The sequence below is a fragment of the Chiloscyllium punctatum genome, chromosome 18 (genome assembly GCF_047496795.1).
Source record: "Chiloscyllium punctatum isolate Juve2018m chromosome 18, sChiPun1.3, whole genome shotgun sequence".
Lineage (NCBI taxonomy): Eukaryota > Metazoa > Chordata > Chondrichthyes > Orectolobiformes > Hemiscylliidae > Chiloscyllium > Chiloscyllium punctatum.
Window position 1 is genome coordinate 53,338,352 of NC_092756.1, and position 72,089 is coordinate 53,410,440.

The 72,089-nt window shown below is 45.0% G+C and overlaps 1 long non-coding RNA gene across 1 annotated transcript; it reads left to right on the plus strand.

Moving 5' to 3' along the window:
- The first annotated feature begins 5,622 nt into the window (after nucleotides 1-5,622).
- Nucleotides 5,623-44,174, plus strand: LOC140489148 (uncharacterized). Its single transcript, XR_011963098.1, has 6 exons — nucleotides 5,623-5,686; nucleotides 14,020-14,126; nucleotides 16,084-16,615; nucleotides 21,545-21,649; nucleotides 38,187-38,758; nucleotides 44,074-44,174. It is a non-coding gene; the product is annotated as an uncharacterized lncRNA (long non-coding RNA).
- Nucleotides 44,175-72,089: the final 27,915 nt, after the last annotated feature.

A 72,089-nucleotide genomic window follows, 5' to 3' on the forward strand; every position in this document is an offset into this window, starting at 1 on the left:
CAATACCAAATAAAAGGAAAAGGGAAGCAGATTCATGGGAACATCACCTCCTGCAGGTTCCCTCCCAAGCCACTACCATCTGGAGTTGAAAATCTTTCAGCAGTCCTGAAGTGTCATTGAGCCAAAATTCTGGAATTCCCTCCTAACAGCACTACCAATAGGTCTACAACCCACACGGACTGCAGTGATTCAAAAAGGGAGCTCACAACCACCTTCTCAAGGGCATTAGAATGAGGCAATAAATGTTCGCACAGCCAGTGACACCCACATTCCATAAATTCATTAATTCCTTCATACCTCCTCCTTCCTTCCACAACACCCCCACCCATAGACAGCTGCGCTGCACAAATACAAAGCCTTGAGCAGCATGTGGTAACCCACAAGGAGGCCCAAGCTACATTCAAGCTGTGCTCAGAAAGGTGTGGTCCTGAACGAACAATCATCCCCAGTGATTCACACACCATAGTCAACAGTGAAACTATCAGTTGCCAACGTTTTCACAAAGAGATTGGTTGCTACATGGGATAAACGGCCAAAGGAAGTGGTAGATGCAAGTACAGTTACAACATTTAAAAGACATTTGGAGAGGTACATGAATAGGAAAGGTTGAGGAATATGAGCCAAATGCAGGCAAACTGCACTGGCATAGTTTGGGAAATTTGGTTGACATGGATGAGTTGGACCGAAGGGTTCATTTCCATGTTGATGACTATGATTCTATTCTTTTCAACCACAGTGGCATTTTGCAATTGTCCGAAACTATGGTGTAATTGAACAAGTTAATGGAGGCTTTTGACACCAGGGTCACAGTACTCTGTAGGTAAGGTGTTGAGTAGTAGCTGCAATTTAGTGGACATTTAATAAACAACATAATGAAGAAGTATAGAAGGAAATTACTACAGATGGTGGAATCTGTCCTGAAAACAGCAAATGGTGGAGCTGACAGCAGATCAGAAAACATCCATGGAGACCAAGCAAGTTAACGATGTATCTCGATGACTCGATCAGAGATCTGATGAAGAGTCATCTGGACTCAAAATGTTAGCTTGGTCTCTCCATCGATTTTTTTTAAAAACAAGTTCATAGGATGAGGGTGTCATTGGCTCAGCAGCATTCATTGTTCATCCCTAATTGCCCAATGGGCAGTTAAAAGTCAAGCTCATTGCTGTGTGTCTGGAGTCACATGTAGGACAAACTAGGTAAGGATGGTAGCTTCTTACTTCAATCATGTTAGTGAACGAGATGGGTTTTCCGTAACCCGACAAAGGATTCATGGCCATGAGATTCTTAATTCCAGATATTCACTGAATTCAAATTCCACCATTTCCTGTGGCACGATGCGAACCTGGTTCTCCAGAATGCAACCTGGATCTTCAGATAAACAGTCCAGCAGTAATACCACTCAGCCACCGACTCCCTCCTGTGATCTTCAGTATTTGTTGTTTTCAGTACTCAAAAAAATGTTATGCATTAATTTTGAACTCTGTAAAAGCATCCACAGTGAACACAAAAAGCCCACCTCCAGTTATGATGGTTGAGTCTGGATGACTCAGTCAGACTGGCTAATGAAGCAGAGTTACGCATTTTAACATCTGGCAGTTTCTCCGCAGTTTCGGCTGGCGTTGGGCTGCTCTCATTCCTTCTGCGATGAAACAAAGAAATGACAGTCGATACCCCCCACTAAATCTCTAAATTCAATTGTACTTCAACCAAAGTAATTTATTTTAATTCAAAAATGTTTCAGTGAAAGACATTTCAGCAAGCTCACCACCTCCTGTCTCAGTTTAATGGGAAATGGGATCAATTCTGTAGGGCCTACTGTCCCAATGGAAAAGGTCACTGGTTTAAGCCCTTGAACAGGCTATCAGCTGATCGGAGTTTTCAATCTTATTCTTTGACAGATTGCAACATGTTTTGCACAAGGGGGCATGCAGACAGGACAAACTTCAATTATATTCAACACAAGAAAAGGCAATTCCATTTAAATAAGGCAGATTAATTGAGATCAGGCCTCAGGTGAGGATACAAAACAGTCAAGTTTGGAATACCAGAGACCATCAAGACTGTCCATTCAATTACTGAAGTTTGTCTCATATTGCTTTCCCAATCAACCTATTTCAATGCATTATGACACCTCTGGAGCAGGAGCAGGTGGGACAGTTCCAGGCCTTCTGGCTCAAAGTTGGAGACACTACCACAGCATCACAAGAGCACTGTGTTTTAGGCTGAGTAACTGGTGGGTTAATTTGCCCAATTATCTTACGAATCTGGAAGATACTGTTACCATCCTAATGCTCGGAAATAAGCAAGTTATTAAATGGGAGCAAAGATGTTACAACAGTCTCTCTGACAAGGGACAAAATATCTTCTATTTGTTGTTTTGTTCATCCTTCGATAGTTTGAAATTTTAAAACTTTCTCGTCTACCATCATCTTTGCAGTTTTGTACATCTTTTCTTTCAATTTGATGTCCCTCATAATTCCCTCAGCGATGCACCACTGTTCATCGTGCATTTATTTTACAAGTTAATAGATATTGTTGAGAATTATGAAATAACTGAATATATTCTTCTGCTTTAACATTCTAACTATAGTCCCATTCCAGTTTAGCGAACTACTACCTTATCCCCTTGTGACTGCCTTTCAGTTTAGATACTAGTTGAAGAACCAAATTCCTCACCCTAAAGCTAGATTCTATCATGCTGCATTGCATCTTACCAAAAGGGTCTTTTACTTTGAGCTCATTAATCAATCATATTATCAGGTCTAAAATAGCTGTTCCATGATTGGTTCCAGAGCATCTGTTCTGTGAAATTGCACAGAGCAGTCTACCTCAAACTGCTTCAGAAGGTAATGTACAATACTATTTTAACAAACAGAGAACCCTCTGAATACCAGGATTCTGTTAGATCCCCAAAATTACTCAGAGCATGGAATCCTTACATTGTGGAAACAGGCCCTTCAGCCCAACAAATCCACACCAACCCTCCAAAGAGTATCCCAACCAAACCTATTCCTCAATGTTTACCCCTGATTAATGCACCGAAACTGTGCATCGCTGGACACTATGGCAATTTAACATGACCAATTCACCTAACCTGCAGTTCTTCGGATTGTGGGTTTGCAGCCCTGGTTTGCAGTTGCTTCGTGAAGTCTGAATGTTGTTGCCTCTATTAGTCCAACAACACTGTCACTGACACAGGAGCTCTTCCCCCAAATCGGTTTGTGGCAGTCAGAGATCCTGCGCACATGCCAACCCAGTCATCTCAATCAGAAAGAATTATTACAGCACAGATTAGAAGACAACTTGGATCACATTGTGCTTTTGAAATCAGAGGCTTTTGAAATGTTCTAACAGTCTTTGTTACAAGGGACAAAGTATTGACCAACTAATAGGACTGAAGGCAGACAGGACCTAATGGCCTGGATTAAACATTTTTAAGGCAACTGACTGCAGAGATATTCAAGGCATCGATTGGAATATTCCAGAATCAGGGGATACAGGAAGCATCCAGTGGATTGATGCACCTGTTCAAGAAGGGAAGGTAGACAGAAATCAGGAAACTACAGACTAGTTAGTTTAATATCTGTTTTTGTAATATGGCAGAGTCGAATATTAAAGTAATAAATAGCAGGACATTTAGAAAAGCTTATCATTAAACATGGTAGACTGGGTTTTGTGGAAGAGACACTATGACAAATTTGCGACAGTTCATTGAGGAGATAACAAGCAGGGCTGATAAAGGGCAATCCAGTGATGTTCTGTATTTGGATTTTAGAAATGCAAATGATAAGGTGCTACAGAAAAGTTAATTGCATAATACAGGAGCTCACTGTGTCAGGGGTGACGGACTTGCATGGAGTGAGGATTAGTTAACTACACTGGCTGTTGCTGAGACCTCACTTGGAGTACTGTATGCAATGTTAGCTCCCATATTTAATAAGGGATAAACCAGTATTGGAGACCATTCAAAAAAAGATTCAGCTAGCTGCTTCAAGGACAAAAAGGTTGACCTATCAAGAATAGCTAAACAGGTTAGGTCAATATACAACAGAATCTCAACAAACAGATTGCATACAGTGTGGAAACAGGCCCTTTGGCCCAACAAGTCCACACCGATCCGCCGAAGCACAACCCACCCAGACCCATTCCCCGACATTAACCCCTTCATCTAACACTACAGGCAATTTAGCATTGCTAATTCACCTAACCTGCACTTTTTTTTGGATTGTGGGAGGATACCGGAGCACCCGGAGGAAAGCCACGCAGACAACGTGCAAACTCCACACAGGGAGTCACGTGAGGCAGGAATTAAACCGAGGTCTCTGGCACTGTGAGACATCAGTGCTAACCACTGTGCCACCCACATAATATAAGGGGTGATCTTATGGAAACAAGATTCTGAGGAGCTTGGGAGGGTAGATGTTGACTAGATCTTCTAGCACCATTAAAGTCTCAAACCAGGGGAGAGTACATAAGGGAGCACTCATTTTGTAAAAAATGTAAAGAATTCTTTTCTCTCAGTGAATGGCTAGAATTTTCTAGCCCAAACAATTGTGAAAGTTAAATGTGGTAGGGGAATGGATCTGGTTGGGTTACTCTTCAGAGGGTTGTGTGGCTTGTTGGGCTGAAGGGCCTGTTTCCACACAGTAGGGAATTTATGATTCTATCTCAAATTATTCTAAAAGAGGGCAGATAGATTTTTGAAATATTGAGCAGTTGAGGGCTATGCAGATCAAGCATAAAAGTGGTGTTGAGATCTGGGTTGACCCAGCAATGATCTGATAGAATGGGGGGAACAAGCTGGAGGGGATGAATGCCCTACTCCTGCTCCGATTCCTTGAGGCTCCATTTCATGCTTTTTTTATCTCCAAAGAAGAGTGTGATACAATGTGCTGAAGATGTCAGATATTGTGAAAATGGGGTGTTTATGTACTGGTTCATTTGGCATTGTTTCATCAATCACAGCTATCCAGTCGTGAGTAGGAAGGCAATTCCCTCCATTAATACAGGAAATCTACTGCAGAGCTCACACAAAGGTATCCTTCCCCTCAGTAAATCGCTGCCTGAACTGCTGTGCTCTTCCAGCACCACTAATCCAGTGTTTGGTTTTCAGCATCTGCAGGTATTGTTTTTACCTTGTTGATTTTAACTCTACTGCGAAACCTCTTGCAAGGATGTCTGCCATGAAGAAGTTTTCCTCCTCTCTCTACAAAAATACTCTATGCTACTCTCTCCCCACCCCCAGCCTCCTCTAGCTTATCTCTCCACGCTTCAGGCTCACTGAAATATTCCTGATGAAGGGCTTTTGCCCGAAACTTCGATTTCGCTGCTCGTTGGATGCTGCCTGAACTGTTGTGCTCTTCCAGCACCACTAATCCAGTATTTGGAATTCAGCATCTGCAGTCATTGTTTTTACATCTCAGTAAACTCTCCCATCACATTACCAAACATATCAGCAAAAGCAGGACGCACTGCGCATGCTCTAGCCAACAAAGGGACCCCCGGGTGATTGATGTTAGCACCGGACCAATGAAAGGACGGTGGGCGGAGCTGGAGGACCTGGCGGGAGGTTGGTCCTCCAACGAATCAAAGTGAACAAGTGGCAGAACCACGTGATCACCCTCGCGCGTGGAGGAGAGTCGCTGTGATGAATTCTCAGGAAGTAATGGAGCGAAAGGATACGGTAAGGAAATAAATAAATAAACAGAGGGAAACGGGAGAAAAACTGTATTGCTATGAGCGGAGAGGTTTTACAAACATGTTGTGCACGCCGGAAAACACAAATTTGAACGTCCCAGTCCCGTGTTTGTAGTAAACGGGGCTGCAGGCCTGAGTGAGTGCTGGCATCTTTATTTGGGGCAACGATTCAGTGGACACGTGCGCGGCCGCCATCTTTGTAGGGGGCAAGGTGCAGCCTTTCTCTGGTACAGAGTCATTGGGCAGGATTTACACAGAGCACGTTCAAACTCAGAGAAATGGATGTTTATTTCTGGATTTGTTTCGTCATTCATTTAAATGACTTGCTATTGTAACTGAGTTTGCAGGTCATTCAAAATTGGAGGTATTTATTGTGCATCGTGAAGAAGGTCACCTCAGGTTCCAGTGAGATATTGATCAGATACAGATTAATTTAGATAAATGTGAGGTGCTGCATTTTGGAAAAGCAAGTCAGGGCAGGACTTATACACTAGGGGAAAGTGAAGACTGCAGATGCTGGAGATCAGAGCTGAAAACTGTTGCTGGAAAATCACAGCAGGTCAAGCAGCATCCTAAGATCAGGAGAATCGACATTTCAGGCATAAGCCCTTCTTCAGGATTCCTGAAGAAGGCTCATTCCCGAAACGTCGATTCTCCTGATCTTTGGATGCTGCCTGACCTGCTGTGCTTTTCCAGCTACACGTTTTTCAGCCCAGGACTTATACACTGAATGGCAAGGCCCTGGAGACGCTTGTGGAACAAAGAGACCTTGGACTGCAGATTCATAGTCCTTGCAAGTCAAGTTGCAGGTAGATAGGATGATGAAGAAGGTGTTCAGTGTATTTCCCTTTGTTGGTTAGAGCATTGAGTATAGGATGTGGGAGGTCATGTTGCTGTACAGGACATTCGTTAGGCCACTTTTGGAATATTGTGTGCAATTCTGGCCTGCCTCCTATCAGAAGGGTGCTGTGAAACATGAAAGGTTTCAAAAAAGACTTACAAGGATGTTGTTCGGGTTGGAGGATTTGAGCTACAGGATGAGGCATAAAAGGCTGGGGCTGTTTTCCCTGGAGTGCCATAGGCTGAGTGGTGATGTTATGGAGGTTTATAAAATCATGAGGAGCATGAACAGAGTAAATGAACAAGATGTTTTCCCTGGAGTAGTGGTGTTCAAAAGTAGAGGACATTGCTTTCGGGTGAACGGGGCAAAAATTCAAAGGGGCCTAAAGGAAAACTCTTTCATGCAGTTTGTGGAATGAGCTGCCAGAGAAGGTGGTGGAGGCTAGTACAATTAAAACTCATTGAAGGCATCTAAATAGACACATGATCTGATTAGGAAGCATTTACAGGGATATGGGCCAAGTGTTGGCAAATGGGAATAGATTAGGTTCGGATACCTGGCTGGCATGGATGAGTTAAACCGAAGGGTCTGTGTCGGTGCTATACATCTCTATGACTGTGGGATCATAACAGCTTATACAACTCTGCTTCATCTCTGGGCTGCCTTATGACCACTTTGTCAATATCTAGCTTGCTCAGTATCGAACAATGGGTGTATTTTTGGTCTGTTTAGTATTTTACGATTACTTTTACAGACATGTTTGTAAGTTAATTTTTCACTGCTACCCAGCCCCTGACCATGTGCTACTTATTAATTTTTTTCTGAAAAATCTTTGACATTCAAGAATTATTTCTTCCAATAAGCAAGTGTATTTTCCTTCCATTTCTGACTATCAAATTCTGCACCACTTTCATTCCCTGTAATCCGCTTTGCACTCCCTGAAACATCAGCTGTGTTTCTCCTTCCACAGATACCAGTGATTAATGCCAAAGCCCTGTTGCCTGTGGAGAGGGTGATGTTTGACTTTTGTGTACAGCTGCAGTTTGTGTGGAGAAGGTGCTCCCACAATGTGGTTGGGTAAGAGACATTACAGAGTATTCATTACAGCAATAGTGATGATTTGAAGGTAATGTCCAAATCAAGAACAGTTTGTAGTTTTATTATCCTGCTTATAATTTCACCAAAATATTATTGGGAACTTTAGACATAAGGTCAGAGACTGATGATATTAGGTCAGGTGACCAAAAGCATTGCCAAATAAGCAGGCTTTGAGGAATGTCTTAAAGGAGGAAAGCAGACCTGAGAAGTTTTGGCTGCGAATTTCAGAAAATGTTGCTTTGGCAACTATAAAAGCAGCCACACAGGTGAAGTAATGAATTAACAGATCATTGGGAGTCTCGAACAGAATGGGTTGTTGAGGTCTTCAAGGATGTGTGATGCGGCGAGCTAGGGATGATCACAACCAGAAATTAAATCAAGGGTGAGAATTTTAAATTGAGGGACGTGGGCCGGATGCTGGCAGGTGAGACTAGATTGGGTTGGGATATCTGGTCGGTATGGATGGGTTGGATTGAAGGGTCTGTTTCCATAATGTACATCTCTGTGGCTCTATGTTGTTGATTATGAATAGGAGCCTTTTGATGGATCAACAAGTTTTGGTACGAGGGAGTACTTGGGCAGCAGAAATTTAGATTTTCTTAAGATTACAGGGAGGTTGAATGTGGGAAGCTGGCCAGGAGTGTGTTTGGATACTGAAGTCTGGAGATAACACAAGGTGGATGAGAGTATGTGAGCTGAGACAAGGGTAGAATCAGCTAGAAATAGTGATCTTGGAGTGGCACTGGGCTGTCACACTCGCCTCACCTCTGGGATTCAGTTAGTTGTCAGATTGTGAATCAGGGCGGTAACATAATCGGGAGCTGAGTGGCCCTGGTGGAGCCTAAAATGAGTGTCATTCAGCTGGCTGTTGCTGAGCAGCTGCTGCTTGATAGCCATGTTTATAACATCTTCCATCACTTTACTGCTGATCGAGTGTGAACTGATAGATGGAACTTGCCTGGGTTGGATTGCCCTGTGTTTTTGTGTTGAACATCCCTGGGCAATGTTCCACATTGTCGGTAGATGCCAGTGCTGGAGCGGTACTTGGCTCGGTGGTTGGCAAGTTCTGGAGCACAAACCATCAGTATGATTGCCAGAATATTGGCAGAGCCCATAGCCTTTGCACTACTTAACCATTTCTTGATGTTATTCAAACTGAATGAAACTGGCTTCAACCACTGGAGAAGGCTCAGATGGATCATCCCACTTTGCACTTCTGGCTGAAGATTGCAGCAAATGCTGTTGTCTTATCTGGTGCATGGGTGTGTGAGACCCCTCCATCAGTAAGGGTGAGGATATCTGTGATACTTCCTCCAGTAAGTTGTTTAAATGTCCATCACCGTTCACAACTGGGTGTGGCAGAACTGCAGAGCTCCGATCTCTTCCATTGGATGTAGGATCACTTAGCTCTGTTGCTTGCTGCTGATGCTGTTTTACATGAAATAGCTTCAGGAAATGGTTTAAGTAGAATCCAAAGAGTTTAAACAAATATATCACAGACAAAAGATGAACTGGACCAGAGAATAGGACCCCTTAAAGATTAACGAGGCTGTCTATGGAACCACTGGGGGGTTGGAAAGATATGCAAATATTTCACGTCATTTTTACTGGAGAAAGATATGGAAGCTCGAGAGTTTGGAGAATTAAACAGAGAGAACTTCAAAAGTATCCATGTTAGAGTGGAGTGTACTGGATGTCTTGAATCGCATCAAGGTGGATAAAGCCCTGGGACATGATCAGATGTAACCCGGAACTGTCTTGAAATCGAGGGAAGTGATTGTTGGGCCTCTCCTGAGGTATTTGTATCATTGATAGTGACAGGTGAGGTGCCATTATTTTAAAAAAGGTGGTAAGGAGAGGCCATGGAACAAGAGAATAGTGAGCCTGAAGTCAGTGGCAGGCAAGTTGTTGGAAGGGATTCTGAGGGACAGGATATCCATCTGTTTGGAAAAAGTAAGGAATAATCATTGACTGTTATCAATGTGGAGCTGAAAACGTGTTGCTGGAAAGGCGCAGCAGGTCTGGCAGCATCCAAAGAACAGGAGAATCGACGTTTCGGGTGTCAGCCCTTCTCAAAACATCGATTCTCCTGTTCCTTGGATGCTGCGTGACCTGCTGCGCTTTTCCAGCAACACGTTTTCAGCTCTGATCTCCAGCATCTGCAGTCCTCACTTTCTCCTGTTGTCAATGTGGCTTTGTACGTGCACAATCGTGTCTCACTAACTTGACTGAATGTTTTGAAGTGACAAAGAAAATTGATTAAACCAGGCTGTGAACGTTGTTTATATGGACATTCGACAAGGTTCCACAAAGCAGACTGGTTAGCAAGGTTACATAACATGGAATGAAGGGAGAACAAGCCATTTGGGTACAAAACTGGCTTGATGGTAGGAGACAGAGAGTGATGATGGAGATTTGCTTTGTGGACTGGAGGACTGTGAGCAGCAGTGTGCTACAAGGATCGATTATTGGGTCCTTAAATAAATGACTTGTGTGTGAATATGAGGTATGATTAGTCGCTGTACACAAGACACCAAAATTGGAGGTGTAGTGGACAGCGAAGAAGGTTAGTTCAGAATACAACAGGATCTTGATCAGATGGGCCAGTGGAGCAAGGAATGGCAGATAGAGTTCAATTTAGATAAATGTTAGCTGTTGGATTTTGTAAAGGCAAATCAGGGCAGGACTTATACACTTACTGGTAAGGTCCTGGTGAATGTTGCTGAGCAAACAGATCTTGGAGTGCAGGTTCATCGTTCCTTGAAAGTAGAGTCACAGGTAGGCAAGGGAGTGAATGGAGCGTTTGTTATGCTCTCCGTCATGTTGTGGTTGTACAGGACATTGATTAAGGCTCTTCTGGAATTCTTTTTTCAGTTCCAATCTCCCTGTTCCAGGAATGATGTTGTGAAACTTGAAACATTTCAGAAATTGTTTGCAAGGACTTTGCCAGAATTGGACAGTTTGAGGACAGTGCATGTTTGGAGTGAGCTGCAAAGGGAAGGGGTGGAGGCTAGTACAATTACAACATTTAAAAGACATTGATGAAGCCATTTCTCGTATTCTGTTTTCAGTTTGAATTTCCCTGTTCTGGGAAGGATGTTGTGAAACGTGAAAAGGTTCGGACAAGATTTACAAAAACGTTGCCAGGTTTGGAGGATTTGGGCTACAGGGAGAGGCTGAATAGGCTGGGGTTAATTTCCCTGGAGAGTCCAAGACTGAGAGGTGATTTCATGGAGATTTATAAAATCACGAGGGGCATGGATAAGGTGAGCAGCCGGGGTTCTTTTTCCTCAGGTTAGGTGGGTCCAAAACTAGAGCACATGGTTGAGAGGGCAACGATTTAAAAGGAATCTAAGGACAACGTTTTCAAGCTGAGTGTGGTGTGTGTATGGAATGAGCTGCCAGATGAAGTAGTAGAGGCTGATAAAATCACAACATTTAAAAGGCATCCGATTGGGTACGTGAACAGTAAGGGTTTTGATGGATACAGGCCAATAGCTGGAAAATGGGACTCCAGTAGTTTAGGATTCCTAGTTGGCATGGACGAATTGGACCGAAGATCTGTTTCTGTGCTGTACATGTCTATGACGTTAATAAACTAAGATGTGTTCCTCTTTTGAGGAGAGCAAGCTGCAGCACAGATAATTGTCCTTGGAGCTGAGAAGGTGAAGCAGTGATTTTGACCTGGTGCAGATTTGGTTCCAATATGTTGAATTTGCGGAGAGAGAGGAATTGTTCACACTGTCACAACTTTTAGTAACTACTTTCAAGTAATTGGCAAATAATACAAAGTGAAAATGAGAACATTATTTTACTCAATAAGTTCTGAGCATCTGGAACAGTCTTAACGACAGATTCAGCAGGTATTCTGAAATAGACTTGGAATTTTAATTTTGAAGGAAAGATTTGGGGGCTGTGGGCAAATAGGAGGGGAATTCGGACAGATTTGCAGCATCTCCAGAGGGAGAGAGTACAGCTCCAATGGGCTGAATAGCCCCCAGGCCCTGTGCTCTGTGATACTGCCCCATTCACTGTGAATGATGAAGCTCATTCCAGGGCAGAGAGAGGGAGGAGCCCTCCACTCTCATCACAATGGGGCCCGGCTGATTGACAGCAGCTCCACACCAATGGGAGGAGAGTCTGTGTGGTCCTGCAGCCAATGGGAGTGAATTAGGGGTGTGGCCAGCAAGATGACACACGTCCATGAGCTGTGCAGGTGCAGTGTCACTGGGTGGGGGTGGGGGTGGGAGAGACAGCAGAGACTGGGACAGAGGCTGTTGGACCTGAATTACAAACTCCTGGTAAATTAAAACCAAAAGAACTGCGGAAGATGTAAATCAGAAACAACAACCAGGAGGTTCTGGAAAAGCTCAGCAGGTCTGGCAGCATCTGTGAAGAGAAATCAGAGTTAACATTTCAGATCCGGTGTCCCTTCCTCAGAACTGATACTGAGAGAAAAAATGTTGGTTTAGATGCAGAAGGTAGGGTTTAGGGGAGGATGTAAGGAGTAAAGGATAGGTGGGGATAGAGCGAGAAGAAGAGCTGGATAAAGGAATCGATAACGATCTGGCTGGGGGAGGGCGACTAGCTGTTAATGGAGACTGTTAGTGGCTAACCTTAGGTAGTGTGTAATGGCAGGCTGTGAGAACAAGGACTGGTGTGTGGGGTCGGGGGCTAGGAAATGGGGTTGCTAAATTATGGTTAGCCACTATCTGCCTCCGTTGTAAGCTGTTCCCCACAGACGTCACTCTATGATTGGAGCTGCAGAGGACAGCTGCAGATGGGCGGCACGGTGGCACAGTGGTTAACACTGCCGCCTCTCAGCGCCAGAGACCCGGGTTATATTCCCACCTCAGGCAACTGTCTGTGTGGAGTTTGCGCATTCTCCCCGTATCTGCGTGGGTTTCCTCCGGGTGCTCCGGTTTCCTCGCACAGTCCAAAAATGTGCGGGTTAGGTGAATTGGCCATGCTAAATTGCCGTAGTGTTAGATGTAGGGGAATAGGTCTGGGTGGGTTGCTCTTTAGACGGTTTGTCTAAATAATCTAATCTAAAAAATAAACTCTTCAATATCCTTCCTAACCCCCTCTGTACTCCTCAAAGATGTATGTTAAAGTTGTTCTCTTTAATCAACGTTTCTATCATTCGTGAATCACTTTAGGAGATTTGTCAGTGTAAAAGGCTCCACACAATGCAAGTCGTTGTTGTTAATGTCTGACATTAGGAGAAACAGGGCTGAGCCCTCTCTCTTTTATACCTGATGAACAGCAGCAAAAGCAGGAAGTACTGAGCATGCTCCAGCCCACAATGGGCCTCTGGTGATTGATCTCAGTGCAAGACCAAGAAGACGATGGGAATGGGACTGGAGGACCAGGCAGTGCCGGTAGGTCCTCCAACTAATCTGAGTGAATGAGGGGCGTGGCTGTACTCAACCACGTGATAAGCTTCACTGGCAGCACAGTGTTGTTGGGACCAAGCCATTGGGAACGTGTGAAGGTGCAGGGCACGGTTATGGAAAGACCTATTGACCAGGAAGGGAAGGAAATTTTAATGGAATGGGCTGAAACGTTTTACAGAACTTAGTGCACATCGGAGAACACAAATTTGAAAATCCCAGGCCTATGTTTGTAGCAAACTGGAAAATGGTGAAAGGTGTGAGTGATTGCCGCCATCTTTATTGGGGGCAGTGATCCATGGGACACGTGTGTGGCCGTCGACTTTGTGAGGGGCAAGCTGTAGGGGGACGCATGCGCAGCCTTCCTTGGCAGGGAGTGATAGGGCAGGATTTACACAGTCTCAGAGTCAGTATATTTTCAATGTCAAAGAGTGTGATGCTGGAAAAGCACAGCAGGTCAGGCAGCAGCTGATCGGTGAGAAGGAAGATGGACATGTAGGGTAGGTCAAGAGGGCGGTGCTGAATTGGAAGGCTGGTTCTGGGATAAGGTGGGGGGAGTGGAAATGAGGAAATTGGTGAAATCCACATTGATCCCATGTGGTTGGAGGATCTGAACACAGAAGAGGCGTTCTTCAGATGCCTGGCATTTGGCAGTGGAGGTGGCCCAGGACCTGCATGTTCTTGGTGGAGCGGGAAGGGGAGTTCAAGTCTTTGGGCACAGGCTGTTTGGTTTGTTTATTATTATTTACTGTTACTTTCACAGACGTTTTGTAAGTTAATTTTCCTCTGCTGCCCAACCCCTGACAATGTGCTGCTCTCTAAATGGACTAAACTTTCCACAGTATCTTTGCCAGTGAATAATTCTTTTCTTTTCAACAAAAGAGTGCATTTTCCTTCCATTTCTGACCATCAAATTCTGCAACATTCTCATTTCCTGTAATGCATTTAGCACTCCCTGAAATATCAACTGTGTTTTTCTCTCCACAGACACCAGTGATTAATGGCAAAGTCCCATTGCCTGTGGAGAGGGTGATGTTTGACTTCCTTGTCCAGCTGCAGTTCGTGTGGTGAAGGTTATCCCACAATGTTCTTGGGTAAGAGATGTTACAGATTATTCACTCAGCGCCAGTGAAGAGTTGACAATATGTGTGCAAATCAACAACAGTTTGTATTTTTATAATTTTTGTAATTTCACAGAAATTGAGAATTTCTGACATAAGGCCACAGATGGGGATATTAGGTCAGGTGATCAAAAGTATTGCCAAATGAGCAGGTTTTCAGGAATACCTTAAAGGAGGAAAGCAAGTCTGAGAGGGTCAGGGTGCGAATTCCAGACTGTGTTGCCTTGACCGTGTCGAAACAGCCAGACTGGTGAAGCAATGAATAAATGCATCTTTGGGAGTCTGAAAGAAAATGAGTTATCGGGGTCTCACAGGTTGTGTGGTGCAGGGAGACATGGATGTTCACAGCCAGGAATTACATCAAGGGAGAGAATTTTAAATTGTTTCTTGTTAAAGGAGCCTTTTGATGGATCAACAAGCTTTAGTACAAGTGAGCACTTTGGGCAGTAGGGTTTCAGATACTCTTGAGCTTATATGTAAGTTGAATGTGGGGGGCTGGACGAGTATTTCAGTAAATGGGCTGAGACTAGGGTGGAGTTGGGTGATGTCACTGATGTAGGAATAGTGCTTTTGGAGTTAGGCTGCCCCTCCTCCTCATCACTCCCCCTCCCCAATTCACAGATATTGTTCCTTGTTCTGTCTGTCTTTTCTGGTTATGTCCTTCTTTCCAATTCTGCTAAGAACTAATATTTAACCTCAAGGTTGTTGGAAAGTCCTGCTCCATCTCCACTCTCCCTTTCCTTTCTGAATTCCTCATATGTGGTGTCCATCCAGGATCTATCTTTGTCCCCTCCTGTATCTCACCTACATACTGCCAGGAGGTGACATCGTATTGGTTTCACATGTACACTGACAATGCCCAGCTCTCTCTCCCTATCATCCCTCTCCATTGCTCCACTGTTACTCATTCATCAAACTGCTTACCACTCAATTGGCTGCAATTTCCTCCAATGAAACACTGCAATGGTTAAACCCATTGCCTTCAGTTGCTATTATAAATTCCTTTCCCTTACTGCTGAGCCCCTCCCTCTCACTAGGAAATGCCTGAGGCAGAACTACACTCTTCACAATATTGCTCTCATATTCTGACCGCAAGGTGATCTTCTGATCAGACATCTACATAATCGCAAACACCAGGAACTCCAATCTCTAAAATGTTGCTTTTCTCCAACTCATCCCAGGTCCATTGCTATTGAAACCCCTTACCCATATCTGTGTTGCATTAAAGTTGACAAATCTAAAACAGAACCCTTGATTCTGCAACTGACCCAGAGACTGGTTCCAGGTTCCCTCATGATGGGACACATATTCTCAGTATTTAACCTGTCATGCCCCTTAATAAGCCTATATGTTTCAATAAGATCCCCTCTCATTCTCCCCCAAATCCAGTGAGTCGAGTCCCAACTTCTTTAGCCTTTTCTTAAAAGAGAGTCCCTGCAAACCAGGGATCATCCCAGTCAATCTTCTCTAAATGCCTCCGATGAAGTGATGTATTCCCTTAACTAAAGGGACCAAAACGTCTCTCATTACTGCATATGTGGTCTCACTCGCACTTTATAAAGTTGCTCTCAGGTATATACTCCAAACTCTTATACTGCAAATCCCTTCAAACAAGGAACAACGTTTCATCTCCCTTCCTGATGACCTGTTGTAACTGTGTGCTAGCTTTCTGTGTTTCCTGCACAATTATCTCCTCGTCTCTTTTGTGTTGCAGCTTTCTACAGTTTCCACCGTTTAAATAGTCCTCTGTTCTTTTATTACCTCCTCCAAAATGAACAACTTCACATTATCCCAAGTTATGCTCCATTTGCCAATTTGGTGTTCACTTCTCCAACAAATCCGTTTCTGTAAACAGTTTACAATCCTTTTGGAAGTTTACTGTTCTACATTTTCTCAGAGATTCCCCCCTCATTCTTCTAAACCTTTCCAGGGAGCACCGGACAGTGGGAAGCATGCTGAGTTGCTGTCTTCAGAGAGACTCTTTGGAATGACTGGGAGGATCTTGCTGCCCATTGGTCAGAATGGAGACAACTTGCCCATCAAGCTGCATGAGCCTTTCGCTCCCCATGTCTTATTGATGAGGCACAGCGGCAGCACGGAAGGAAAGAAAAGGAAGCAAATCCTGCTCTCCACATCTCACTGACCCTTGGAACATTCTCTCCCATGTGTCAAACATCTGTCCTGTTCAGTCACATGAAGTCCCAAAGTGGAAACTCATAGAAACCCACACAGATTTCCCCCTGAACTGATTGCTGACCTCCACAAGGGGTAATGTGTCCAGTCATCCTGGACCAGGAGGAGGGGATTGTGTGAGTTTCTAACCTGAACTGACGGTGGCAGATTTTAAAAACTTGTATGACAGGATACTACAGGTGGATATTCAGATGGGAATCCCAGTAATTGTAACGCCAAACTCTGATTGAATTACTCCATTCATCAGGACCTGGATATTTGCACTGTGTGTGAGTATTTTGTTCCAGCTCAATTCCATTTTCTGCATAAAAATTCTCCTTTGAACCAAACCACCCTGTCAATAGATCTCCCCGAAATCTTCAATATGTGTCCAGTAATCCTTTTATGATGAGTTGATGAGTGTAAGGCTTAACATCCTAATGTATATGTTTTGTAAGCACTTGTCTCTCTGCTCCCCTCAATTACCTTTGCTACAAGGAGAACAATCTCAGTTTTCCCAAACCCCTGATTCCCCAATGTCTGTTTGTGTGCCTTATAGACAACATCAGGATTGTGTTGGAACATTCTCCACTTGCCTGCATCAGATTAGATTAGATTACTTAGTGTGCAAAGAGGCCCTTCGGCCCAACAAGTCCACACCGCCCCACCGAAGAGCAACCCACCTAGACCCATTCCCTACATTTACCCTTTCACCTCACACTACAGGCAATTTAGCATGACCAATTCACCTAACCTGCACATATTTGGACTGTGGGAGGAAACTGGAGCACCATTTCTTCTGCAAACAACATAATTGGAAAATTGTTTTGAACATTTCAACAGGAAATCCTGAGAATTTAGAACGCAGGTACAGAAGTAGGGTCCTCAAGCCTGCTCAGTCATTCATGGCCAATTTGCGGCCAACTCCATATACTTGATTTCGCCCCTGCTTAATATTTAACAATTTCAAATTTAAAAGTCGATAATTAACCCAGCATCAGCTACAATTGGCGAGACACTTCTAAGCTTCAAACACCCTTTTGGAATAGAACTGTTTTCAAACACGACTGAAAGGCAACACTCCAATTTTGGGCTCTTCTGTATATATGGGGGTCTAGATTAGAGTGGTGCTGGAAAAGCACAGCAGGTCAGGCAGCATCTGACGAGCAGGAAAAATCGACATTTTGGGCAAAAAGCCCTATATATGTTTATCAGGCAGAGGTAAGTATACGCATTTGGAGAGAGATGAAACTGGCCATCAACCACTGGATTTGAGCAATCTGGATCCTCTGTCACTAATAATATTTACCTTCTCCCCGCATTAGAATCTAAAGGGTGATTTTAATGCTAACCTTAGAAAATAAATAATACTATTATTGTCATTAGGTTAATCTCTTCCTGCTCAAAACACTCCCTGTTTATTCCTTCCATCATAAATTTTACCCATATTTATAACAGAATTTATCCAAGTAAAATTCCCATTTACAGCATACAGAGTATAACATCAGCTGTTTGTAAAGCCATACTTACTGAAATAAGCCCAAAGTGGAGGACCAAAGAACGTTTGTATATCCTGATTTTCCCACAGTCTATAATGCCATTTGTATTTGAGTGGTGACTCTAACAAGATTACACAAAAATCTCTACAGAAACAAAAGTCTGAAATCTTTAAGTGTGACAAAGTGTACAAGAAATATAATATGATATGACATTTCCTCATCAGATAGATCATAGGCTCTTAACATTTCCAGGTTTGAGACTGTATTGGAATAATGCATCCAAATGGTTTCCTGGTGGCCACACAGATGTCCATTCAAATCTGTCATACCCCAAAACCTTACATTTTGAATCATTCTCTGCTACCAATATTAAATACTAAAGATAACTGTCTAAACCAAAATTGTAGTGAGATATTTATTTCAATTCACTACCTTCCATTAAAGGCCCCACCACTGATTACTAAATCTCCACATCTATATACTCAATTCAAACTCAATTAACCCTGCCTAAATATAGTGCAGCCCTCAACAGTATTAAAGAAAGCGAACATCCTCCAGGACAAAGCACTGTGCCTGAGTGGTGTCCCATCCACCACCTTCAGCATTCCCTCTCTCCACTCCAGATGCACATTGGCATCACTGTCTAAAAGGTAAAGTCAGCATTGTCCTACCAGACCATAGGGCTGCTCTCTCATTAGGGAGAGATGTCTGGTGGTGGTTTAACCTGAAGGTTACCACAGCCCAGGCAAGGGGAGAGGTTGAGAACAAGAGTCCATCGATTGTAGATGGATATTCTTGATCTGTATTCACAACACCTATGTCCCTGCAACTAAAATCCCCCATTCCTTGAGCCATCCTGGTAACTCTCCTGTGCCCCCTCTCAGGGACCCTGCCATCCTTCCCAATGTGTGGGCGATCTCTGGTTTGCACAGACCCAGCTGCTCTGTGTTCCTGTGGGTGATGTCATCATCGAGCACCAGTTGCACTAAACCTCACTGTCTGTGAAGGTGGGAGACATAAATCCCCAAAACATTTGAGATGTATTTAGTGTGCACTTGCTATGCCATGATAGATGACACTTTTCCATAAGTACTGGAAAGTAGATGAGGATAGTAGTATGGTGGTAGTTTTCGGTGATAATTTTCTTTCTCACAGACTCGATGGACCACCAGAGCCATTTTCTGTTCTGTTTACCGCTGAGATGTTTATTATAGGAATATGACAGGCTCCGTTGGATATCAGGTCAGAAGAAGTGATACTAGAATAGATGACACGTGATTGGTCAATGTTTTTGGGAGAAAAGTGAGACGCAGAGGTTTAAGAGGAAATTCAGAAGCTCAGCGCAGGAATTGGAAAGGGCCATCATCAAGTGAGAAATAAACATTGGGCATCCTGAAAGCTGGAAATAAAGAAAGGCACATATAGCAGAGCTTTGAGAGACTGGAGGGGATTAGACATGGGGAGGATAATGAAGCTGGAGGAGATGCAAGTTGGAAAGGATTGTGAGGATGGAGGATGTTACAGAGATAGAGATATTTGTGATAGAGGTTTTTGGATTTTGAGGCTGGAGTGGAATTATCGAGATGAGGAGGATTTGTAAGGCTGGATGAGGTGGCACTGATCGGGAGAGTTCCAAGCAGAGAGGAATTTATAGAGATAACGAGTCATAAAGTTACACAGCATCGACACAGACCCTGTGGTCAACCAGTCCGTGTCGACCATAAATTTGAACTGAACTAATCGCACCTGCCTCCACTTGGTCCAAGTCCATCCTAGCATTCCCTATTGATATCCGGGTCCAAATGTTTTTTTCCTATTAGAATCCCATTCCCCTACCCTTTTGCTCTATATTTACACCTGACTAATTCACTCAACCCAATCATCCCTGAACACTATGAGCAATTGCGCACGGCCAGTTCACCTACCCTGTACATCTGTGGATTGTGGAACGAAACGGGAGCACCTGGAGGAACCCACGCTGTCATGGGGAAGAATATGCAAACTCCACATGGACAGTCACCCAGTACAGGAATTGAGCCTGTGTCCCTGGCGCTGAGAGGTAGCAGTACGAACCGTTGAGCCACTGTGCCACCCTGAAATTGTAATTGCATTCACATCTACCACGTCCTCTGCAAGTTTATTCCACATGTGAACCACTCTCTGTGCAAAAACAAAAAATAAAATCCGGAACTTCTTTTTAAAGCCTTACTTTTTAACGTGAGAAACGTATGTCCCCAATCTTGAATCGCGCCCCCTTCTGGAAAGGTCACCTGCTGTTCACATTACTGAAACTCTTCAGGATTTTATAAACCTTTAATAAGGTCACCCCTCAGCCTCCCGTGCTCCAGTGAAAAAGGACCCAGCCTATCCAGACTCTGCTTATAACTCAAACCTCCATTCCCATCACCATCCTCTTCTGAACCTACTCCAATTTAATAATATCCTTCCTATAACAGCACAAACAGAACTGGGCACAGTATTCCAGAAGAGGCCTCCCCAACATCCTGTACAACCTCAACATAACGTCCCAACTCCTATATTCAAAGTTCTGAGCAATGAAGGCAAATGTGCTAAAGCCCTTCTGAACCACCCTGTCTGCATGTGACACATAGTTCAAAGACCTGAACACCTCGGTCTCTTTGTTCCATATCACTATCCGAGGCCCAACTTTTAATCAGGGTAAGTCCTGCCCTCGTTTATTTTACCAAGATGTAATATTTCGCATTTATTCCAATCCAACAAATCACAAACATCCTTCGAGTATAAAGGCAAGAGGAGTATACTTAAGAGTTAAATCAGTAAGGCAAAAAGGGGACAGGAGACCGCTTTGGCGAATAGGGAAAGGGTTTTTAGAAATACATTTAAGAGCAAATGGGTCACTAGAGAGAGAATAGGCCACCTCAAAGATCAGCAAGGCAGCCTCTGTGTGACGACGCAGGAGAGGGGGTTGTTGGGGGGATATTAAACGTGAGGCATCAGTGTTTAATGTGGAGAAGGACAGATTTGTGGAGGTTGTCAAGATTAGAGATCGTGAGGGTGATGACAGGAGGAGATTGGAGGATGTTACAGAGATTGAGATGTTTGTGATACCAGAGATAGTGATGGTTCTGAGGCTAGAGAGGATTTCTAGAGATAAGGAAGAGTTTCGTCTGGATGAGGTGATAGTGATCTGGGGAGTTGTGAGCATGGAGGAATTCACAGAGATAGTGAGAGTTAGAGACATAAAGTGATACAGAACAGAGACAGACCCTGTGGTTAAACCAGTCCATGTCGATCATAATTCCCAACTAATCTAATCGCCCCTCCCTCCGCTTGGTCCACGTTCATCCAAACATTTCCTATTTATGTACTTGTCTAAATGTCTTTTAAACATTGTAATTGTATTCACAGCTGCCTCTTTTTCTGGGAGTTCACTTCACACATGTAAAAGTAAAAACAAATCCCCAATTTACTTTTTAAACCTTTCTCATCTATTTTCAAATTGTATGCACCCAGGTCTTGAATTCCACCCCCCCCCCCCCCCCCCCGGCCATCCACCTTCTCTACACGCTTCATGGTTTTATAAAACTCTAAGGTCATCCCTTAACCTCCTACGCTCTAGTGAAAAAGCATCCCAGCCTATCCAGTTTGTCCTTGTGACACAATCCCTTCATTCACGGCAACATCCCGGTTAGTCTCTTCCGAATCCGCTCCAATTTAATAATATCCTTCCTATAACAGCACAACCAGAACTGGACACAGTATTCCAGAAGAGGCCTCCCCAACATCCTGTACAGCCTCAACCTAAATTCCCAACTCCGGTACTCAGAGGTCTGAGCAATGAAGGTAAGTGTGCTAACCACCTTCTTAACCACCCTGTCTACATGTGACACAGACTAAGAAAACCTGAATCCCTCGGTCTCTTTGTTTCATATCACGACTCAAAGCCTTACTTTTAATTAGTGTAAGTCCTGCCCTCGTTTGTTTTATCAAGATGCAATATTTTGCATCAGTATTTACTGTGGAGAAGGACATGGGAGATGTAGAATGTGGGGAAATAAATGGTGACATCTTGAAAATTGTCCATAATACAGAGTACTGGATATCTGGAAACGCATAAAGATGGAGCAATCCCCAGGCTTCGATCAGGTGTATCCAAAAATTCTGTAGGAAGCGAGGGAAATGATTTCTGGGCCTCTTGCTGAGATTTTTGTATTATTGATAGTCATAGCTGAGGTGCCGGAAAACTGCGGGTTGGTTAATATGGTGCTACTATTTAACGAAGGTGGTTTGGATAAGCCCGGGAACTACAGACGCTGTGCTCGACGAGGTGTTGGAGGGAGCCCTGAGCGACTGGATTTGCGTGTATTTGAAAAAGCACAGACTGATTAGGGATAGTCAGCGTAACTTTCTGCATGGGAAATCGTGTCACGTACTTGATCTGGTTTTTAAGAAGTAACAAAGAGGATTGATGAGAGAAGAGTAGTAGATGTGATCTATATGGACTTCAGTAAGGTGTTCGACAAGGTTCCCCATGGGAGACTGGTTAGCAAGGTTAGATCTCATGGAAGTAGCCATCTGGATATAGAACTGGCTCAAAGACAGAAGACAGAGGGTGGTGGTGATGGATGATTATTTTTCAGACTGGAGGCCTGTGACTAGTGGAGTGCCACAAGGATCTGTGCTGGGTCCACTCCCTCTCATCATTTATATAAATGATTTGGATGTGAACACAGGAGGTATAGTTAGTAAGTTTGTAGATGGCACCAAAATTGGAGGTGTAGTGGACAGTGAAGAAGGTTACCTCAGATTTCAATGGGATTTTGATCAGATGGGCAAATGGGCTAAGAAGTGGCAGATGGAGTTCAATTCAGATAAGTGCGAGGTGCTGTATTTTGGAAAAGCAAAGCTTAGCAGGACTGATACACATCATGGTCAGGTCCTGGGGAGTGTTGCTGAACAAAGAGACCTTGCTGTGCAGGTTGACAGCTCCTTGAAAGTAGAGGCGCAGGTAGATAGGTTTGTGAAGGTATGATTTCCTTTATTGGTCAGAGTATTGAGTAAGAAAGTTGGAAGTCATGTGACAGCTGTTGAGGACATTGGTTTGGCCACTCTTGCAATATTGTGCACAATTCTGTTCTCCACCAATCACAAGAATGTTGTGTAACTTGAAAGGTTCACAAAAGATTTATAAGGATATTGCCAAGGTTGGAGGGTTTGAGATATAGGGAGAGGCTGTACAGGCTAGGGCTGTTTTCCCTGGAGCGTCAGAGGCTGAGGAGTGATCTCAGAGGTTTATAAAATCATGAGCATGGATCAGATAGATAGACAAGGTATTTTCACTGGAGTGAGGGAGTCTAGAACTAGGGGGCATAGATTTAGCGCGAGAGGGGAAAGATGTAAAAGGGGTCTAAGGGGCAACTTTTTCATGTGACGGTGTTGTGTTTATGGAACGAGCTGCCAGAGGGAGTTGTGAAGGCTGGTACAATTGCAACATTTATTAGGCATCTGGATGGGTATATGAATAGGAAGGGTTTAGAGGGATATCGACCAAGTGCTGGCAAATGGGACGAGATTAGGTTCGGATATCTGGTCGGTATGGACGAGTTTGACTGAAGGGTCTGTTTCCATGCTGTATGTCTGTGACTCGCAGCCGGGGATCAGCTCAGTGGGTTTCAGTCTCTTCAAAGGTAAATCTTACTCTGTTTTACATTTTAAAATCCGCAACATTCAGTAGGTTGAGTGTTTACTAGTTTAAGTGCCTCTGTTATGATCTTTTGGTTGAATGTTTTAAATATAAAATACAGGTACTAATGTTTTCGAGAGTAGTCTTTTGTGAAGCTGTAAGACTCTGCCTTTTTCTGGGTCTACAGATTAAGGTGCAGAGATGGCCATTCGTACAGTGATGTGCACTTCCTGGAGGAGAGTAGGGGGAGTTTGAATGATCCTGATGATAACCTGCAGGAAGTGATGCAAATCCTCTTGGATCACATGGATCAGATGGAGTAGTGCTTAATGGTAATGAAGAATTTACAAGAGTCAGGATGTGTGATAGGTGGCAGTTTCAGGCTGAAAAACTGCAGATACAGTCAGGTAGATGGGTTACCTCTTGGAAAGGTAGGAGAGGGAGGTAGGTAGAGCAGGAGTCTCCTGTGGAGAAAGTGAGGACTGCAGATGCTGGAAATCAAGCTGAAACGTGTGTCGCTAGAAAAGCGCAGCAGGTCAGGCAGCATCAAAGGAGCAGGAGAATCGACGTTTCGGGCATAAGAAGGGCTTATGCCCGAAACGTCGATTCTCCTGCTCCTTTAATGCTGCGCTTTTCCAGCAACACATGTTTTCAGCCATGAGTCTCCTGTGGCTATCCCCATCTCAAACAAGTTTACTGTTTTGGATAATGTAGGTGGTCATAGACTTTCAGGGAATGTTGTACTGACAGCCAAGTTACTGGTACTGAGATTGGCTCCACGATAATGAGAGGTCTATCAGATTTCAAACGCTCAAGGATGATAAGGGACTTTCTAGTCGGGCACAGACTGCTGTTTCTGCAGCTGACAGTGAGACATCAGAATGGGGTGGTACCTCCCTGGTGCCAGGGTCAAGGATGTTTCGGACAGGGAGCAGAATATTCTCAAAGGAAAGAATGACCAGTGGGAGGTCATTGTACATTGGTACCAATGACATAAGGGGAAAAGATCCTGATGAGAGAATATAGCAAATTAGCCTGGAATATAATAAACCAGGTCCTCGGTCATAATATGTGGATTACTCCAGGTGCGACATACTCGTGAGACTAGGAATAGCAGGATGGAGGAGATGAATGATTGGGTAAGGAGCTGGTGTAGGGCAGAAGGATTCACATCTTTTGATCGTTGCAATCTCCTCTTGAGTAGAGTTGATGTGCATAAGAAGGATGGATTGTACCTGAATTGGAAGGTGTCTGATATCCAGGCAGGGAGATTTGCTCGTGCTACTCAGGAGTCATTAAACCAGTGAGGGAGTGTGGGTAAACTCAAAGAGATGGTGAGAAAAGAGGTAAGTCTGAGGCTGGTACAGTTCAGAAGTCAGACAGTCAAGGCAGGCAAGGGCAAGGCTCAGAACCAGGTAGAACTGACAAGTTACACTGCATTTACTTCAATGCAAGAGGCCTGACAGGGAAGGCAGATGGGCTCAGGGTATGGTTTTGAATGTGGCACTGGGATATCATGGGTATTACAGAAACGTTGCTCAGAGATGGGTAGGACTGGCAGCGTAATGTTCCAGGGTATCGATGCAAGAGGAAGGATAGAAAGGGGGACATGAGAGGGGGTGGAGTGGTCTTTTTGATTAGGGGTAGCATTACAGTTGTGCTGAGGGAGGATATTCTGAGATTACGTCCAGCGAAGTTACTTAGGTTGACCTGGGAAATAAGAAAGGGATGATCACCTTGTTGTTATTACCTGCGTGGGTTTCGTCTGTTTGCTGTGGTTTCCTCCCACTATCTAAAGATATGCAGGTTGGGTGGATATTCCAGGCTGAATTGCCCATATTGTTCAGGGATGTGCAGGCTAGGTGGATTAGCCATGGGAAATGCAGCGTTACAGGTTTAAGGTCGGAGGCTTTGAGGGTCAGTGTGGATGTGATGGGCAGAATGGCCTGCTTCCACACTCGGGATTCTCTGATAATTCTCCTAGTTTTAAAATAGTTACAGAAAATAATAAACCAGATCTAAACGGTGTTCTAAATTGGACAAAGGCGAATTTTGACGGTACAAAGCGAGAGCGTTCAATATTTCTTTGCTATTCCCAGGTAAAGGGACAGCTGGAAAGTGGGAACATAACATAAGGAAGAGGAGCAGGAGTAGGCCATCTGGCCCCTCAAGCCTGCTCTGCCATTCAGTAAGATCAAGGCTGATCTTTTCATGCCCTCGCTCCACTTTCCTGATCTCTCACCATAACCCTTAATTCCTTTCCTGTTCATAAATCTACCTTTTGACCTAACGATAGTCAAGTTGATAACGTCAACTGCTGCACTCAGCAGCAAATTCCACAGATTCACAGATTTATCTGAAGAAGTCCATCCTGAACTCAGTCCTAAATCTGATATCCCCTTATTTTGACTCTCTGCTCCCTAGTTTGCTCTGTCCCCAGTGGAAATCACCTCCCTGCTTCTAGTTTATCTACTCCCTTCATAATTTCAATTTTTTTCCTATCCAACCCCCCATACTTCGAAATTTCAATGAGTATAGAACTAGTTTTCTCAATCTTTCCGCATACGCCAACCCTCTGAAATCCTGACTCAAACTAGTGATCCTCCACTGCACCCTCTCCAGTGCCAGTACATCCTTCCTGAAGTAAGGAGACCAAACCTGTACACAGTACTCCAGGTGTGGCCTCTCCAGCACCCTGTACAGCTGCAGCATAACCATCCCTCTAGCAATGAAGGACAATATTCCCTTCACTGTCTTATTTACCTGCTGCACCTGCAAACCACCTTCCTGTGAATCATGTACAAGGAAACCCAGCTCCCTCTGTACAACAGCGTGCTGCAAGTTTTCACCATTTCTTCACTTAGCTGTTAGTCCGACCAAAATGGATGACCTCACATTTCCCAACATTGTCCTCCATCTGTTCGACCCTTACCCACTCACTTAACCTATCCGTATCCCTCTGCAGACTTACATTGGCCTCTGCACACATTGCTCTACCACTCAGCTTAGTGTTGTCTACCTTTCATGAATCGATGCTGTGTCTGCTCTGAGACAATTTCTATCCAGATAGCTCACTATTTCTTCCTTGAGAGATCGAGCATTTCCCCCACTACAGAAGTTATGCTAACAGGTCCATTTTAAAATATTGGCATCACATTTGCAGCTATCTAATCTGTCAGAACTGTCCCAGTGTCCAGCACATTTTAGTGAATTATCACGAGTGCGTTTGCTATTTACCCTCTGCCATTTGTTATAGTCCCCTGGGATGCACTCCATCACAGCCAGACGACCCATCTACCTTTAGGCTGTTATCTTTCCCAACACCACCTCTTTACTGAGAACGATTGCTTCTCTGTCCTCATCTGCCATTGCATCCATAGGCCTGCAACAACAAGAGTACACAGACAGTATGTTCCTGTTAAGGCCAAGGCTGGTAGGTGTAAGGAATGCTGCCTGTCGAGAGAAATTGAGGCTCTGGTCAAGAAAATGAAGGAGGGATATGGCAGGTACAGACAGCTGGGTTTGCGTGAATCCCTCCAGGAGTAAAAGGGCAGTAGTCTGGGGAAACCATGAGGGCTAAAAGGGGACATGAGATAACTTTGGGGAATAGGTTTAAGGGAGAATCCAAAGAGATGCGACAAATACACCTAGGACAAAAGAGTAACCAGGCAGAGATTAGGGACCCTCAAAGATCAGCAAGGCTGTCTGTGGAACCATCGGAGGTGGCAGGATTTCATGTCAGCTTTTACTTAGAGGATGTGGAAGTGAGACAGTTTGGAAAAATAAATAGTGATAACTTGACAAGTTTCCATATTACAGAGACTGATGTACTGGATATCTTATAATACATAAAGCTGAATAAATCCCTGGGACCTGATCAGGTGTGTCCCAGAACTTTGTGGGAAGTTAGGGAAGTGATTGCCGGGCCCCTCGCTGAGATATTTGTATCACCAATAGCCACAGGTGAGGTGCTGTAAGACGGGCGCCATTATTTAAGAAAGGTGATGAGGAAAGTCCAGGGAACAATACACCGGTGAGCCTGAAGTCAGGCAAGTTGTTGGAAGGGCTTCTCAGGGACAGGATTTGGATGGAATTGGAAAGGCAAGAAATAATTAGGGATAGTCAGCATAGCTTTGTGCATGGAAGTCACTAACTTGGTCTTCAGAAAGATGTTCAACAAGGTTCAACATAACAGACTGGTTAACAAATTATACAAAATTGGCTGGAAAATTGGAGACAGAGGATAATGGTAGAGGGTTGCTTTTCGGACTGGAGCCCTGTGATGAGCAATATGGTTTAAGGATTGGTGTTGGGTCCACTGCTTTTCATCATTTATATAAATGATTTCGATGTGAATATAGGAGCTATGATTAGTGACGTTACATAGACACCAAAATTGGAGACGCAGTGGACAGGGAAGAAAGTTACCTCCGAGTACAATGAGGCTTCAATCAACTGGGCTGAGGAGTGGCAGATGGAGTGGAATTCAGATAAATGTGAGGTGCTGCATTTTGGAAAAACAAATCAGGGCAGGACTTATACATTTAATGGGAAGGGCCTGGGGAGTGTTGCTGAACAGAGACGTTGAGGTACAGGTTCATAGTTCTTTGAACGTGGAATAGGCAGGGTGGTGAAGAAGGCATTTGGTATACTTGCCTTTATTTGTCTGTGCATTATGTATAGGAGTTACGACATTATTTTGCAGCTGTACAGGACATTGATTCAGCCATTTCTGGAATTCTGCTTTCAGTCCTGGTTTCCCCGCTATCGGAATGATATTATAAAACTTGACAGGATTCAGAAAAGGTGTGCAAAGATGTTTCCAGGGTTGAAGGTTTGACCCATACAGAGAGGCTGAATAGGCTCGGGCTGTTTTCACTGGAGCATCGGATGCTGAGAGGTGACCTTCGAGGTTGATAAATCGTGAAGGACATGGTTAGGGTGAACAGCCAGGGTCTTATTCCCAGGTTAGGGGAGTCCAAAACCAGAGACCACAGACGGGAGGTGTGAGGGAAAAGATAGAAAGGCGATCTAAAGAGCAATATTTTCAAGCTGAATATGGTACGTGTATGGAATGAGTCGCCTGAGGAAGTGTGGAGGCTGGTACGACTACATTTAAAAGGTATCTGATTGGGTACGTGTTTAGGAAACTTAGAAGGATATGGGCAAAGTGTTGGCAAATGGGACAAGATTAATTTAAGATATCTGGGCGGCATTGTCGAGTTGGACCGAAGTGTCTGTTTCTGTGCTGTGCATCTCTATGACACTCTTAAATTCAAATTAAGATAGATTTCTCTTTTATGGAGAGTTAGCAAAAGACCTGACAATTCTCCTTGGAGCTGAGAAGGTTAAGCAGTGATTTCAACCAGAAACAGATTTGTTTCCAGGATATTTAATTTACAGAGACACCGAGAGAAAATTATTGTCACAATTTTTAGTAACTACTTTCAGGTAATTGGCAAATAATGCAGGTTAAAAATGTGAAGGCTATTTTATTCAATCGGTTCTGAGCATCTGGAACAGTTTGAATCAAAGCTGGATGCAGCTTTTGTTATTGTCAAAACAGATTTGTAATTTAACTATTTGAGGATAAATGTGGAGGGCTCCTGGTAAATGGGAGTGGAGAAAGGGCAGATTGGCAGCATCTCCAGAGGGAGAGAGTACAGCCCCAATGGGCTGAATAGCCCCCAGCCCCTGGGCTCTGTGATACTGCCCCATTCACTGAATAATGAAGCTCATCCCAGGGCAGAGCCACAGTCATGTACAGCAAGGAAACAGACCCTTTCGTCAAACTAGTCCACACCGACCAGATATCCCAACCTAATCTAGTCCTATCTGACAGCAGTTGGCCCATATCACTCTACGCCCTTCCTATTCATATACCCATCCAGCTGCCTTTCAAATGGTGGAACTATACCAGCTGTCACCACTTCCCTGACAGTAGATTCCATACACGCACATGAAAAAAGTTGCCCCTTGTGTCTCTTTTATATCATTCTCCTCTCACCTTAAACCTATGCCCCCTCATTCTGGAAATCCTAACCCCAGGGAAAAGACCTTGTCTCTGTATCCCATCCATGCCCCTCATGATTTTATAAACCTCTGAGGTCACCCCTCAGCCTCCTACCACTCAAGTCACAATGGGACCTGGCTGATTGATGGCAGCTTCAGACCAATAGGGGAGTCGGTGTAATCCTCCCGCCAATGGGAGTGAATGAGGGGTGTGGCCAGCAGGCCAACACGTGACCATGAGCTGTGCAGGTGCAATGTCACTGTGAGGGGGGGACCCAGTGAGTGTGAAGGGAGTGGGAGAGACAGCAGAGACTGGGAGAGAGATTGAGTTTGTGGACTGGGTGGGTTGATAAACACACGATGTAGGCTGCTAGACCTGAATTACAAACTTCCAGTAAATGAAAACCAAAGGAATTGCGGATGCTGTAAATCAGAAACAACAACCAGAAGATCCTGAAAATGCTCAGCAGGTCTGGCAGCATCTGTGAAGAGAAGTCAAAGTTAACATTTCTGATCCAATGACCCTTTGTCAGAACTGATGTTCCTGAGAAACAATGTTGGTTTATATGCAGAAGGTAGGGGTTAAGGAGTAAATGATAGGTGGTGATAGATTCCAAAGAACGCGATGGGAGCAGTTGGACAAAGGAGTGGGTAAAGATCTGCCTTGGGGAGGGTGAATAGCTCTTTATGGAGACTGTTAGTGACTAACCATAGGTAGTGTGTAATTGCAGGCGATGTAATAACAGGGCCTGGTCTATGGGATGGGGGCTAGGACACTAGTACGTAGGAGACTTAGGACTTAAAATTATGGAATCCAATATTGAGGCCAGAGGGCTGAAGGGTCCCCAGGTACAAGATGAGGTGATGTTCTTCCAATTTGTGTTAAAGTGTCCCGCTGAATGTGCACAGCAGGTCAGGCAGTATGCAAGGAGCAGGCGAATTGACATATTGGGCCTAAGCACTTCTTCAGGAATGTGAGGGTGGGGAAGAGGACAGATAATAGGATGGGTGTGTAGGGCTGTTGGGAAGGTAGTTGGGCAGGCGATAGGAAAATGCAGGTGGGGGTAATGGTGAGAGGGTGGAGTGGATAATTGGGAAGGAAGAGGGACAGATGGGACAGTTTGAGGGCGGTGCTGAGTTGGAGGGTTGGATCTGAGATAAGGTCGGGGAGAGGAGATGAGTAAATGTTGCCATGTTGTTGAAGGGTCGCTCCATCCCACCTATTATTTACTCTTTTACCCCTATCTCCTGCAGTCCAAAGATGTGTAGGTTAGGTGAATTGGCCAAGCTAAATTTCCCGTCGTGTTCAGGGATGTGAAGGTGAGGTGCGTTGTTCAGGAGAAATTTAGAATAACAGAGTTGCGGAATGGGTCTGGGTGGGATACTCTTCGGAGGGTCAGTGTGGATTTGTTGGACCGAATGGCCTGTTTCCACACTGTAGGGAGTCTAATTTTCCCAGCTGCCATCGGTTCTGAGGAAGGGTCAATGGACCCGGAATGGCCCTTGGTGTGTGCAGGAGCTGGAAACTGGGAAGGGGGAGCGGCAGCGGAAACCGGGAGAAAATGATTCAGTTTAGACTGGGAAGTTTTATTTACACGTCTGTACAGGGTGTTAGTCCTGAATTAGAAACTCTTGGTCCCATGTTTACAGCAAATGGGAAAACGGCTGTGGGCCTCAGTCAGTGATAGGTCCTGGGTTATGGCCGCCATTTTTATTGGGGGCACGGTACAGCAAGGTGCATGGACATGTCCTTTTCCTGGGTGGGGGAGGGGTGATTTGAAGAGGAGCATTTACAAATCAGACACATACCAGAGAAATATTTGTCTTTCTAATTCATCCTGCACTGGCTGAGATTTGTTTTGTGAATGTTTTAATGGGATATTAAATGAGAATAATTGAGGACAGGATCTCAAAAAAGCAGATTTCTGCACTCAGCGGAGTCATCAGGATCTGAATATCATTAGCATTTTACTGTGGAAGGAGAAAGGGTTGTCTGTTCAGTCTCTGGGAAAATATCTCCAATACTTTTGTGAAGCAAAATGCAGAAAGATGTTCAGATTTGTGGTTGAATTCCCCATGGGCGATTTGGCCTGAGTGGGAGCACAGATTTATCCAAATTATACCTAGTCTCTTTGCAGGAACTGTCAGATTTAGTCCCAATCACTCACTTCATGATGTTAACCTGTAAACTCCTAATTTTCAACTCCCTGCAAAATTCTCATTAAAATTCTTTGTGAACTCAAATTCCAGCACATTTTCAGGTGGAATGTTCCAGGTTCTGGCAACTGTCTGTTCATCCAGAAACTGCTGAGGTCCATGTTGACTCTGGGGTTACAAAGGGCTGAGCTGAAAGATGAGATACAGTTCCTGAGCTCCCATTGAGATGCATTGGAACAGGACAGGAGGCTGAGGGCAGTGTAGGTGTGAGCAGACAGTGAAAATGACAGGGCTGCACTGAGTGTTGCTTGACTCAATGAGTGGGTTTTGGAGTTGGGTGAAAACAGAGGGAGGTGAGACAGGGAGAAGTTGAAGCTGAAACTCTGGTTTAGTTCAGGCCATTGAGAAATTCACCAATGGGAACAGCCAATTTGTAAGTGATACCTGCAGAATATTTGTTAAGTTTTTAAAATATAATGTATCAGCTTAAGTAAAGATTGGGGCTTTTGATATATAATGGAAATGTTTGAAGTGAAGGAAGGTTGAAAGCTCTTTTAAATTCTCTTAATGGGAGTAATTAGCTGAATCTAGAGAGACGTTGTGACAGGAGCCCTCAGACCCGTGGTGTGCTCCTCTTGTACAATGTGGGAAATAAGGGAGACTTTCAGTGTCCCTGACGGCTATGTGTGCAGGAAGTGGGCCCACCTACAGCTTCTGGGAAACTGCTTTTCAGACCTGGAGTTATGAGTGGACTCACTGTGGAGCATCTGAGAATGTTATGGACAGCACATTTAGTGAGTTTGTCACACTGCAAGGCAGAAAGGGAATGGGTGACCATCAAACCAAATAAAAGGCTCAGGAAGGCCGTGCAGGAATCCCCAATGATCATCCACTTCTCAAAAAGATACTGAATCCTGCTTGGGATTCTGTTGGGGGTAAATGTGTGGAGTGGCTTCTCGGGAAATCAGCAACAGCCAGTTTCATAATACCACAGATAGCTCTGCTGTACAGAACCGGAGGAAAGACAGTGGCAGGGCTATAGTGACAGGGGATTCAATGATCAGAGGTTCAGGCAGGCACTTCTGTGGTCACAGACATGAATCCAGGATGGTATGTTACCTCCCTGGTGCCAGGATCCGCGATTATCATGGAGCAGCTGCAGGACATTCTGGAGCTGGAGGGTAAAGTCAGTGGTTGTGGAACACACCGATACCAATGTCATCACTAAACAAAGGGATGAGGTGCTGAAAGCTGGATATAGGGAGATCATGGATACAGTAAAATGTAGCTCCTGAAATAAAATAATGTCAGACTTATTCATAGTGCCATGTGCTAGTGAGAGCAGGAATAAGAGGATAGATCAGATGGACGTGTGACTGGCGAAATGGTGGACCAGAGAAGAGTTTAGATTCTTCAGGCACTGGGACCGTTTCTGGGTGGGTCCTGTACCAGCCTGACCGGTTACCCCTGGGCAGAGCTGGGAGAAATCTCCTGGTGGAGGCTTTTGCCAGTCCCATTGGTGTCGTTTCAACTAGTCTAACAGGGGGATGGGAACTAAAGTGTAGGCTTAGATGGGTCAGATTCAGGACAGGCAATGGGAGGTAGAATATTAATGATGTAGTCAGCGGCTCAGAAAGCCAAAGGAAAGGAGGATTAAATGAGGATTGAATCCCTCTTCATCCATCAGTCCTGCCATCCCAGGAATTATAGTCAGCAAAATATGGAGCTGTATAGCTCTCTGAGTCTAAGCGCTTGAGCAAAATGGGTGAAATCCACAAGAAAAATCAAAAAGTGCTGGAGATCCTCAGCAGGTCGGGCAGCATCCGAAACGCTGACAGATGCAGGAAACATTGCAGCCTTGAAGAAGTGTTGAGATGATCACACCAGGCTCTACAATGTCGGTTACACGCTGAGTGCCAGAACTTGGGACTAAAATTAATAGGTGCTTGATGACCAGCATGAATACGATGGGGTTGGAAAGGTGTCATTTCGCGTCAGGACTATTCATCAGGGCTGACAAAGGGTTCCGACCCAAAACATCAACCTTCCTGCTCCTCTGATGCAGCCTGACCTGCTGCACTTCCCCAGATCCACATTGTATGGACTCTAACTTCCAGCATCTGCAGCCCATAACTATCTCCATATACCAGGACTCAGGCTTGTGACCCTCCTTTACTTTCTCAATATAACCAGGATAGCTCTCCTTGGGAAAGGGGAACAAAGGTATACACAGTACTCCAGGTGTGGTCTCACCAAGGCCATTCCAGAAAGGGATCCCTGCTACTGTACACGAATCCTCTCTCTAGGAAGGTCACACATCATTTGCATTCTCCACTGCTTCCCACTCCTGCCTGCTTCCGAAAAGAGGGAATCGCCGAGAAACATGGAATCAAATGAGGTCAGAGTCTCTGGTATAAAACTGTTGAACACAATGCCCCCATCTTCTACATAACTGGCCATCAAGCGCACGTGCCTGGTGTGATAATCTAACCACTTCTTCAAGGCTGCAATGTTTCCTGCATCTGTCAGCGTTTCAGATGCTGCCAGACCTGCTGAGGATTTCCAGCACTTTCAGTTTTCTCTGCTGTAGAGTGCTGAAAGGGGGGATTTGCAGTTGAGAAATTCAAATTGAACTTCATGTTCAGTTTTGATAGTTACTTGATCCGTGCCGATCTGAATATCATTGGCCTTTTCATCTGGATGGAAAGGTGTGCATTCTGCCCGTGGACGAATATTTCAAATGTCAGTGTGATTGGGGAAAAAAGTACTGAGACAGTGAAGTCCATGTTAGCGTGGGGACTGTGGAGAGAGATTTCATTGGTTTTTGAAAGTCTAAAAAATCATGGCACGTTTCCCAGGAACAGTTAAGCCACTGGTTTTGTATGAGGACAATTAACCATGAAACCAGAAAGACAAAAGGATTCCTGCATCATGGAAAAAGCTATGAAAATGGGATTGTTGTTACGGGGTAAATTATTGATCATTGATTGTAATCCATTGGCGTTGTCAGGTCTGTTCCAACGCCGTGGGGAAACACTGGAAATGTGATGAATGCAGTGTCGGTTTCAGTTATTAAACTGGAAAAGGTGCAGAAGAAATTTCCAAGGATGATGCCAGGGCTCAGGGGTCTGAGTTACAGGGAGAGGTTGGACAAGCGAGGGCTTTTTTGTTTAGAGCAGAGGAAACCGAGGGGGAATATTTTATAGAAGTGTATATGATCATGAGAGGCGTGGGTAAGGTGAATGCACTCAGTCTTTTTCCCAGGGAACCAAGGACTGGAGGGCATCAGTTTAAGGTTAGAGGAGAAAGAATAAAAGGGAAGGTGAGGAGCAACTGTTTTACACAGAGGGTGGAATGTATATGGAATGAGCTACCAGTGGAAGTGGTTGAGGCGGGTACACTAAAAACATGTAAAAGGCATTTGGACAAATAGATGGATAGCAAAGTTTCAGAAGCAGATGGGCCAAGTGCAGGGAAATGGGGTTAGCGTGGATGGACATTCTGATTGGCATCGGCCATTTTGGGCCAAAGGGCCTGTCTCTGCTGTAGGATGCTGTAACTAAGTGCATTTGCTATTTCTCCCCCGAACTCTGTTGGTATCCTGGGATGTATTCCATTAGTGGAAGGAGACTTGTCTACCGTTAGCGCCATTAGCTTGCCCAGCTCTAACTCTTTCTTGATTATGGTCGTTTCTAGATCCTCACCTTCCTCAGTCTCCTTGTCAATTACTGGCATGTTCTTCGTGTTCTCCACTGTGACGACTGACTGCTGTGTCCTCATCTTCCTGAACCCTGCTGGACAGGAATTACAAAGCACAAAACTCTGAGAGGTCTTCTTTGAGTCTTTATTGATGAGACATGGTAGTTACCTGGGTATTTTACGTGCAAAACGCCTTTCGGCAGCGTCAGGTCCGATGTACGGCTCCCATTCTTCTACCTTTATGATTTGTGACTTTGCATAGAGACTGTCTCTCAGGATTATCTCCACGGCAACAACAGTTAAAAACTCTAGTTCAGTTAAACTCTGTGGTTAAACCACACACCACTCCCCCCACACCCCCGTGGCTCCCTCAATTATCTGACAGGCACTTCAGTTTCAGTGGGGCTGTCTATTGGGATGCTGATGTGGATGAGCCGGGGTTGGAGTGGGGTGGACAAAGTTAAAAACCACACATCACCAGGTTATAGTCCGACAGGTTTATTTGGAAGTACAAGCTTTTTGGGGTGTGCTGTGATTTTTAACTTGATCAGGATTATCTCTCTGGTAACTGTTAAATGCTTCAACAATTAGAGAGGCCATATGTTCACCAAACAATAGGTTTCCCTCTAGCAGTGTAAACTGCTATTCTGTCCCTGGGGATAGCTACTCATCACTATTTATACCCAATCCAATCAAGCTTTCAGTTGACCTTTGAAGTTTTTCTAATCTCCTAATTTCTCCTTGGTCATTGCCAATTTGTATGCCTTCTATTTCAATTTGATAGACTCCCTTATTTCCTTAGACATGGCAGCTTACTCCTTTTCCGACAGTCCTTCCTTTTCACTGATATATACTTTTGCTGAGCACTTCGAAAAATTGCTTTGGTATTCCTCCACTGTCTGTAAACTATCGCATCGAAAAGTCTTTGCTCCCAGTCTACATTACCAACTCCTGCCTCATCCTATTGTAGTCTTCTTTGTTTTAGCACAGGATCTTCGGACTGCATTTAATCTACCCGCTTTCCATCTGTGTTCTAAATTCAAACAGATTTATCACGCGGCTTTTGTCAGATTACGAGGTGAGGCGATGTTTCCTGGGTGTTTTGGTTTTCATTATCAATGACCTTGGCTTTGTAATAAATTACAGAATAGATATTCACAACAGAGTATTCTGGACAGTGTGAATGTACCACACTGTCTATAACCATAAATCACTGTTACCCCTCAGTTTAAAATTGTAAAATCATTATCTTCTACACACTTCCTCACTATCTCAGTTTTGAATGCTATTCCACTTGACTACCCTACATTTTCCAAAAATCTCCTTTGGTGAAGTTAGTGATTTTTGGATTCAGCTTTTCAGTTATTACCGCAAGAAGATAAGTACTGGGCACAGGAGAGGCAATGCAGCCCTTCGAACCAGCTCCACCATTTAATACCATGATGATTGAGCTCACCTCGGTCTCAGCTGGATTTTCCCGCCTGCGCGCTCTCTCTCTCTCTCTCTCTCTCACACCCTTCAGCTCATTGCAAATTAAAAATCTGTATCTGTCCATTAAATGAGCTCATTGTCTTGGCATCCACTGCGTTTTGAATAGGGAATTCCACAGATTCATAACACATCGAGATAGGTATATTCTTCTTCATGAGAATAAAATAGAATCCCTACAGTGCAGAAGCAGGGTATTCATCCATCGAGTCCACACCAATCCTATAATTCAGACCCACCCATTCCCAGTATTTCCCATGGTTAATGGTTTAACCTGCACATGCATGGACACTGTGGTTTAGCATGGCGAATCCACCTAACCTGCACATCTTTGGACTTTGGGAAGAAGCTGGAACACCAACCAAAACCATGCACCCACTGGGAGAACGTGGAAACTCCACACAGTCACCTAAGGCTTGAATCAAACCAGGGTCTCTGAAGCTGTGAGGCAGAGGTGCTAGCCACTGAGCCACCTCTGCCTAAAACTGCTTCCCCTTATTGACCCCTCCACCCCGCAATTGACTGAATCTATATTCCTTACGTCAGAAATTGGGTTGTCTAACCAGATGTCTCAGTAAAACTCAGTAAAACCCAGTGACAAGCCATATGTCCTGTCTGTCTGAATGGGGATCCTATACATAACACCCTTCCACCCCACACGTTTCATTCACTTTCCAGAGACAGGGCTCCAGTGACTTCATGGGGACTGCAACTCCCATAATTCCTGAGGCAGGAACCACAGGTGTATGGGGAAACCTGGCACTGTACATGTACAGAATGTGGGCAGGTTTTGGAGCATGTGTTTTGTGGTAATTAGGGGAAAGTATTTCACACTGTGATTGGCTAGAGGAGGAACGTATCTGCTTGTCGTATTGATCAGTTGGGGGGGTTAAAGTGTCACTACACCCTCGTGGGACTACTCTCCATCCCCAGTTCGTTGTAATGCTGGGAATAATCTAAAGGGAAACAAGGAAGAATCTGACCCATTCTCCCAGACTGAAGGTTCCTCTTCTGTCCAGGATCTGCCACCTCCCTTTCTGTTTCCGTCTGTTTCATTCTGCTCTTACATTATTGACTTGCAGCAACTGAAGGGAAAGCAAGTGAACCCAGAAAGGGTGCAGAGTCTAACCAGGGACGGGAAGTGGTGTCATGGATCTGTTTATCAGTAACCCCATGAGAATGAGGAGGGTGTACATTAGGGGGTAGTAGAGTCAGAATGGTGGGAGAGAGTAAGTGGGCTGGAGGGTTAAAGCTTTGGGGGAAGAAAGGGGAAAAAGGTATTCCAGAGAAACTAGAATAGTCTGTTCTGAATTTCTAATCTGTGCATATTCCTTTACACAGGGTGCTAGATGGTGAAGATTTGCAGGCTGAAATCTCAAAATCATGTGCCGATCGTGATAAAGTTAACCAACATTTGAAGAACCAAAGATGGAGAATCACTCGGCCAAAATCCTGCAACACTCTCCCTCCCAGCATTGTCGGTCTATCTGCACCAAATGGACTGTGAATGGTTCAAGACAGCAGCTCACTACCATCTTCTCAAGGGGAACGAGAGATGGGGAATAAATGCTGGCTGAGACAGTGATGCCCATATCCTGGAAACGGTTTCTATCTCGAGTTGCTGAAACCCAGTTGATGTTACTGCAGGATGATGAGGGACGCTGAGTGTGTCCTCCAGGAAGAGCACCATCACATTACCCCTGCCTATACCCAGCAATAACACAGCAACATCGCTGGTATAAAAGGCAGTGAAGCCCAAGGATGACTGAAATATAGTTCATCAAGGTAAAGTCATGAAAGGGGATTGGAACAGAGCAGGAACAGGAGACTGAGCTGGATGGTCAGCTGTTTCCCATTGAATGGTGGAGCCAGATTCAAAGGTCGAATGGCCTTCTCCTGCTGCTATCTCCCAGGTATGTATATAGCCATGGATCCCGGGGAGGAAGAAGTAGTCAGGGCAGGAATTCTGCAGGAGATTGCACTTCCACCTCTGTTTTCAGTGAGGGATGGTTTGATGGATTTTTTAACATTTATCTTTAACGCAAGGTTTGTGAATTTGTTTTTTTTTAAGTACAAGTTCATTCCACAATAAATAAAACTTAAAGAATCGAAACTATCTGCATATAACAGTTTTTAAAATTTCAAATGCCCTTTAAACAAAATCCTGTCTACTCCCGGACCCCATCACATTTCAGTTACTCAAACTCCAGGGAAATATTCCTTCCCTCTCTGAACCTTTGGTTTGATTTAACTATTTTCAGTTCTCGTTCTGTGAGCTGTGAAGCATTTTTCTCCCATTTCTCCTACCCAGAAGTGTTATCTCACACAGCTGAGCAACCTTCCCACCATCAACATCATTATTCCAGTATTCTGCTTTTTGTTAACGTACAATCACCAGCAGTAGCACACCAGTGTCATCAGTTGAATATTTCCAAACAAAGCCCATTATGGGCAAAGCAAACCATCACAAGTGACAGAGTGGGAAGGGACTAAATCAAAGTAGAGTTGGGGGTGAGGGGGTGGTAGTGGCGGTGGAGAGAAAGCACTGTATCCCCTGTGGTGCCCACCTCTATCTAATGGCATAGAGAGCATTGATACACCCCACATGCCCCTTCTCCAAGGAGACCCTGAGAATATTCTTTATCCTCAATCATAGAATATAATCCCTACAGTGTGGAAGGAGAGAATTGGTCCATCAAATCCCACCAACCATCTGAAGAACATCCCGCCCAGAGCACTCCATCCCTGTAACACTGCATTTCCCATGGCTGATTCACTTAGTCTGCAAATTCTGAAGACTGTGGACAATTTATGACGACCGATCCACCTAACCTGCATATCTTTGAATTGTGGGAGAAAACCAGCGCACATGGAGGAGACCCACACTATTATGGGGAGAATGTGGATACCCCACATAGGCCGTTGACCAAGGCTGGACTCCAACCTTTTACCTGGTGCTGTGAGACAGCAGTGCTATGATCACAATTTAAATCAACACAGATGAACCCTGCTCATTGTCACATTGCTGTTTGTGGTGACCTACTGCCCAGAGAGGCATCCTGAGGTTCAGAAAGTAGCAATATAAATTCAGTCAACTCCAGCCCAGTTAATGTGGTTAACAACAACAACATCAATACTCCAGCAGTGTCATCATGTACAAGGTCCACTCCTGACTCTGATGGACAGTAACTGCAGAATCAGAGTCCTGCAGTGATGTGTGAACTCTACACCATACGGAGCAGGGGGATGACCACTTCCCTGTGTGCACTCACTGGTCTCTCAGTCGTGTTGAGTCTCAGCACATCCCTTGTCACACAGAGATTGAAACAGCTCCTACCCAGTGTGAACCCGCTGGTGTCTTGGGTCAGGATGAATCACTGAATCCCCTCTCCCACACTGACCATCTGAATGGCCTCTCCCCTGTGTGGGCTCACTGGGGTCTCAGGGGGTCAGGATGAATCACTGAATCCCCTCTCACACACTGACCATCTGAGTGGCCTCTCCCCCTGTGTGGACTCACTGGGGTCTCAGGGGGTCAGGATGAATCACTGAATCCCCTCTCCCACCCTGACCATCTGAATGTCCTCTCCCCCTGTGTGGGCTCACTGGGGTCTCAGGGAGTCAGGATGAATCACTGAATCCCCTCTCCCACCCTGACCATCTGAATGGCCTCTCCCCTGTGTGGGCTCACTGGGGTCTCAGGGGGTCAGGATGAATCACTGAATCCCCTCTCCCACACTGACCATCTGATTGGCCTCTCCCCTGTGTGGGCTCACTGGGGTCTCAGGGGGTCAGGATGAATCACTGAATCCCCTCTCTCAGACTGACCATCTGAATGGCCTCTCCCCTGTGTGGGCTCACTGGGGTCTCAGCAGGTGGTGCATTTGAGTGAATCTCTCCCCACATTGGGAGCAAGTGAATGGTCATTCTCCAGAGTGAGCTCGCTGGTGTTTCAGCAGATCAGAGGACTGAGTGAATCCTTTCCCACACATGGAGCAGGTGAAGGATCTAAATCCATTGTGCCCCCTCTGGTGCCTCAGCAGATTGTAAGATCGAGTAAATCCCTTCCCATACGTGAGGCAGGTGAACAGCCTCTCCCCAGTGTGACTGTGTCAGTGAGTGTCCCACTGGGAGGGGTAAGTAAATTTCTTCCCACAGTCCCCACATTTACACAGCTTCGCCCTGGTCCCGTTACATTGGTGTTTTCGCAGATCACATGACCGGTTAAATATTCGACAACCTGCCTAACATGGGAATGATTTCTCTGAGCTAGGAATGCTGCTTTCCCCTTTTCATATTACTGATAAGGATCAGGACCTGCAGAATTGGACGACTCTGCAGTTGATGCGATGTTAAAGCTGAGTTTTCCATCTGAGAACTCTCTCTCTCTGTGAAACAAGTTTTTCCCTATTATTACTACAACTGCCAACACCAGCTCTCCCTTCAGCTCTCCTGAATTTCTAAATTTGGACTAATGCAAAGGCCTCAGTAATGTGCTTTTCTCTCACTTGTTTCTGAAAGTAAATTGGAGCCATTTTGAATAAATTTATACACTTTACCAGCAGAACTCATGCCTACTCTGTCATTTACAATTTGTAACCTCTGGGAAATTTGTTACCACCTTCGATGACCGTTATAACGCTCTGCCCACTTCTCTGGAGCCAGGATAAGTCAATTCTAACAATTACCAATAGATTGGATCTGAACAGAATGTCCCCACAACAGTAGGCACTCTGACACTCAGTGCCCATCATTTAAGTTCTTTTTCTTAAAACCCCACATGTGTCTGGCAATCTGGCAATACAATTGAAGATATTTTATACAGTAGCCTTTCAGTCTCAATTGCCAGTTCCAGTCCTTGAAGCAGCCAGGAACACGCTATAGTGACTTGAATTCTAACAGCAGCATCGCCTTGGCAGAAGAGATTGAGGAGAATGAAGCTGTCTTCTCTGGACTATCTAAACATGGAACACTTCAAATGAACAAACATCTTAAAGAGATCAATATGCTAGATACAGCAAGGGTGTGTGCCCTGGCTGGTGTGTCTGGAATGAAATAAGCACTAACTGTGGTATCTTTACCCAGCATCCCCTTTAGCTGCACAAATGTTTAACATTTATTTGCTGCTCTAATTCCACTCTCTTGATCACTCCCCTTTGTAACTTCTGTAATATTGACAGCCGTGCAAATTGGTAACATTTGATTCAATCCATCCCAAAACCTCTCTGTATCTGTGTCTCACTTTTTTTCACTGAGACCCTCATTCAATCTGAACTCTTTACAAACCCTGCCCTGATATTTCCTTAGAGGGCTCAGAATGAAATGTTCACAGAATTGTTAATGCAGAAAGGAGGCTGCTTAACTCATCAGCTCTCCAAAGGTAAGAGGGCTGAGAGGTAAATAAGAGGGGTGTGTGGGGTTGGTGGGATGGGAACTCGGAAGGCAATAGGTCGATGTAGATGGGAGGTAATGATGAGAGGGTGGAGTGGATAATTGGGAAGGAAGATAGACAGGCGGGACAGTTCAAGAGGCCAGTGTCGAGTTGGAGGGTTGGATCGGAGATAGGGTGGGGGGAGGGTAGATGAGCAAACCTTGATGCTGTGTGGTTGAAGGGTTAATGTGGAAGATAAGGTGTTATTCTTCCAGGCGTCGGGTGGCTGGGATTTGGCGATGGAGGCTGCCCAGAACCTGCATGTCCTTGGTGGAGTGGGGGAGGGCGTTGAAGTGGTCGTTGAGAGGGTGGTGGAGTTGTTTGGTGCATGTGTTCCAGAAATGTTCTCTGAATCAAGTTGGCATCCTGATTCCCCAATGTAGAGGAGACCACATCAAGAGCAAAGGATAAAATAGGTGAGGTATCTGGACGTGCAGGGAAATCTCTGCTGGATGTGGGAAGATCCTTTGGTGCCGTGAAGGGAAGGTGTGGGCACAGGTTTTACACCTCTTGAACTGGCAAGCAAAGGTTCTGGGAGTGGAGGGTGGGTTGGTGGGGAGCATGGATCCAATGAGGGAGTCGCAGAGGAAATGGTCTTTGTGGAATGCTGAAAGGGGTGGGAAGGGAAATATATCTCTGGTGCGGTCTGATCGAAGGTGGTGGAACTGGCAGAGGATGATATGGGTGGAAGGTGAGGACTGGGGGGGTTCTATCCTTGTTGCGTTGGAGGTTTGGGGTTCAAGAGTAGAGGTGCAGGAAGAGGAGGAAATACACTGGAGAGCATTGTTGACCACATGGCAGGAGAAATTGTGAATCCTTGAAAGAGGAGGCAATTTGGTATGTTCTGGAGTGTTCTGCCAGCTTGCATCAAGTTTCACTGGAACACTGCAGTAAGCTTGAGACAGAGATTTTGGCCAGGGAACAGTCTTGTATGTTAAAGAGCTGGTAACTGGAAGCTCAGGGTCTTTTTTGCAGCAGGACTTAGATCAGCAGCCACCATTTCCACCACCGCCACTGAGATGCTGCCAGACACAGGTTCCTGTGCCCTCCATTAACAGCTATGCACCCTCCCAGCAAGATCGTAATCCACTCCTTTGTCTTTCCAAATGTTCTGGTCTCCCTTTGCACTCCATCTCAACCTATTATTTACTCTTTATCCCCTATCTCCTGCAGTCCAAAGATATGCCAGTTCGGTAAATTGGCCAAGCTACATTTCCCGTAGTGTTCTGGGATGCATAGTTTAGGTGCATTAGTCAGGGGAAATGTAGAATAACAGGGTCGGGGAATGGGTTTGGGTGGGATAATCATCGGAGGGTGGGTGTGAGCGTGTTGGGCCGATGGCCCTGTTTCCACACGGTGGCTGGGAAAATTTAGAATTCCTACAATCGGATCTAAGGAAGGGTCACAGGTACCGGAATGACCCTTGGTGTGTGAAGGAGATGGAAACGGGAAAGGGGAAGTGGCAGCGGAAACCGAATGAAATGTACCAGTTTAGACTGGGAGGGGTTTAATTACACTGTACAGGTCGCTAGTCCTGAATTAGAAACTCCTGCTCCCACGTTTGCAGCAAATGGGAAAATGTCTGCAGCCCTCAGGCGATGATAGGTCCTGGGTTTTTGCCGCTATCTTTACTGGGGGCAAGGTACAGCGAGGCGCATGGACATGTCCTCTTCCTGGGTGGGGGCAGGCGATTTGAAGAGGAGCATTTACACATCAGACACATACCAAGGAAATATTTGTCTTTAATATTCATCTTGCACTGACTTTGAGCTTTGTCTTGTGAAATTTTTTTATCAGATATTAATTGAGAATAATTGAGACCGGGATCTCAAAAGCATGTTTCTACAGTCAGCGGAGTCATCAGGATCAGAATATCATTGGCATTTTACTGTGGAACGAGAAAGGTTTGTCTGTTCTGTCTGTCGAAAAGTAGCTCATACTTTTAGGTAAAAACAATGTCCTGTGGCCCAACATTTCAACTCCCCTCCCACTCAGCAATGACATGGAGGTCCTTGGCCTCCTTTACCGCCGCTCCCTCACTTCCCGATGCCTGGAGGAAGAACGCCTCATCTTCCGCCTTTGAACACTTAAACCACAGGGCATCAATGTAGACTTCACCAGTTTCCTCATTTCGCCTTCTCCTACCTCACCCCAGTTCCAAACTTCCAGCTCAGCACTGTCCCCATGACTTGTCCTACCTGCTTATCATCCTTTCCACCTATCCACTCCACCCTCCTCTCTGACCCATTACCTTCAGCATCACCCCACTCACCTATTGTACTCTTTCCTACGTTCTCCCCATCCCCACCCTCCTCTAATTTATCTGTCCACACTGCAGGCACCCTGTCTCTATTCCTGATGAAGGGCTTTTGCCCGAAACGTCGATTTTACTGCTCCTCGGATGCTGCCTGAACTGCTGTGCTTTTCCAGAACCACCCTATTCCAGACTCTAATTTTTGTCAAACAAATAGCAGGAAGATGTACAAATTCATGGTTGGATCACCTTTGGGGTATGTGCTCTGTTCTGGGCTGTGCAGCCCGGGAAGGAGATATTGCTCTGAGAGGGAACATAGATTTATCCAAACTCCACCTCGACTCTTTGCAGGAACTGTCATGTTTAGACCCAGTCAACCACTTCATGACTTTAACCTGTGAACTCCTTGTTTTCAATTCCCTGTAAATTTCCCATTAAAATTTCTTATGGACTCAAATTCCAGTAACCTTTCACGTGGAATTTTCCAGATTCTGACAATTATCTGTTCATCCAGAAATTGCTGAAGGCCATGTTGACGCTGAGTGCTGCTTGGCTCAATGAGAATGTTTTGGATTTGGGTGAAAACAGTGGGAGATGAGACAGGGTGAAGGTGACGCTGAAACTCAGTTTTAGTTCAGGCAATTCAGAATTTCACATGGTCCCATTGGGACCAGCCGATTTGTAAGCGATACTGCGGAGTATTTGTTAACAGTTTTAAAGTATAATATATCAGCTTAAGTAAAGATTGGGGCTATTGATTATAATGGACACGTTTGAAGTGAAGGAAGGTTGAAAGCTCTTTAAAATTCTCTTAATGGGAGTAACTAGCTGAATCTAGAGAGACATTGAGACAGGAACCTTCAGACCCATGGCGGGCTCCTCTTGTACAATGTGGGAAATAAGGGACGCTTCCAGTGTCCCTGACGGCTATGTGTGTAGGAAGTGTGTCCATCTGCGCTACTGGGAAACTGCTTTTCAGACCTGGAGCTGTGAGTGGACTCACTGTGGACCATCTATGATACTGAGAATATTATGGACAGCACGTTTAGTGAGTTCGTCACACTGCAGGTGAGGGTTACACAGGCACAAAGGGAATGGGTGACCATCACATCAAGTTAAAGGCTCAGCAAGGGAGTGCAGCAGTCCCCATTGATCATCCCCTTTTCAAACAGATACTGTATACCGGTTTGAATTCTGTTGGGGGTGAATGGGTGGGGTGGCCTCAAGGGGAAATCAGCAACAGCCAGGGTCATGACACCACAGATAGCTCTGCTGCACCGAACAGGAGGAAAAACAGTTGCAGGGCTATATGACATGGGATCAATGATCAGAGTAAGGGCAGGTACTTCTGTGGCCACAGACATGAATCAAGGATGGCATGTTACCTCCCTGGTGCTCGGATCTGTAATAGCATTGAGTGGCTACAGTGAGTTCTGTAGCTGGAGGGTAAATAACCAATGGTTGTGGAACACAGAGATACCAACGACATCGCGAAACAAAGGGATGAGGGCCTGAAATATGTATAAAGGAAAATCAGAGGTATATTAAAATGAAAAGTAATAATGTCAGACTTATACCCAGTGCCATGTGCTCGTGAGAGCAGGAACAAGAGGATAGATCAGCTGGATGTGTGGCTGGAGAAATGGTGTACCACAGAAGGGTTTAGATTTTCCAGGCACTGCGACCGTTTCTGGGCTAGGTGAGACTTGTACCAGCGTGACTAGTTACCCCTGGGCAGGGCTGGGAGAAATCTCCTGGTGGGGTGATTGCCAGTTCCATTGGTGAGATTGTAACTAGTCTGGCAGGGGGTTGGGAGCTAAACAGTGGCTTAGATGGGCCAGATTCAGGTCAGGGAATGGGAGAAAGAGTCTTCGTGATGCAGGCAACAGCTCAGAAAGACAAAGGAAAGGAGAATTAAACGAAGATTGAGTCCTCTTCATCCATCAGTCCTGCTATTCCAGCGGTGAGAGACAACAAAATATGAAGCCTTTTAAATGTCTATGACTCTAAGTGCCTCAGCAAAATCGTGGAAATCTGAAATAAAAACAAACAAAAAAAATTGCTGGAGATCTTCCGCAGGTCTGGCAGCATCTGAAATGGTGACAGTTGCAGGAAACATTGCAGTTCAGAAGACATTGTATAATGCCATCCCACAACATCCACTATGCCACGCAAAATGTCCTCAGCCCCTCCTTATGGTTCACATGTTTCAATACTGGCAGCACCCTTATAAATCTTTTCTGGACTTTTTCAGGTTTCCCAACATCTTTCCTATAGCAGGGATACTAGAATGTAAAGCAGTCTGGGCATGCCAGAAGTGGCTGAGCCGATAAACTGTACAACCGAACCATGATCTCCCAACTCCTATACTCAATGCACTGCCCAATAACAGCTAGCATACCAAACACCACCTTCACCGACCTGTCTACCTTCAGTCCCACTTTCAAGGAACTATCAAACCACTCTGCACAGTGTATTTGTTCGTCAACACTTCCCAGGAACTTGTTATTATGGCGCTGAGTCCTATCTTCCTGAAATCAAGGAGACTAGATTTGAATGTAGTATTCTAAAACTGGCCTCACCAATACCGTGACCTCCTAACTCTTATAACTCAGTGACAGAATCCATACAGTGTGGAAGCAGCCCATTCAGCCCATGAGACCATACCAACCATCGGAATAGCATCCCACCTGAACCATGTGACCCAGCATTCCCCACAGTTAATCCACCTAACCTGCACGTTTTTGGATTTTTTGAGGAAACCAGAGCGCCCAGAGGATGCCCGTGCAAACACACAGAGGGAGAATGTGCAAACACGACAGAGTGGAATCGAACCCAGGTCCCTTTATTGATGAGTGCACAGACCAATAAAGGTCAGCGTCCCAAAATGCAGTCTTCAGCACCCAGTCTCCCTGAAACTTGACTTTCCAGGAACTATGCAGTTCTGAGCTCTTCAGAGGGATTGAAAGTGAGGAGGAGAAAACAGGAACAGGGTTGAGTTGTAGATCTATAAAATAACTCTCTGTTCCCCCCTCTCTGTTTCCCTCCCCCTCTGTTCCACTCCCCGTTCTCTGATTCTCCCCTGCCTCTGCCTGTCCTCCCCTGCCCCCATCTCTGTCCTCACCTGTGCGACCACACTCAATCCCCACATTCTCTCTTTCCCCCCACCCTCAGCCCACCCTCTCTGCCTACTCTCCCCTCCCTCTCACCTAGTTCTGTATACCCCAACCACAGGGAAAGGATCTTGACTATTTGCCCTCCCCATGACCGGCTGATTTTATAAATCTCTATCAGGTCACCCCTCAGCCTCCGACCTGCAGGGAAAACACCCCATCCAACGCTGGCAACATCCTTGTAATTCTTTTCTGACCCCTTTCAAGTTTGAGAACATCCTTCCGATAAGAAGGAGACCAGAATTGCTGGAATATTTCAAAAGTTGCCTAATCAATGTCCTGTACAGCCACAGTATGACATCCCAACACCTATACTACATTCTCTGACCAATAAAGGAAAGCATACCAACTGCCTTCTTCACTATCCTATCCACCTGTCACTCTACTTTCGAGGAACTATAAACCTGCACTCCAAGGTCTCTTTGTTTCGCAACACTCCCTAGGAAGTTACTATTAACTGCAAAAGTCCTGCTCAGGTTTGCTTTCCTAAAATGCAGCATCTCACATTTTTGTAAACTGAACGCCTCAGCCCATTCGCCCATCTGATCCAGATCCCATTGTACTCTGAGGTAATCATTTTCACTGTCCACTACACTGCCAATTTTGGTGTCATCTGCAAACATGCTAACATTACATCTTATGTTCTCATCCAAATCATTGATATAAATGGCAAACAGTAGTGGATTCAGCACCGATCTTTGTGACATTCCATTGGTCACAGGCCTCCAGCCTGAAAAGCATCACTCGATCACCACTCTCTGTCTTCGACCTTTGAACCAGTTCTATATTCAAATGGCTAGTTCTCCCAGTATCCCATGAGATCTAACCTTGCGAACCAATCTCCCATGAGGAACCTTGTCGAACGCCTTACTGAAGTCCATGAAGATCATGTTCACCGCTCCGCCCTCATCAATCTGCTTTGTTACTTCTTCAGACATGATTTCCCACGCACAAGGCTGTTATTGATATCCAGGACTTAACTCTGTGCATTGGGGTCTGCGTCGCCCAGTTATAGGATTTAATATTCTGGATAACGTTCACGTACACCAGCTTTGTGTTTGTGACTGCATATTGAGTCTTGTGAATAACACCAACACAGGTGAGTTCCTTTTGAAAGGCAGTCCCTATATCCCTAACCCCCTTCCACCTGCTCTGTCTCCTCCATCCCCACCGTAGACAGTAAGTACGAGGAGCTCATGGAGTTTCCATGTGAGTGAGGTTGAGAAAATCTTCCTTTCTTTCCACTAGCCCACCATGAAATGGTGGTAGTGTCCTTACCTCTGGACCCAGAGAACCGGGTTCAGAGTTTGGTAACAGCGGCTTTGAAGAGGCTGATTGGAAAACATGCCCAGGCCACCAGGCCATACTGTCTCCCAGCTGTCCCTGCCTGAGTCTCCAAACAGAACCTTCCTGTAGTTTCTCTCCTGTCAGACTCTCCCATTACTCAGTTTGTCCAGGATCCCCTCCTGCTGCTGCACTGATCCTGTCCCTCACTGACCTGTCCATCCCCCAGTGTCCTCCACATTCATTCATTGTTTACAATCCCATTGTCCCAGACCTCCAGTCCCACCCCCTCCACTCTATTGAGCAGCAGCTGATAACAATCCTCCAGGCTCCTGTGTGATCGAGAGCATGTTCCGTAGGAAGGGAGATCAGTGCACGGGCGCAGTGCTGGCCAGTTGTTGGCGTATGTGCAGAGCGGGTCAGTGCCAGGGAGGGAGGCTGTGGATGTGTGGGATTAATCTGTCATTGCCAGCTCCCTTCCTTCTTTCCTCTGAGAACCCGACCCAGGGGAATAGCCCTTTGCGTGGTATCCTGACGAGTGGTCAAAAAATCAATGGGGGAGCATTTTGCAGCAAGTTGTCAGAACTCTTATGAATATTCAGGATTGTTATGGAAAATGACAAGGATGGGCCTCCAATTAGAGTTCTAATTTGGTTAATTTTATTTCAACCAGATATGATTTGGCCAGTGTGTGCAGAATGGTTCTCATCAGAGAATGGGGGTTCTGGGAGATGGGGGGAGGATTCACCAACACCATGGAGGCTCCAAGTCAAACTCATTGATTTGGTTCTTAGTCTGCAGACAGCAGCTCGGAAACTGAATTCAAGGCGAGGAGAGAGATTGTGAGAACTGGGTGTGGAGGAAAGGAGGGATGAGATTGGTTTGGATTTCAGTTAACAAGTGAGAGAAATTGTGAGACTGAGATTTAAAGCTTTGGGGGAACAAGGAAACTACAATTTAATACTATCATTGTCCTATAAAGTTCCATCCTGTATTAACAATGGTGACTTGTTTTTTTCTGTTGTAGGGTATGGAAAGGGTGGATTTGCAGATGAGAAATTCAAATTGAACTTCATATTCAGATCTGATAGTTACTTGATCCGATCCAATCTGAATATCATTGGTCTTTTCATCTGGAAGGAAAGATGTGCATTCTGTCCGTGGGTGAATATTTCAAATGTCAGTGTGACTGGAAAAAGTACTGAGACACAGCCAAGTCCATGTTAACGTGCTTTGAGGCTTTGAATGGAGGCTGGTTGTCAGTATTATCTCTGTGGCAACGGCAGTTTAAAAAGTCTAGTTCAATTCAGCACTTTATATTTAAACAATACACCCCTCCCCAACACCTCGTGGCTCAGTCAAGTACTTGACAGGTGTTTCAGTTTCGGTGGGGTTGTCTGTCAGGATTCTCATGTGGAGGAGCCGGTGATGGAATGGGGTGGACAAAGTTAAAAATCACACGACACTAGGCTATAGTCCAACAGGTTTATTAGGAAGCACTAGCTTTCCAAGCACGATGTAATTTTTAACTTTATCAGGTTCATCTCTATGCTGACAGACTTCTTCAGATAAGTACTTCAACAATTAAATAGGCCATATGTTCCCCACGCAATAGGTTTCCTCAAGCAGTGTAAACTGCTATTCTTGCCCTGGGGATAGCTGCTCATTTGTAGACCCAGTCAAAATCCCATCAAGCTTTTTGTTGATCTTTAAAGTTGTTCTAATCTCCTAGTTTCTCCTTGGTCTTTGCCAATTTGTATCCCTTCTGTTTCAATTTGGTAGACTCCCTTATTTCCTTAGACACAAATGGCAGATTACTCCTTTTCCTACAGTCCTTCCTTTTCACTAATATATAATTTTGCTGTGCAGTTTGAAAAATTACTGCCTCATCCTGTTGTCGTCTACTTTGTTTAAGCACAGGATCTTGGGATTGGATTTAATCTTCCAGCTTGCCATCTGTGTTATAAATTCAATCAGACTTCTCTCAAGTCTTTTATCAGATTACGAGGGGAGGCAATGTTACCTGGGTATTTTGGTTTTCATTGTCAGAGACCTTGGCTTTGTAATAAAGTATAGAATAGATATTCACAACAGAGAATTTTGAATGCTTTGAATGTACTACGCAGTCTAAAACCATAAATCACTGTCTCCCCTCAGTTTAAAATTGCCAAATTATGATCTTCTACACACTTCCTCACTATTTAAGTTTGGAACGCTAATCCACCTGACCATCCTGCATTTTCCGAAAATCTCCTTTAGTGAAGGTGGTGAGTTTTGGATTCAGCTTTGCAGTTATTACCGTAAGAAGATAAGCCCTGGGCACAGGAGAGGCAATGCAGCCCTTCGAACCAGCTCCACCATTTCATACGGTGATGATTGAGCTCAGCTCGGTCTCAGATGGATTTTCCCGCCTGCTCTCTCTCACCCTTCAACTCATTGCGAATTAAACATCTGTATCTCTTCATTAAATTTGCGCATTGCCCTGGCATCCACCGCATTTTGAATAGGGAATTCCACAGACTCACAGCACATTGAGACAAGTACATTCTTCCTCATGAGAATAGAATAGAGTCCCTATAGTGCAGAAACAAGGTATTCGTTCATCGATTCCACACCAACCCTATGATGAGCATCCCATTCAGACCCACTCGTTCCTGTAACCCTGCTTTTGCAATGGCTAATGGTTTAACCTGCAAATGTATAGCAAATAAGTATGGCCAATTCACCAATCCTGCACATCTTTGGACTGTGGGAGGAAACTGGAGCACCCAGAAGAAACCCACTCAGACATGGGGGGAGCGTGTAAACTCCACCCATTCGCCTATGGCTGGAATCAAACACAGGTCCCTGAAGCTCTGAGGCAGCAGTGCTATCCACTGAGCCACCTCTGCTTCAAATCTACTTTGCCTCATTAACCTCCCCACCCCCACAATTGGTTGAATCTATGTTGCTTATGTCAGAAATCAGGTTATGGAAGCAGATGTCTCAGTAAAACCCAATGACAGCCCATATGTCCTGCGTGTCTGAATGGGGATTCTATACACAACAACATCCAGCCCACACTTTCCAGAGATAGGGCTCCAGTGGCTTCATGGGGACTACAGCTCACACAATCCCTGAGGCAGGGACTACACGTGTGAGGGGAAACCCGGCACTGCACATGGACACATTGTGGGCCGATTTTGGAGCATGTGCTTTGGGGTTACTAGCGGAAAGTATTTCACACTGTGATTGGCTGGAGGAGGAATGCATCTGCTTGTAGTATTGATCTGTCGGTGTTTTAAAGTGTCATCACACCCATGTAGGACCAAGTTCCATCCCCAACTCATTGTAATGCTTGGAATCGACCAAGGGGAAACACAGAAGGATCTGACCCATTCTCCCAGTCTGAAGGTTCCTCTTCTGTCCATGATCTGCCACCTCCCTTTCTGTTTCCGTCTGTTGCATTCTACTGTTACATTATTCACTTGCAGCAACTAAAGGGAAAGGACGTTAACCCAGAAAGGGTGCAGAGTCTAACCAGGGAGGGAATTGGTGGCATGGATCTGTTTATCAGTAACTCCATGAGAATAGGGAGGGTGTACCTTAGTGGTAGCAGAGTCAGAACGGTGGGAGAGAGTAAGTGGACTGGATGATTACTACTTTGGGGGAGAAAGGATAAAAAAAATTCTAGAGAAACTAGAATAGTCTGTTCTGAATTTCTATTCTGTACATATTCCTTAATACAGGGTGCTAGATAGTGAAGATTTGCAGACTGAAATCTTAAAATCATGTGCAGATTGTGATTAAGTTAACCAGTATTTGAAGAACCAAAGATGGAGAATCACTCAGCCAAAATCCTGCAACACTCCCCCTCCCAGCATTGTCGGTTTATCTGTGCCAAATGGACTGCGAGTGGTTCAAGATGGCAGTTCATGACCATCTTCTCAAGGGTTTCTAGAGATGGGGAATAAATGCTGGCTGAGCCAGTGATGCCCATATCCTGGAAATGGGTTCTATATCTGTTTACTGAAACCCAGTTGATGTTACGGCAGGATGATGAGGGACGCTGAGTGTATTCTCAAGGAGCAGCACCATCACATTACCCCTGCCTACACCCACACAGTAACACAGCAACATCACTGGAAAAAAAGGCAGAGAAGCCCAAGGAGGACTGAGATATAGTTCTTCGAGGTAAAGTCATCAAAGGGGATTGGACTACAGCAGGAACAGGAGATTGAGCTGGATAGTCAGCTGTTTCCCATTGAATGGTGGGGCAGGATTGAAAGGCCGAATGGTCCTCTCCTGCTGCTATCTCCCAGTTTTCAGTGAGGGATGGTTTGATTGATGTTATTTAACATTTATCTTTAACACAAGGTTTGTGAATTAGTTTTTTTTTAAAAGCAAATGTGCAAGTTTATTCCACAATAAATAAAACTCAAAGAATCGAAACTATCTGCATATAACCGCTTTTAAAATTTCAAATTCACTTGAGAACAAAATCCTGTCTACTCCTGGACACCACCACTTTCCAGTTACTCAAACTCCAGGGAAATATTCCCTCCCTGTCTGAGCCTTTGGTTTGATTTAACTCCTTTTCAGTTCTCATTCTGTGAGCTGTGAAGCATTCTTTTTTCCCCATTTCTCTTATCCAGAAGTGTTATCACACACAGCTGAGCAAACTTCCCAGCATCAACATCATTATTCCATTATTTTGCTTTTTGTTAACATATAATCACCAGCAGTAGCACACCAGTGTCATCAGTTGAATATTTACAAACAAAGCCCATTATGTGCAAAGCAAACCATCACAAGTGACAGAGTGGGAAGGGACTAAATCAAAGTCGAGTTGAAGGTGAGGGGGCAGCGGTGGAGATGAAGCACTGTATCCCCTGCGGTGCCCACCTCTATCTCAAGGAATCGAGAGCATTGATATACACCACATGCTCCTTCTCCAAGGACACCGTACTGCATCACCTTTATTCTCAATCGTAGAATAGAATCCCTACAGTGTGGAAGGAGAGCATTGGCCCATCAGACCCCACCGATCATCCGAAGAACATCACGCCCAGAGCACTCCATCCCTGTAACACTGCATTTCCCATGGCTGATCCACCTCGTCTGCACATTCCTGGACACTGTGGACAATTCAGCATAAATGGTCCACCTAACCTGCACAACATTGGACTGTGGGAGGAAACCAGAGCACCTGGAGGGGACTCACACTATCCTGGGGATAATGTGGGAACTCCACACAGTGTGTTGACCAAGGCTGGACTCCAACCTTGTACCTGGTGCTGTGAAGCAGCCGTGCTACGATCATAATTTAAATCAAAACAGATGATCATTGCTCATTGTCACATTGCTGTTTGTGGAGACTTACTGCCCAGAGAGACATCCTGAGGTTCAGAAAGTGGCAATATAAATTCAGTCAACTCCAGCCCAGTTCATATGATTAACAACAACATCAATACTCCAACAGTGTCATCATGTACAAGGTCCAGTCCTGACTCTGATGAACAGTAACTCCAGAATCAGTGTCCTGCAGTGACGTGTGAACTCTATCCCACATGGAGCAGGTCGATGACCACTTCCCTGTGTGCACTTACTCGTCTCTCAGTCGTGTTGAAGACTGTGCAAATCCCTTGTCACACAGAGAGGTAAACAATTCCTACCCAGTGTTAGGGGGCAGGATGAATCACTGAATCCCTTCCCACACACTGACCATCTGAATATCCTCTCCCCCAATGTGGGCTCACTGGGGTCCCAGGGGGGCAGGATGAATCACTGAATCCCTTCCCACACACTGACCATCTGAATATCCTCTCCCCCAATGTGGGCTCACTGGGGTCCCAGGGGGGCAGGATGAATCACTGAATCCCCTCTCCCACCCTGACCACCTGAATATCCTCTCCCCCTGTGTGGGCTCACTGGGGTCCCAGGGGGTCAGGATGAATCACTGAATCCCCTCTCCCACACTGACCATCTGAATATCCTCTCCCCCTGTGTGGGCTCACTGGGGACTCCGCAAGTGCTGCATTTGAGTGAATCTCTCCCCCCACTGGGAGCAAGTGAATGACCTTTCCCCAGAGTGAGATTGCTGGTGTTTCAGCAGGTCACTGAGTGAATCCTTTCCGACACACGGAGCAGGTGAATGGCCTCTCCCCGTTGGGAATGCACTAATGTTTCCGCTAGTCAGAGATTTGAATGAATCCTTTCTCACACATGGAGCAGGTGAAGAATCTAAATCCACTGTGCCCTCTCTGGTGCCTCAGCAGATTGCAAGATCGAGTAAATCCCTTCCCATATGTGAGGCAGGTGAACGGCCTCTCCCCAGTGTGACTGTGTCGGTGAATGTCCCACTGGGAGGGGTAAGTGAATTCCTAATTCTAATTGAGCCCAATCTCATTCTGCTCGGACCAGAACCTGTTCCAGAGAGAGTTGCAGGAAAGGCAGAATGCTCAGCTGCAGCTGCTCACCTGACCAGTCACCAGACCCGAAAGGTTCACTCTACACAGATGCTGCCAGACCTGCTGAATCTTTCCAGCAATTTCTGTTTTTGTTTCTGATTTTCCAGCATTTTCAGATGTTTAGTTTTCCAGTACTCATCTTGTCTGTTGCGGAGGAGTTTATTGATGAAGTTAGAGGGTTTAGAAAATCGTACGTCAGGACACACATCAGCTATGATGATCATGAATGGCAGAGCAGGGTTAAGGGGCTAAATGGCCTCTTCCTGTTTCGATGAAAGTTATCCATCTGCAGCTTGTGGTAACATTTCCCCTCATTGCTCACTTCACCTCCATGTCTAACACATTGTTACTGACTGAACAAACCTCCTGTGTTTGAACTAAACCTGCTCATATTCAGTGGCTCCGTCTCCTACCACGCGGATTTAACTCTCATCATGGAATGCTGTCTCGTATTACTGCGGGAATACGCACAAAGGACTAATCCTGGAGTCTGTATCCCCTGGGATCCACAAAGCCCGTTTATGTCGTTCTTCCTCTCTCATTCTGGCTATTGAACTCTCGGTTTCAATACAATCCCCTGTCATGCTCTTCAACATGCCCATGTGGGTGGACTAGAGGCAGCTGGGATTTAATGAAGGGATGTGGGGATTAGGCAGAAATACGAGGAGAGGTGACAGCAAATAAAGCTCTCATTGTAACGGCAGAGTTTCTCCATGACCCAGTGAGTGGTGAGGCACCTGAGTTTGTGGGGGAGGCAGATTCAATCGGGGATTTGGGAAAACACTCAGAGACTGACCTATCCATCTGATTGTTAACACAGCTAGATAGACGTAAAGCAGAATACACATTTAGATAGCACCTTTGATGACCTGGAATAAGATAACATGTTTCCAGCCAATGATTTCAACCTCAAATCTCTGAAAACGCAGACACAAAGCTTCCTATTTGTACTACGCTGTCTCTCAACCTCCTCTTTTCTTGGGAAAATTGTTTTAGGTTGTCTAGCCTTTCCTTGTGATCATAACCTCTATGTTCCTGTAGAATTTGTGACTGAAATTTTATTTTCCTGATCCTTGTGAGTGATGCCATCAGCAGAAACAGGTCCTGACCTGTGAGGAATTTCGGTTGGAGTATTTGTATTTACAAATTCATTCTCACCCTCACGTACAGCGTGAAATTGCTGTAAAACAAAAGGAATGGAATGAGTGAGAACCCACAGAAACACAAAGGCAGCGTGTGTACCTGAGCTGAATGAACCTGGCATGAGGAAAACGTGACGACAATCAAAGCTAGTTAGAGTCACACAATCCCTTAGGCACACAAACAGGCTATTCGGTCCATCGAGTCGGCAATGACCTGCTGTCTCACTCTACCCTCATAACCCCACATTAACCATGGCTAACCCAACCCACCTAAATTGTACACGACAGACCATGTTAACATGGCTAATAGAGCAAACCTGCATATCTGTGGGAGGGTCACAGATTACATCCAAATGCTCGGAATTGTGGATGAAGGCTCACAAATACTTTTGTCTAATGCAAATGCTGTATTTTTCAAAATACAATCTGGAGGGCACTGCAACCAGAAAGATTTCCAATTATCTCTCGAGGAAGAGAATTCAAAACTCGAGCCACTAACCCAGGGGGTGCAGTGTAAGTTACAGAGATCTGGGAACCATCAGAAATGTAACAGGTTGTGTGTATGGTGGGGGTGAGACAAGGACAAAAAGACAGTCTGTCACACGGGGGAAGGCAGGAGAGATTAAATAGCAGAAATGGTAGTCCCTCAAGGCCCCGGGGAATAGAGTTACGGCTGGGAAAGATACAAGGAAACATGGTGTGCAGCTGTCAAAGATATACATTGAGAAAATAGATTATAATAACGTAGAGGGCAGAGTTCACAGTCTGGTATTTTTGCTCTCATTGGTGAGTACAGAACGCCGTAAAGCTGGGGTAGTTCTCTGATAGCGAACACATACAGGATAGGCCAAGTGGCCTCGATTTGTGCTATAACTCTGATAATTTTATTGTGACATTTGGAATTCAGGTCAGATGAGGTTTAACTTCTTAAATTGGACTGGGGTTTAATATTCTGGAGAAATGTCAAATAAATCGCATTGATCCCATTCTGCAGACTTTAGTCCATAGCCCTGCATGTTCCAGCATCTCAGTTACATCCATATCCTTTTATTCTAATGTGATGCATGTTACTGCCTCTATCAGCCCATCAGTGTTTTCCTGCTCCCCACCATCTCTGAGGGAAATGAATTCTCCCTTCCTCTTTTTTTTCTGAGAATTAACTTCAATCTAAAACCTTCAGTTCCTGACAGCTCTGTTAATGAATGGCTGTTTCCTTTCCACTTTACCTGGATTCCTCAGCATTTTATTACTTCAATTAAATCTCAGCACATCTTCCTTGTATACACTCCCCACCCCCAGCCTATCCAATCTTTCGTCAGAGCAGAATTTGTCCAATCTGAGTAACAATCTGATCAATCTCATCTGTACCCTCTCTGGTCAGAACACAACAACCCTGGAATGTGGGGACTAGGAGTGAGTACAGGACTTTAGCCGTGGTCAGACTAGTGTTCCTGACATTTCCAGTGTCACCTCTGTGTTCTTGTGGTTGTCGCTGACACAAGAAGTATCCTGGTTTTCCCGCATGGAAATGCATGTGCACTCCATGGGACTGGGATTCCCTGCCATGTGTTTATTGTTAACTAATCCTAAATTAACTTCAGATTTAAACAAGATTATCAGCTACCCACCAATCAGCTTCTTTCATTATACTCAAGTCACCTTACTTCTTAAAATCTCTTTAAAATTATTGCTATCTAAACACAACAGGGTTTAATTTGATGAACAATTATTCAGGTGTATTCACTGTTACAATCACTTGAAGATTATCTTTACCTTCAGCTACATCTGGTGAATTGAACACTGATTGTAATTGTATGAATATCAAATGGACTTGGGTTTTATGCTAATTAATCCAATCTGACATTCTTGTTGATTAATATCTTGCAGAGAACTGTCCTCAGAACTCCAGCTGTGCTTTGACTTCAATCACAACTGGATGTGGATGGACAGAGATCTTAGATCTGTTCTGTTATTTCCCGAATTGCTTTGCTCTGTCTATCACTTGCTGCTTGTGCTGTTTGGAATACAAGTAATCCTCTTTGGTAACTTCATCAGGTTAACAGCTCATTTTTAGGTATTCATGCTGCTGTTACTGGCATGCCCTCCTGAATTCTCACAGTTGATTGAGGATTGATCCTCTGGTTTGATGGTAAGAGGTAAGTTGGGGGATAGCTGGGCCGTGATTCTGCAAATTTTGTTGGCGTACAATTTTACTGCTATTGATGGAAGTAAAGAGCGAAACCCTGACACTGTAGGCCCTATATACAAGAAGCTACATGCAGTATCATGAACACTGATAGGCCAAGAAATGAAATGAAGGTCCATCACTGTACAATGATACAGGATCACAACTGCAGCAAGGGGAGATTAAGAGCCAACTTGACATAGGAGTAGGGAAAGAAGCAGCTGATCAGATTGTCTCCTTCATCGTCACAAAGGGACTCTGTGAGATTATTATATTGTTGGAGGTGAGGATGGAGGAGGTTGGGGAGATAAAGAGCCCTTCAAAATAAACTAATCTGCCTGAGAGTTATGTGATCGACTTGATTGCCATGCTTTTAACAGAAAGCTAATTGAAACTGTTTTTATTCACAAAAGATAACAAAACTGACACTGTTTGCATTCATCATCAGAAACAAACCCGAGAATACACGGTTCCGATATGGATGTTAATAGCCCATCAACATTCAAACTCCTGTAATCATTCAGCAAACTTATGCATGATTAATGAGTCCTGATGAACCAGAAAATCACTGTTCACTCTGTGCAGATAAACAGCGATGTGGGGAAGTACTGGCCGAGTGATATTGTCGTGAGACAGTTAATCGAAAGTCCCAGGTAAAGTTCTGAAGACCTGGGTTCAAAGCCTGCTGCAGCAGATGGGTGAATTTGAATTCAATAAAAAAAACCTCTGGAATTTCAGAATCTAATTGTGGCCATTAATCGGTTGTCAGAAAAACCTATCTGGTTCACTAATGCCCTTTCAGGAAGAAAGCTGCCATCCTTACCTGGTCTGGCCTACATTATGACCTCAGACCCACAGTAATGTGGTTGACTCTTACCTGCCCTCTGGGTAATTAGGGATGGACAGTAAATGCTGCCGGGCCAGCGACACCCTCATCCTGTGAATGAATAAAGGAAAATAAAAGTCTCTACCCAGTGTGAATCTGTACATGTTCAACAGTGTTGTGAACATTTCCAAAACTTAGTTCGCTATATACAAAACTTTATGAACATTACAACTGCCAAAATTATTGTTCACTCCTTGGTGTGAACAAGATGAAAAAATATCCTTCTCCTGTGGTTATGAGTAAATTCCCTGATGTTTCAGTAGGATGGATGCCTGAGGGAATCCCTCCACCCCACACACAGAGCAGGTGAATAGTTTCTCTCCAGTCTGACTGGTTTGTCCAGTTTCCCGGTGGGATAGGTAAAGAGTTCCTTCTGGTATTCCCCACATTTCCAGTCTCTCCCTGGTGTGGCTGCACTGGTGTTTTGCCATTTCAGATAAATGCTGGCAGACTGTTACACACACCGTGTAGGTGTGTTACTGCCCAGTCTGAATGCTGCTGTTTTCTGTTGAAAACCTTTTGATAATTTGGTTCCAATGATCTGTTAGCGGCTGTGGAAACCCCGCCCCCCCATTCCTGAGGAAGGGTTTACGCCTGAAACATCGATTCTCCTGCTTCTCACATGCTGCCTGACCAGCTGTGCTTTTCCAGCACTACACTTTTTGACACTGGTAAACAGAATGGCTGTCAGAGCTGGATGTGGTTTTGCCTGAATCCTTTGACCCAGCCCTTCACAGGATTGGGACAGTTCAAGGCACGTCTCTATGAAATGCGATGGATTTGCAGATTCCAAACAGGCATTATGTAGTAACTCCTTGCACCAGGATAGAGATATCATCGCCCTGATGACTGTGGAAGGAACCATTGTTCATTTCCACAATCTGTCAGAAAGCATTTCAGGTATTGGTGTGGCTGTAGATGTTCTGAGATATTTACAATCCTGGGTAGACCATCCTGGAGCAGGTGTTCAGTTCAGTGTACCCTAACTGCCCGCCCCCCAACCAACAACCCAGCATAAAGCAGTAAACATTATCTCCTGCTGTGGAAGGACAGCCTGCATTAGTTTGAGAATGAACACTGAGCAGATTTACCTCAATGATAATTTAACCCCATGAAGGCAAGTGACCAGAGCAAGTTAAGCAAGTCCAAATAAAATGCATTATACCACAAAAAGAGGCCCATCAAATCCAAGCTGGCTCTCTGTAGCAGAATCCCAAATTCGCATGCCCCATATGTCCCCTACACTCAGCAAGTTCATTTCCCTCAGACCTCTTATCATTGTTTTTAATCAATCATTGATCTTCTCTACTTACATCGCTATAATAGGCAGCATGTTCTGCATATTTCCAGCCAATGCAGTCAGCAGGCACACTTGCTCATCTCCCGCTGTCTCAAAACCTTACATCTAATCTTAATTCTTGTGCCATCTGAATATCATTGACTTTTTCTGTTGGAAGGAAAGGTGTGCATTCCGTCTGTGGATGATTATTACAAATGTCGGTGTGACTGGAAAAAGTTCTCTGTGGTTTATGGCTTTGAATGGAGGCTGTCTATTGGGATTATCTCCAAGACAATAGCATCTCATGTTTATCCCCCTCCATCCACGCATCAATGAATTTAATATACGCTGTGATGTCAAAGACTTCTTCTGCAACCTCCGTGCTCAGTTTTACAATCAGTACTCCTGCACAACTTCCCAGGACCCCTTTGCCAGCCTCCAACACACTCCATCCACCTGGACACCCCGTGCTGGCCTATTCCCTGGCCTAGATGCCTACATTTCCAACTGCCGCTGAGACATTAACTACCTCAACCTGTCTACCCCCTCCCCCACTCCAAACTCTCACCATCGTGACGCACCGCACTCCACTCCCTCTTCTCCAATTCAAACCTCACCATCAAACCAGCAGATAAAGGGGATGCAGTGGTAGTTTGGCGCACTGACCGCTACAATGCTGAAGTCAGATGCCAACTCGAAGTCACCTCCTCCTTCCGCTCCCTTCACCATGACCTCACCCCTATCACCAAACCGTCATCTCCCAGATCAAACAGAGCCTCATCACCTCAGGAGATCTGCCAACCACAGCTTCCAACCTCATAGTCCGGGAACCTTGCACCGCCCGATTCTAACTCCTTCCCAAGATCCACAAGCCTGACCACTCCAGCCGACCCATTGTCTCATCTCCACCTACCTTCACACTGTCCTATCCCCCCTAGTCCAGGAACTCCCCACGTATGTTCAAGACACCACCCACGACCTCCACCTCCTCCAAGACTTCTTTTTCCCCGGCCCCCAACGCCTCATCTTCACCATGGATATCCAATCCCTCTACACCTCCATCCGCCATGACCAGGGACTCCGAGCCCTCCGTTTCTTCCTCTCCCGATGTCCCCAACAGTACCCTTCCACTGACACTCTCATTCGTTTGGCCGAACTGGTCCTCAACCTTAACACTTTCTCCTTCAAATCCTCCCACTTCCTCTAGACCAAAGGAGTAGCCATGGGCACACGTCTGGGCCCCAGCTATGTCTCTCTGTTTGTTGGCTACGTAGAACAGTCGATCTTCCGTATTTACACCGGCACCACTCCCCACATCTTCCTCCGCTACATTGATGACTGCATTGGCACCACCTCATGCTGCCGTGAGGAGGTTGAGCAATTCATCAACTTCACCAACACATTCCACCCCGACCTTAAATTTACCTGGAACATCTCTGACACCTCCCGCCCCTTCCTGGACCTCTCCATCTCCATTAATGACGATCGACTTGGCACTGACATTTTTTACAAACCCACTGACTCCCACAGCGACCTGGATTACAACTCTTCCCACACTACCTCCTGCAAAAATGCCATCCCATATTCCCAATTCCTCCCCTGTATCTGCTCCCAGGAGGACCAGTTCCACCACAGAACACACCAGATGGCCTCCCTCTTTAGAGACCGCAATTTCCCTTCCTATGTGGTTAAAGATGCCCTCCAATGCATCTCGTCCTCATCCCGCACCTCCGCCCTCAGACCCCACCCCTCCAACCGTAACAAGGACAGAAGACCCCGGTGCTCACATTCTACCCTCCTGACTTTCGCATAAACCAAATTATCCACCGACATTTCCGCCACCTCCAAACAGACCCCACCACCAGGGATATATTTCCCTCCCCACCCCTTTCCGCCTTCCGCAAAGACCGTTCCCTCCGTGACTACCTGGTCAGGTCCACGCCCCCCTACAACCCACCCTCCCATCCTGGCACCTTCCCCTGCCGCTACAGTAATTGCAAAACCTGCGACCACACCTCCTCCCTCACCTCCATCCAAGGCCCTAAAGGAGCCTTCCACATCCATCAAAGTTTTACCTGCACATCCACCAATATCATTTATTGTATCCGTTGCTCCCGATGCGTTCTCCTCTACATTGGGGAGACTGTATGCCACCTAACAGAGTGCTATAAGGAACATCTCAGGGGCCCCCAGCACCAATCAACCACACCGCCCTGTTGCCCAACATTTCAAGTCCCCCTCCCACTCTGCCGAGGACATGGAGGTCCTGGGCCTCCTTCACCGCCGTTCCCTCACCACCAGACGCCTGGAGGAAGAACGCCTCATTTTCCACCTCTGAACACTTCAACCCCAGGACATCAATGTTGACTTTAACAGTTTCCTCAATTCCCCTTCCTCCACCTCACCCTAGTTCCAAACTTTCAGCTCAGCACTGTCCCCATGTCTTGTCCTAATTGCCTATCTTCTTTTCCAACTATCCACTCCACACCCCGACTTATCACCTTCATCCCCTCCCCCACTCACCCATTGTACTCTATGCTACTTTTTCCCCACCCCCACCCTCCTTTCACTTATCTCTCCACCCTTCAGGCTCTCTGCCTGTATTCCTGATGAAGGGCTTTTGCCCGAAACGTCGATTTTACTGCTCCTCGGATGCTGCCTGAACTGCTCTGCTCTTCCAGCACTGCTAATCCAGATTCCCCCCCAGGCCTTCCCCATCTGGCACCATTCACGAAATCCCAGAATGTGTAATGCTGCTCGCTTACGATGCCTCTCTTCATTGTGCAAGGTTCCAATGATTTATGTGCTCATCACTCAATTTAGTAAACTGCATTTCCTGCTCACAATCTGATCTCATCTAGACTGGGGAGAGAAAAACAGCACAGGTGACAAACGTGTATATACCTACATTCTGTCTGCAAGCAAAAAAAGACCCTGAGCTTCCAGGTTCCGGTCACTGCAACATCCCACTGTGTTCCCATGCCTCCATTTCAGTTTGGTCTGCTGCAGAGCTCCCGCATAGCACAGAGCAAGTGGGAAGAGCAGAAAGTCATTTCCTGCTGAGAGACCGTGCAATCTTCAATACCCAGTATCGAGCTCAATCATTTTATACCCTGTGCACCTTCTTTCACGTTCCTGCCCCACCTACACATACCATTCGTTCCAAAGGCGGATCGTTTGGCTCGAAAATCTATCCCAGGATGCACTAGATTTGCTGATTTTGTTCAGATATTTCTGCTTTTTCTTTGGATAACTTTATTCAGTTGTGATCGCAAGCCTTCAGGAAACGTGTGTTTGCACGGGATGGTGGTCAGAGGAGATTTACCAAGGTAGTGCCTGAGCTCGACCATTCCCCCTGCGAAGATAAGGGAAAGTGATGGCTGCAGGTGCTGGAGCTCAGAGTCGAGAGTGTACTGCTGGAAAAGCACAGCACGTCAGACAGTATCTGAGGAGCAGCGGAATCGATGCTTCGGGTGCAAGCCACCGCCATTCCATTACCAGCCGATGCCTGGAGGAAGAACTTCTCATATTCCACCTTAGGACTCTACAACTACACGGGATAAATGTGTATTTCAACAGCTTCGTCATTTCACCTACCCCTACATTGTCCCAGTGCAAAGCCTCCAACGAGGCAATGCTCTCTGTACACGGCCATCAATCCTACCCCCCCGCCCCGAACTATCACATTCTCCATCACCTTCATCCACCTGTCGCTTTCCCAGCTACCTGACAACCAATGCTATTCCCCTCCCTCAACCCCGACTCAAAAGTCTCATTCCTGATGAAGGGGTTATGCCCGAAACAGCGATTCTATTGCGCCTCGGATGCTGCCTGTCTTGTTGTGCTTTGAAAGCACTACACTGTCGCCACTGCAAAGATAGATGAGCTAGACTGGGGCTCTTCATCTGAGAGTGGAGAAAGCTAAGAGAGAAATTGATTAACGTGCACAGAAAGGGGATAGACATGTGTGACAGGAACAAAATTCTTATGGGAAGGGTTAATAACCAGGGATATAAATGAAACGCTAGAGAGAGGATGTTCAGGGAATATTTAGGAAGAATGTTTGCATCCTGAGAGTGTTGTTTGTCTGGAAGTCACTTTTGAACGTGTGGTAAAGCTAAGAGTCATCAAAAAACTTCAGGTGTATTTAGCCGAACACTTGAGGAGCTAGAGCATGCATGGATAAGGACCAGGTACTGGAAACTGGGGCGAGGATAAACAGATGTTTGATGAAAGACTTGAACACCATAACTCTGGGTGCAGTAAAATGGAGGCTAGTACAGCTCTGTGGCACAGTGAAAGACGTGTTGGACTTCTACTGCATTTTTAAGATTGGGATTCAAAGTTTGTGGGTTTGAGTCCCACCAGAATCGGAGTTTAGTTCAGATTTCAGCTGAATCAATGATTGTTCTGCTGATTCATCATCGGTTCCCATCGTCTGGACTTCTCCTCCCTGCTACTGACCAGAGAAGATTCCTCACTTTCTGGATGGTGAGTTTTGAGGGAATCATATCACTTGAAACATGATCAGCCCAGAATCGGCTTCGCATTCACAATACCCACTGCAGAAGCCCTCTGTCTCTAAACACATCTCCCTCCCACAGTTGCAGAGTTTTTCGGTTTATTCAGTGTCTTTTTTTCCCTTTGGGCGACAGGTTGATGTGGATGGGCTGGTAAAAGACATTGACGTGTTCGGTCAGCCATGATGATAACAAATGTCAGGGTAGCGCTGGCGAGCGGAATGGCCCCCTCCTGTTCCACTGTGTCTGTGCTGTTTCTGACAGAGGGTTTTAAACAATAACATGATGAGGACCCTGTGAATCTACACCATGGAATACCAAGGTCCTCCCCTTTAACCCACTGCTCTTACAGCTGGAATACACAGCTCTTGTTGTAGCTTTAGATCAGACAGTGGACGATTCTCCCAGGCGATCTGTCAGACTGCATGATCCTTCACACAGGTTTCCAACTGGGCACATGAAGCAAACGGCCGTGCAGGTATTGGGGATTCAGGGACAGATTTCCCCTTTGCCTGGCTAGAGTTCTGGCCATGGTAATAATCATGAATTTGGGAAATTCAGTATCTTACTCTGGATTCTTATCATTTTATAATTTAAACTGAAATTCAATTTACTCTTGCATGACATTCTGAGATCTTCAGTATTCATGAAAACTGTGCATCATGTCCTTGGATGTAGCCATGATGAAGATTGATGATGAGCGCATTACGTTTCATGTTGTCTGTAGGACCTTGCAGAAGGAAGTTAGTGAAGTGTCGTTGAATCGAATCCTGCGCTAAATTGAAGCCGACCGAATGAGAATCCCTGTGACAGCGACAATATAACATTGTCTGTAAACAACGCAGCGACCCACAGAAACCCAGTTTTCAATCGAGTCTATTTTGCGCATCATTTTTCTGTGTCCCATTTCTGAACCTGATGCTCGAAAAGTCACAGGTCCATATCAGTTCCTCCTCTTCTGCCTAAACTTCAACTTCAGAACCACAGCAAAATTAGAACATGCGGGTCTAAGGTCCCAGAGGTACGAGTAGGGCATGTTATCGGCTTGTTGCCGGCGGCTCCAGTGGAGCAACTGATCAGTGCTTGGTACTAAACAGCGTGTTAAAATGCCGCAGTTGTAATTTCAATCCTTATCTAAAGCTGGTTTTACTGACGTTGATCAGGAATTATTGGAGCATCAGACTGAAGCGTAGTTGAAGAATAATGTCGAATAAAGCAGCATCTAATCTAAAACTCCAGTTTCTGATTTGTGGTATTATTCTGTCTTTGGGAAAGGTATCAATTATTAACTGTAAAACTGCACATATTCCCCAGGTAACTATTCCATCTGTGGATCGAGAAACAGAGGTGATATTTTAGCTTGATGACCTTTTTCAAATCTCTGACACTGCACTGGATTACATTCTTGAAAAGGCTGTTCAACTCGTTTCATATCATCCTGTTTGCTGCAAACTCACACAGCTCATTAAACCGTTCGAAAGGAATTAGATTTATCTCTTTGGGTAGACTGAATGTTGTTAGTGAATCTGGTAAAGTCATGACAAATATTTTTGCTGCTGTGCAGAACAGAGAGTTCGAACAGGAATAAGGACAAGTCTTGTCGCTGGATTTTTCATGAGGAGATCAGTGAGTATTAAATGGACTCAGTCCCGTTCCTGGTCATTGTGACCAAATGTTCAAGGCAACAGATGGCTTGACATCGACAGGTCCGTTCCTACTCACTAGAGTAATAATTGTATTACAGATCACATGAGTAGTGGAGATGATGATGCTTATGGCAACCTGAGAGAGTGTGGCAATTAATCCCACGTTGTTAGTCTCACTCTATACCATAAACCAGTTAGCCAGCGGACTGAGCTACCCGGCTTCCTTTTAATGCAAAGCTAAAACAAGCAGCTCAGTACATTCACACTTTGTAATAGTTCACGTCGAACCAGCTGCTGCACCTTTCAACACCACCAGCTCTTCTTATACATAACATGTTCAGTTGCAGGTGTTATGCAATTCCTTTCCGATGAACGCTAAACAATTCGTGAGTGTGTCACCTTTGCCTCCCCATCCAGGCAGCCCAGAATCCCTGCCCCGGTTAAATTCGCTCCTTGTGTGTCTGCATGTGGCCTTTCAAATATGCTGGAATCATCTTCTAAAATGTTTTTTTCTTTCTGAAAAATCATCACCGATTTCAAAAATTCAGGATAAAGAGTACCTGCTGCAAACGTCTTTGTCGTTCCTCGCTGGTTTTGAAGCTCTAACCTCAAGTTATACACTCACCTGAACGGGGTAATTTCCCTCTTATTTGCCCTTACCAACCTCACATCCGCTAGAAAACCTGCATTAGGACACAACTCAGTCATTCCTGATTTATGTCGCATGAATCTTCATCTATTCCACTATCCCATTAAACCCCTTTCTTTTCTTTTCTCGTGTCTTTATCTCCCAGTAAATCTCATTCCCGTCGTCTCTAACGATATTGTATCAAGGGAACTCTGACCATATCCTTCTTAACCAAATTGAACCCCCCCAAACCCCGTGTATTTCATCATGTCTTTATATCCCAGTAAATTTCGTTCTGAGAAATGATGTTTGGTCTATTTCAACTCATTAAAACTTACCACTTTGCAATGCAATCTCATTAATGGTACAGGAAAGATGAGGGCTATTTCACTTACAGCTGAATTGTTGTCTGTAGCAACATTGGGTCAAATTGCAGTCACATAGGTGACTGCTGTTCTTATTTTCATTTCTTCTCAGCGTGTTCTGAAGTAACACAGTGAGAAATCAATTTATATTTTAGACACAAGTAAGGGGGCATGTTAAATCTGAGGTTATGAGAATAGGGCAGTTTTGATTAACATAGACCAGAGATTGTTCAAATCCCAGGCACATCAGATTGATAGAGAGTGATGTTGAGTGAAATAGACTGTCTTAGCAAATCCCGGTGTTATGAAGTTGTGGGTTTAACGTACGTTTAATGGTGCTGAAATGTCTGGCTGGCACAAGGAGTCCAGAACAAGGCAACAAAATAATATTTGCTCGAAACAACTAAGAACTGTGTTACATGGATACAAAAAACAAATTCGAATTTGGACAATCAGTTTAAATTATGCCCTAATTAGGTTTGAATTTGGTATTTTTACAATGTTAAAACCAATGAAACGATCCAACGTTGTGTGGGACAAATATCGGACATTTTGAACAATTACCCAGAGCGGCAAAGAATAGCAAAGAGAGCAGCTAAAAGACCAACAGATGTAGGATGTTAGTAAAATCTCTAAGAGGTGCCTATCTGGAGAAATAGATTGCATAGAAAAAAAGCATCAACACCGACCTGGAGAAAAAATCTACAGAGGAAGATACAAAGACAAGATTCGACAACTAGCAAGTTTTTAAACTTTGAATGGTTTTGTAAAAGTTATTGGGGTTGAGGTTGGGGAAGGTATTGTAGAGCATATGGTTTAGAGAAAGGAGTTGATTGTTCTCTGTCAGTAAAAAACAATAAAGTTGTTATTTTTAACTTTAAGTAGTGATTATTGTGTTAGTTCTTTGCCTGTTGAATTTTAACAGAAGACAGCACGGGGTGAATCATTTCTGTCTTGTTGGTTTACATTAGCAGAGGAGGTTTACCCCGTCACGTAACACCAGTTCCTGTGGTTGCTTTATTGTTTCGCTCATTTGTGCATTTTGCCTCATTAACGATTTTGAAATTGTCCCCTCTACACAAAGGTTCCGTTTATTTGTACCATTGTACAAATGGAACAGGGGGTCTCGGCGACAGGGCTCCCTACAATAACATTCGACGCTGATTCAGTCTATCTATCCTGATATTGATCCATGGAAACAGCACTGTGCACTCTCCTCCAGTCTGGAAAACGATCCCTACACAGATAATGTTGCATTCCGCTCTCAAGGGGCTTTTCATTCCATCACTTTTAATTCCTCACACAATCCGTTTCAACAGGTTTTGTCACTTAGTCATTCCTTTGTTTGTGCTCAAATCCTGTGAGCAGAGGGTCACAGTTGGAGCGTACTGAGCCCATAACTCTGAGGGCTGACCATACTCTGACAACTGTACACTGCTGTTCATCATTCCACTAACAGCAGGTAGATGTGTTCTGCAAATTTTCACCCCTGTTTTAAGAAGCAAGACAATCAGTTCCTGGTTCCATCTTTTGTTGTCACACAGACTAAGATTGTAAATGCTGGGAACATGCACTGGTCGGGACTGTTTGCTCTAGCACATCCATTTTCTCCCCAGGAGGTGGTAAGATGATGGTCTGAATCGCCTTTTTCTGTTCCCTGTCACTCTGGGATGATGTGAGCTGTGAAATCTACTCTCTGAGCTGGGGGTAACGTGATAAAGCTTATACACATCAGGTGCAATGTGCCTGAGCGATAGGACTCGCTGCAGTAACATTCCATGCTGATTCAGACAGCATAGTCGTCCTGTGAATTAGAGAAGGACACAGAAACTCTTCCCGATGACTGAGAGAGATTCTCTCTTTCCCTGCAGTTCAACACATTCCTATTTATCTCAGATGGCGTTATTTGTTCAAGGTTCCCAAAAGGATATGAGGTCCTGTGAATGCGTGATCTCCATTTTGTTCCACTTTCCAGAATTTCCATAACTCCCACTCCCACTCGCCCCCTCCCGCGCTCCACAAGCCCGTGTTTGATAGGAAGCTGAAGAGCGGACTCACATTGCTCTCCCACGACACTGATTGCCAAGAAAAGATTAGTTCATCCAGCTGCCACTGGTGGGGGCCCACTTGCGGGTAAAGTGGCTCGCACTGTCTCTGGGGAATCTGAATTTAGAATGGCAAGGAACTGTTATTAAAACTCAAGTACTGCCTTCACTCCGAAGCAACAGAATTGTTTTTTTTTTAAACAAGCAAATTCACCTGATTTATGGATCATGCTTCTGTTGCGGGTCTGGCTTGTTGGTCTTGGCTGTGATATCACCTCGGGTGGGTGATGTAAGTGCGAGAAGTTAAACTTGAGCCCTGGAGTTTTGCATCCAGTTCCATGTTTGACTCAGAAAGTATAATTTTGATGAGCTCGAGGTCAGATCAAGGTACCAAAGCTTAAAGACACACAACAGCCGTTTCTTGTAGGCCGTTACTCGGCGGAGAAATGGATTCTCTAGCTTCAAATGATGATGATCCTGCTAATGTGGATTTTGCCGAGTGCACGTGCTGTGCGGAGTAACTGAAAGCCTTAATCTGTTCAAAGTTTTGTTTTTCTCATGGTGTGATCTGCATGCCTTTGATTCCTATGATCTGCCTTTACTAATCGCAAACAAAGGTTTTTACTGTACTCAGGTTCATGTGACAATCAATCAATCAAATAGCGTCAATCAGTCGAACCACACAGACATTTCCTCGTCGCACAGAAACCCACCAACACTCGCAAACAAAATCTAACAAACCTAAAAGACCCGGTACAACCCATGGACAAAACTAACGTAATCTACAAAATTCAATGCAAGGACTGCCACAAACACTACGTAGGACAAACAGGAAGAAAGTTAGCCACCAGGATACATGACACCAGCTGGCCACAAAAAGACACGATCCTCTCTCCCTCGTAGCCCTACACACGGATGAAAAAAAAACACAATTTCGACTGGGACAGCACATCTATCCTGGGACAGGCTAAGCAAAGACATGCCAGAGAGTTCCTCGAGGCCTGGCACTCCAACCACAACGCCATCAACAAATGCATAGATCTAGATACCACGTATCAACCACTCAGAAAAGGAACAGGAAATGAAATCACCACAAATCCCAGGAACGCAATCCAGGACAAACATATAAATAGAAAGCAGGAGACAACAGCTTCGCTTCATTTGGAGGTCGCCACTGATGATATTACCTAGCCAGGTAATGAAAGGTCTGGATATCAGACCTACAGCTCAGCGAGCAAACGAACACGCTACATTTCTTTATTGTTTGATGCCAGCACAGCGAAGGCGGGCTGCATGGCCTCACTTTGCACTGTGACATGTTTTGGGATTCTGAGTAAAATCACAGTTAAACCAACTGAATGTGAGAAGTTACTCACAGGTTATATTGTCACAGCCAAAATACATCTGTGCCACAGAGTATCACACAGTAATAGTGAAGACCTTTTGAAATCATCCTCTGTGATTCATGCCACACGCCAGACGAAAAGTTGAAGACTGTGTGAAACTTCTATGGTCAGCGCTAACAGAGCTAACAGGGGGGAGAGTATTCGGCTGATAGTCCTAAAATTAATGGATTGAAAACATCCTCTGCTCGTTGACCATTCCCGCTTTCAGTGTGTGTACTGCCCCTGCCAGTGTTTCTCTATAAAAGAGCTCGATTCCACGTATTGCATGTTGTTTCACTTTCTGCTTCCTTTCTCTTAATGTATCTGAAATGAATATTTCGTACTGATACACCCGGGAAATTTACACAATTGAAAAAACACTCTTGTGAAGTTCTGGAAGCTCTTTTCCTGTTCACTGTCGGTCTGCTCTGATCTGATTCGCAAAATAACTTGCCAGAGCTGGTGCGATATTTCAGTTGCAGAGTGCTCTATGCGCATGACGCCCTGCAGTTATTCCCCACGCTGTTTCACACAGCAGTGTCCTCCCCGTGAAATGAAAAGCCATGAGTGAC